Here is a 72,089-nt window from a genome sequence, read left to right as displayed (position 1 = left end):
TGTTAATAACCCAATTTTAAAATGGGTAAAGGATCTGAATAGACATTTGCCAATTTTCCAGTTTTCCTCCAATTATTGATTTCTGATTTCAAATCATTATGGTTGGAAAAGATACCTAATATGATTTTAATCTTCTTAAATTTGTTTACTTGTTTTGTGGTCTAACATATGATCTACTGCAAAGTGTGTACATTTTCGAAGAGTGTACATTATACTGATATTGGGCAGAATATTCTTTCCAAGAAGCTCAGAGAATTCCAAGCGGGACAAATGCCAAGCAGACAAACAAAACCATTCATAGAAACATATCATATTCAAACTAGTGAAGATAGAGCAAGAGAAAATCTTGAAGGCAGCCAGACCAAGAAAAAACAAAACAGACCAAAAAACAAAAAAAACCCTACAGAACATAAGAATTCCAGCAGTAGTCTAATCAGAAATCCTACAAACTAGAAGAAAATGGAGTGACATCTTTAAATTACTGAAAGAAACTGTCAATGCAGAATTCTATATAAAGTTTTTAACAATCTTTCAAAAGTGAAAAGAAACACTTCTTAGACAAATGAAAACTGAAGAAATTTATTGCCAACATCCCGGCACTACAAAAATATATTTTTTAAGTTTTTCAAGCAGAAGGAATATGATATGTCAAATTTTTCCACTATGAAAAGAAGTAGAAGCATAGGAAATAGAATAAATGAGGGTAAAATACTTTATTACTTTTAATTGCTCTAAGTATAACTGACTATAATGCAAAAATATCAAGAATGTATTAGATACTAATAGCTTATGGAAAGTGAAATATATGACAACAATCGTACAAGGGAGAGAAGGAGGAACTGGAAATATATTCTTAAAATGTCTTCACACTACACATGAAGCAGTGCAATATTATTCAAAGGTGTACTTAGATTATTTCAAATGCATATTGTAAACCCAAGGTAGAACACTAAAACATTTTTACAAAGAGATATAAATAATAAATAAAAGAGATAAAATGGAAAAATTACAATGCTCAATTAAAGTAGAGAAAGCAGATAAAGAGGGGAAAATGGATAAGAAATGCATTAAACAGGCTGTGGCAACAGCATGGTGGCAGAGTGAGGTGCTCTCTTTGTCTCCACCTTCCAATATACAACCAGTAAAATATCCACAACTCAACAAAGGTGCCTCTGCCCACCAACACAAGAGGATGCCAAAGAGTTCCACACATCTGTATGTCTAAAGGTGGATGGACTAGAATACATAGAGGAGACAGAAATGAAGGAACAGTAGAGGTGGTGCCTGAGATCCTGGCCCTTAGCCATGGTAGTCCCAGAGAACCCCATAGAAGCAGGGGAAGCAGAGCACATGACTCCAGTACTCAAATCCACAAGCAACTAGGCAGCAGTAGCAGCAGGCCCTGTAACCCCATCTCTTCAGGCAGGGAGGTGACCATGATTCTGGCCCTCTGCCCTTCACAGGTGGCACCTGTGAATCCAACAACACCCAACATGGTTAGAGGCACCTCTGACCATGGTTGCCCCCAGCAATGGTGGAGTCTGTGACTCAGGAGATACTGAAAGCAGTGGAACTGCCTGTCATCACATGGCCTCAGGCAACGACACCAGCAACGCCAGCAACAGCGAGGCACCAATAACCCTGGAGGCACGAGCAGCAATAACAAGGATACTTGTCAACACCTCTGACAGGGTAGAAAATGCCCACTATTAAATATAATCAGAGGCAGCGCAGGTTAAGAGAAACCAAAAACTTGTACTATATTGCCACCTACTGGAAAACAAAAGAAAGGTCTTTAATTTCTAACCTGATAAATTATTAGAATCAAGTTTTAACATAAATAAATAAAAGCTTTACATAATGAAGAAAGGTGTTTGATACTTCAAATGTCAGGCTAAGGAACAACTAACTCATCGGCACCATGAAGAACTACAGTAAGAGTTATCACAAAAAGAAAATGACAATTCTCCAGAAACAAAAGATAAAGTCATGGAATACTGTGATCTAACTGATAGAGAATTTAAAATAGCTGTCATGAAGAGACCCAACAAGATATAAGAAAATTCAGAAAGGTAATTTGATGATCTCAGGAATAAAATTAATGAACAGAATTAATGTCCTACCAAAGAGATTGAAATGTTGGAATAGAAACACACAGATATTCTGGAGCTGAGTAACATGATAATTGAGAAGAAAAATGCATTAGAAAGCATTGGAAATAGAGCATACCAAAAAGAAGAGAGTATTAGTGAGCTTGAAGTTACAAATCTTGAAATGATAACAGGTAGAAGAGGAAAGAGAATTAAGACCTTTTTGAAAAATGAAATGCTATGAGAACTACCCTTTGAGGAAGGGTAACATTATGGTAATGGGTATCCCAGAATAAGAAGAGAAGAAGGGAGCAGAGAGTTTATTTAAAGAAATAATAGCTAAGAACTTCCCAAACCTGGGAAAGGAAATGAATATACAAGTCCAAGAAGCTAAGAAAACACCTAATTGACTCAACACATAAAGATATTCTCAAAGACCCATTATATTAAAACTGTCAAAATCCACAACAAAGATAGAATTTTAAAAGCAGTCAGAGGAAAAAGAGATGGGAACCTACAAAGGAACCCTTGTTAGGCTATTAGCAGATTTCTGACCAGAAATTTTACAGGCCAGGAGGGAAGGACATTCTCAAAATACTGAAAGATAAAACGTGTCAGCCAAGAATACTCTATTTGGAAAAGTCATCATTGAGATATGAAGGAGAAATAAAGGCATTCCCAGAACAACAAAAGGTGAGAGAGTTCATCAACACTAGACCTGCCTTACAAGAAATGTTGGAAGGAGCTATTCTACCAGAGACAAAAAGGCAAAAGTACAGAAAACTTGTGGTAAGGTGATAAGTATATAGAGTCAGAAAATTGCAACTCTACATCAGAATAGGGTTTTAGACTGGGGAGATCAAGATGGTGGAATAAGAGGACATGGAGCTCACATTCACCCATGAACACATCAAAAATATGTATACATGTGGAACACTCATGGAAAACTAACTGGAAACTGGCAGAAGGACTCCTGTGCAACCAAGTGTGTAAGAAAGATACACACATAATCAGGTAGGAAGAGAAGAAGAACGATTGGGTTGGGACCTGTGCCCCAGGTAGGAGACTCAGAGGAAAAGGGATATCAGAAGGGTGGACACTCTCCCAGGGGAGTGAGCAAATCAAGTCACAGTCTGGGCATCCCAGTCCTGGGGTCTTACACATAAGAGACAAACCCCTTAGCTACTTGGAGAACCACTGAAACAGATAGAAGGGATGGAGAAGCCTACACTGAACTCATGAGGAATGCGAGAGTATTGGCTTGCTCCCAGCCAGGGCAGAGAGAGGTGTGACTCACTGGCTGCCACCTAGACATGCAGACCAACCTGAACTGAGAAAATGCCACAGCACTGCTCACCCCATGCCACAACCTGGCACTGGATCTAGGGCATCCAGAACTTGGGAAAGGTTTATCTACCAAATAAAGAATTCAAAACATTGGTAATAAAAATGCTAACTAAAATAGGGAAAAGAATTGATCTAAACACAGATCAATTTTTATAAGGAACTAGAAAATATAAAGAAGACTCAATCAAAAATAGATAATTCAATATCTCAGGTTTTAAAAACACACTAGGGCTTCCCTGGTGGTGCAGTGGTTGCGAGTCCGCCTGCTGATGCAGGGGACACGGGTTCGTGCCCCGGTCTGGGAAGATCCCACATGCCGTGGAGCAGCTGGGCCCGTGAGCCATGGCTGCTGAGCCTCCGCATCCGGAGCCTGTGCTCCACAATGGGAGACGCCGCAACAGTGAGAGGCCCGCGTACCTCAAAAAAATAAATAAATAAATAAATAAAATAAAAACACACTAAAAGCAATAAATAGCAGAGTAAATGACCCAGAAGAACGCATAAGTGATATGGAAGATAGAATAATGGAAATCACCCAATCCAAACAACAGACAGAAAGACAAATGGAAAAAAAAGTAACATAAAGATCTACGGGATAACATTAAACATGTCAACAGTCACATTATAGGGCTTACAGAGGGAGAAGAGAGGGAGAAGGGGATTGAAAATGTATTTGAAGAAATTATGGCAGAAAACAGCCCAAACCTAAAGAAGTAAATAGATCTCCAGGTACAGGTAGCACAGAGGGTCCCAAGCAAGATGAACACAAACAGACCCACACACACCAAGACATATAATCAAAACAGCAAAAGTTAAAAATAAATAAATAAATAGAAAATTCTAAAGGTAGAAAGAGAAAAACAAAGAGTCATATACAAGGGAGCCCCCATAATGCTATCAGTTGATTTCTCTGCACAAAGTTTGCAGGTCAGAAGAGAGTGGAATGATATATTCAAAGTGCTGAAAGGGGAAAATCAGCAATCAAGGATAATTTACCCAGCAAGATTATCATTTAGAATAGGAAAGAGAAAGAAACTAGACAAGCAAAAACTAAAAGAATTCATCAGTACTAAATCTACCGTAAAATATATGTTGAAGGGTCTTGTCTAAATGAAAAAGAAGTGAGAAACTACAGCAAAGAGAAAATCCCAGTAGGAAAAGCAAATATAGTAAGAAATGAAAATCACTTAAATAAGACAGCACATAGATTAAAAGACAAAAAAAATTTGTAAAGACAACTAAAATGATTGGGTTGGCCAAAAAGTTCATTTGGTTAGTGAATACATTGTTCAATAAAGTTCTTAGTGAAAATGAAAAATGTGTCTTTTATTTTTACTTAAAACCAAATGAACTTTTTGGCCAACCCAATACTATAAATAGTAAAATTATAAGCAGAAATATATAAAATATGACATCAAAAACAAAAATGTGGGGGAAGGGAGTAAAAATGTAGACCTTTTGGAGTGTGTTTGAACTTAAATGACTATCAGTTTAAATCAAGTAGATATAACTAAAATAATAGTAGGGGACTTTAACATCCCACTTAAATCAATGGACAGATCACACTGACAGAAAGTCAAGAAAGCAATCATGGTCTTAAATGACACAATAGACCAGTTGGACAAATAGATATCTCCAAGGGATTATATCCAAAAATAGAAGAATATACATTCTTTTCAAATACACATGGAACTTTCTCCAGGATAGATCCCATACTAGACCACAAAACAAGCCACAACAAATTTAAGAGGATAAAAATTATGTCAAGCATTCTTTCTGACCACAATGACATGAAACAGGAAACCAACTACAGAAAGAAAAATGGGAAAACAACAAACACATGAAGACTAAACAACATACTACTGAAAAATCAATGGGACAATCATGAAATCAAAGAGGAATTCAGAAAATACCTAGAGACAAATGAAAATAGAAACACAACTTTCCAAAATCTATGGGATGCAGCAAAAGCACTTCTTAGAGGGACATTCATAGTGATACAGGCCTACCTCAAGAAACAAGAAAAATCTCAAATAAACAACCTAACTTACCACCTAAAAGAATCAGAAAAAGAAGAGCAAACAATGCCCAAACTAGCAGAAGGAAGGAAACAATAAAGACTGGAGAGAAAATAAATAAAATACAGATTTTAAAAAAAACAACAGAAAAGATCAAGGAAACCAAGAGCTGTTTATTGAGAAGATAAACAAAACTGATCAACCTTTAGCCAGGCTCATGAAGAAGAAAAATGAGATGATCCAAAATAAACAAAATAAGAAAAGAAAGAGGAGAAATACCACCTGGTATCACAAAGATACAAAATAAACATAAGAGAATACTGTCTATGCATACACTGTATATGCAAGAATAAAGTTATATGCAAACAAATTGGACAACCTAAAAGAAATGGACAAATTTCTAGAAACATACAACCAGCTCAGACTGAATCAAGAGGAAACAATTTCAATAAACTGATCACTAGAAGTGAAACTGAAATTTTAATGAAAACACACACAGCAAACAAAATTCCAAGACTGGATGACATCACGTGCAAATTCTACTAAACACATAAAGAATACCTATTCTTCTCAAACTATTCCAAAATCTGAAGAGTAGGGAAAACTCCCAAATTCATTCTATTAGGGCACCACAACCCTAATACCAAAACCAGACAAAGATGTCACAAAGAAAGAAAACTACAGGCCAATATGACTAATGAACACAGATGCAAAAATCCTCAACAAAATACTAGCAAACAGAATCAAATGGCACATTAAAAGGATCATACACCATGATCAAGTGCGGTTTATCCCAGGAATACAAGGATTCTTCAATATACACAAATCAATCAACGTAATACACCATATCAATAACTGAAGGAGAAAAACCATATGATCATCTCAATAGATGCAGAGAAAGCTTTTGACAAAATTCAACACCCATTTATGATAAAAACCCTGCAGAAAGTAGGCATAGAGGGAACGTTCCTCAACATAATAAAGGCCATATATGACAAACCCACAGCCAGCATTGTTCTCATTGGTGAAAAACTGAAACCATGTCCACTAAGATCAGGAACAAGACAAGGTTGCTCACTCTCACCACTCTTATTCAACATAGTTTTGGAAGTTCTGGCCACAGCAATCAGAGATGAAAAAGAAATAAAAGGAATCTAAATAAGAAAAGAAGTAAAGCTGTCACTGTTTGCAGATGACATGATACTATACATAGAGAATCCTAAAGATGCTACCAGAAAACTACTAGAGCTAATCAATGAATTTGGTAAAGTAGCAGGATACAAAATTAATGCACAGAAATCTCTGGCATTCTTATACACTAATGATGAAAAAATCTGAGAGGGAAATTAAGAAAACACTCCTATTTACCATTTCAACAAAAAGAATAAAATGTCTAGGAATAAACTTACCTAAGGACACAAACGACCTGTATGCAGAAAATTATAAGATACTGATGAAAGAAATTAAAGATGATACAAATAGATACAGAGATATACCATGTTCTTGGATTGGAAGAATCAACATTGTGAAAATGACTCTACTACCCAAAGCAATCTACAGATTCAAAGCAATCCCTATCAAATTACCACTGACATTTTTTACAGAACTAGAACAAAAAATTTCAAAATTTGTATGGAAACACCAAAGCCCTCGAATAGCCAAGGAAATCTTGAGAACGAAAATGGAGATGGAGGAATAAGGCTCCCTGAGTTCAGACTATACTACAAAGCTACAGTAATCAAGACAGTATGGTACTGGTACAAAAACAGAAATATAGATCAATGGAACAGGATAGAAAGCCCAGAGATAAACCCACACACATATGGTCACCTTATCTTTGATAAAGGAGGCAAGAATATACAGTGAAGAAAAGACAGCCTCTTCAATAAGTGGTGCTGGGAAAACTCGACTGGTATATGTAAAAGTATAAAATTAGAACACTCCCTAACACCATACACAAAAATAAACTCAAATTGGGTTAAAGACCTAAATGTAAGGCCAGACACTATCAAACTCTTAGAGGAAAACGTAGGCAGAACACTCTATGACATAAAGCACAGCAAGATCCTTTTTGACCCACCTCCTAGAGAAATGGAAATAAAAATAAAAATAAACAAATGGGACCTAATGAAACGTAAAAGCTTTTGCACAGCAAAGGATACCATAAACAAGACCAAAAGACAACCCTCAGAATGGGAGAAAATAGTTGCAAATGAAGCAACTGACAAAGGATTAATCTCCAAAATTTATAAGCAACTCATGCAGCTCAATAACAAAAAAAACCCAAACAACCCAATCCAAAAATGGGCAGAAGACCTAAATAGACATTTCTCCAAAGAAGATATACAGATTGCCAACACACACATGAAAGATTGCTCAACATTATTCATCATTACAGAAATGCAAATCAAAACTACAATGAGATATCATCTCACACCGGTCAGAATGGCCATCATCAAAAAATCTAGAAACAATAAATGCCGGAGAGGGTGTGGAGAAAATGGAACACTCTTGCACTGCTGGTGGGAATGTAAATTGATACAGCCACTATGGAGAACAGTAAGAAGGTTCCTTAAAAACTACAAATAGAACTACCGTATGACCCAGCAATCCCACTACTGGGCATATACCCTGAGAAAACCATAATTCAAAGAGAGTCATGTACCAAATTGGTCATTGCAGCTCTATTTACAACAGCCAGACATGGAAGCAACCTAAGTGTCCAGCATCAGATGAATGGATAAAGAAGATGTGGCAGATATATACAATGGAATATTACTCAGCCATAAAAAGAAATGAAACTGAGTCATTGGTAGTGAGGTGGATGGACCTGGAGTCTGTCACAGAGTGAACTACGTGAGAAGGAGAAAAACAAATACTGTATGCTAACATATATATATGGAATCTAAGAAAAAAAATGTCATGAAGAGCCTAGGGGTAGGATGGGAATAAAGACACAGACCTTCTAGACAATGGCCTTGAGGATATGGGGAGGGTGAATGGTAAGCTGTGACGAAGTGAGAGAGTGGCATGGACATATATACACCACCAAACGTAGGGTGGACAGCTATTGGCAAGCAGCTGCATGGCACAGAGAGATCAGCTAGGTGGTTTGTGACCACCTAGAGGGGTGGGATAGGGAGGGTGGGAGGGAGGGAGACGCAAGAGCGAAGAGATTTGGGAACATATATATATGTATAACTGATTCACTTTGTTGTAAAGGAGTAACTAACACACCATTGTAAAGCAATTATACTCCAATAAAGATTTTAAATAAATAAATAAATAAAATAATTTCCCCCTCCCCCCAAAAAAAAAACCACACAATGAGATATCACCTCACACCTGTCAGAATGGCTATCATCCAAAAGAACACAGATAACAAATGTTGGTGAGGACATAGAGAAAAGGGAACCCCCACACACTATTGGTAAGAATGTAAATTGGTGCAATCACTGTGGAAAACAGTATGGCGGTTTCTCAAAAGCCTAAAAGTAGTACTGCCATATGACCCAGCAATTCCCCTCCTGGGTATATATATCTAAAAAAACAAAAACACTAATTCAAACACATACCTGTTTCCCAATATTCACAGCAGCATTATTTACAGTAGCAAAGATATGGAAGAAACATTAATATCCATCAACAGATGAACAGATAAAGAAGATGTGATATATATGTGTGTGTATATATATATATATATATATATATATATATACACACACACACACACACACAATGGAATACTGCTCAGCCATAAAAAAAGAATGAAATTTTGCCATTTGCAACAACATGGATGGACTTGAAGGGTATTCTGCTAAGTGAAATAAGTCAGACAGAGAAAGACAAATACTGTATGATATCACTTATATGTGGCATCTAAAAAGTAAAACAAATTAGTGAATATAATAAGAAAGAAACAGACTCACAGATATAAGGAACAATTAATGGTTCCCAGTGGGGAAAGGGAAGGGGGGGACAAGATAAGGGTACTGAATTAAGAGTTGCAAACTACTATGTATTAAATAAATAAGCTACAAGGATATTTTGTACAGCATAGGGAATATAGTATATTTTATATTTTATAATAACTATAAATGGGGTATAACCTTTAAATATTGTGAATCACCATGCTGTACAGTGGAAATTTATATAATATTGTACATCAGGTATACCTTAATAAATTTTTTTAAATGAAAATGTAGGGAAGAATCTCTTCAACATTGGTGTTGTCAATGATTTTTTTAGATTTGATACCAAAAGAACAAACAACAAAAGAAAAAATCAAGAAGTGTGAGTACATCAAACTTAAAAACTTTAGGACTCTCTTTCAATCCCACCATATACAGATTACCTTCTTTGGATGAAGACCAGACTTTAGTGTGGTTGTTGGTGGTTCATTTTACTTGCCCTATGATCTCTTCCATTCCACATTATTGTACAGTATCCACTTTTCATCGCCTGTCACAATTTGTTTTAAAAACGGAATGTTTTCATTACATTTCAGTAGAGAATTGCATGTGGAAATATGGTCAAGAGGGGTTTTTTGTTTGACTTATGTGGAAACCAAACATCAAAGTAATGAACATAACCAAGGTGGTGCAAATGATTTTCAGTGCTTGATTTGGATATTTAGAGTATGTTGGTTATCTCCCCCGTGGTATAATGTTGATTGTTTTCAGTTAATGTCTCGATTTGATCACTATCAACTTCAACTGGTCTATCTGACCATCATCCAGCGAGAAATCTCCAGCACGAAACTTTGCAAACTTTTTTTAAAATTAATTAATTAATTTTTGGCTGTGTTGGCTCTTCACTGCTGTGTGCAGGCTTTCTCTGTTTGTGTCGAGCAGGAGCTACTCCTCATTGTGGTGCGTGCGCTTCTCATTGCAGTGGCTTCTCGTTTCGGAGCATGGGCTCTAGGCATGCGAGCTTCAGTAGTTGTGGCATGCGGGCTCAGTAGTTGTGGCTCATGGGCTCTAGCGCAGGCTTAGTAGTTGTGGTGCATGGGCTTAGTTGCTCCGCAGCATGTGGGATCCTCCCGTACCAGGGCTCAAACCCGTGTTCCCTGCATTGGTAGGTGGATTCTTTTTTTTTTTTTTTTTGCGGTATGCGGGCCTCTCACTGTTGTGGCCTCTCCCGTTGCGGAGCACAGGCTCCGGACGCACAGGCTCAGCGGCCATGGCTCACGGGCTTAGTTGCTCCGCGGCATGTGGGATCTTCCCGGACCAGGGCACGAACCCGTGTCTCCTGCATCGGCAGGCGGATTCTCAACCACTGCGCCACCAGGGAAGCCCGGTAGGTGGATTCTTAACCACTGAGCCACCAGGGAAGTCCCCACAAACCACTTTTGATGTGTTTGATCAGTCACAGCACCTTCTCCATACACTGCACAAATCTTTTTTTGTGTGTTTCAGTTGCATTTTTACCTTTCTTGAAATAATAAAGCATAATATGCTGAGAAAAAAAAAATTAAAACTTTGCACCACATAAAAGAATCAACAAAATGAAAAATACGGAATAAGAAAAAATATTTGCAAAAATGTATTGAATAAGGGGTTAATATCCAAAATTTATAAAGAACTCATACAACTCAATCTAATTAAAAATGGGCAGAGGAACTACATAGAAATTCTTCTAAAGAATCCAACAGGCATGTCCAACAGGCCAAGAAGTACATGAAAGGGTACTCAACATTACTATTGATCAGGGAAATACAAATCAAAGCCACGATGAGATATCACCTCTCACCTGTAAGAATGGCAGTCATCAAGAAGGCAAGAGATAACAAGTGTTGGTGAGGTTGTGGAGAAAAGGGAACCCTTGTACACTGTTGGTAGGATTGTAAACTGGTTCAGCCACTATGGAGAACAGTATGGAGGTTCTGAAAAAAAATTAAAACTAGTACTACCATATGATCCAGCAAGCCTACTTCTGGGTATATATTCAAAGGAAAGGAAAACAAGTTATTGAAAAGATATATGCACTCCCCAGGTGTTTTTTTTTTAAATCTTTTTTTTTTTTGGGGGGGGGTGCCTCTCACTGTTGTGGCCTCTCCCATTGCGGAGCACAGGCTCCGGACGCGCAGGCTCAGCGGCCATGGCTCACGGGCCCAGCCGCTCAGCGGCATGTGGGATCTTCCCGGACCGGGGCACGAACCCGTGTCCCCTGCATCGGCAGGCGGATTCTCAACCACTGCGCCACCAGGGAAGCCCACTCCCAGGTTTTTTGTAGCATTATTCGAAATAGCCAAGATATGGAAACAACCTAAGTGTCCATCAATGATTGAATGGATAAAGAAGATTTGGTGTACATATACAAATACTATTCAGCTTTGAGAAAAAAGGAAATTCTGCCTTTTGCAACAACAAAGATGGACCTTGAATACATTTTGCTGAGATCAGTCAGAGAAAAACAAATACTGTATGATATCTCTTATATGTGGAATCTAAAAAAAAAAAACAACAACTGAACTCAAAAGAACAGAGAGTGGAATAGTGATTACCAGGGGCTGGGGAGTCGGAATTGGAGAGATGTTGTTTAAGTGTACATACTTGAAAGTAGTAAATAAGTAAATCTTGGAGATCTAATATACAGTACAGTGATTACAGACAACAAAACTGTATTATAAACATTAAACTTACTAAGAGAGTACATCTTAATTGTTCCCACCCCTAGAAGACATGATAATTATGTGGCACGACAGAGGTGTTACCTAATGTTACAATGGCAACATTATTACAATATAAATTTATGAAGTCAATATGTTGTACACCTTAAACTTACACAATGTTTTATGTCAATGATATCTCAATAAAAATGTTAATTAAAAATATAAAAGAATGGAAAAAATATGATGCAAACAGTAACAATAAGAGTTTCTATATCAATACAAAAAATAAACTAACATTTTTACCTGAGATATAAAGGGATTTTATATAATTATTAAGGATCAATTTAAAATAGAGTATGTAAACATAGTTACACCTAACAGAGGAGCCCCATACTACATGAAGCAAAATCTAACAAAAATGAATAAGAAGTGGAAAATTTAACAATATTTGGAGACTTCAGTGACCCACCTCTAAGTAATGAACAGCAAAATGAGAAAATCAAGGAGGATATAGAAGACATGAACAGCACTATAATGTAGACCTAAGTGACATTTTTAGAACAATCCAATCAAAAGGAGCATAATATACATGGAACTTTCTCAAAAATAAATGATATGATAGGCCATGAAACAAGTCTCAGTAAATTTAAAAGGACTGATATCACACAATTTGTGTTCTCAAACAACACTGGAATTAAATTAGAAGTCAACAACAGACAAAAATTTTGGAAATCCTCAAATATATGGAAGTGAAACAACACACTTCATAATAACAAATGGGTCAAATAAAAATCACCAGGGAAAGTAGAAAATATTTTGAGCTGGATGCAAACAAAAACACAACACAGAAAAATTTCTCAGATACAGCTAAAGCAGTCCCTAGAAGGAAATTTGTAGGAGTAAATAACTATAATGTACATGAAGGATCTCAAATCAATCATCTATGTTTCTGTCTTAATAAATTAGAAGAAAAGAGCAAATTAAACCCAAAGAAATCAGAAGGAAATAATAAAAATTACTACACAAATCAATGTAATGGATAATAGAAAAAAATAGTTTAAAATCAGTGAAATCATCAGTTGGTTCTGTGAAAAGATAAACAAAATTGAAAAACATGTAGCTAGACTGACCAAGAAAAATGAGAGGGAACATATAAATTACTAAAGTCATAATGAATGAGGAGATATCACTACTAATCTTACAGAAATTAAAAGGATTACAATAGAATGCTCTGGAAAATTTTAGGCCTTCAAAGTACACAACTTATATGAAATGGATAAATTCCTAGAAAGACAAAAAGTACTGAAACTGACTTAAGCAGAAATATAAAATCTGAATAGATCTGTAATAACAAAGAGATTGAATTAGTAATTAAAAACTACCCATAAAAAAAAGCCTAGGCCTGGTGAATTCCTTCAAACATTTAAAGAAGAAAAATAAAAATTCTTCACAAATTCTTCCAGAAAATAGAGGAAAAGGGAAAAATACCCAAATGATTCTAAGAGGCTATTACCATAATACTAAATCCAAACCAATATCACAAGGAAAGAAATAGAGACCAATATCCCTCATGAATATAACTGCAAAAACTTAAATATTAAGAAACTGAATCCACCCACATATATGTGATTATACACTAAGACCAAGGGGAATTATCCCAGGAATGAAAGGTTGGTTTAAGAACTGAAAATCAGGGAATTCCCTGTTGGTCCAGTGGTTAGGACTCTGCACTTCCACTGCAGGGAGCACGGGATCAATCCCTGGTCAGGGAACTAAGATTCCACATGACACAAGACATGTCAAAAAAAAAAAAATGAACTGGAAATCATATTATGTAATAAAACATGGAAGAGAATAATGAACAAAAACCCCATGATCATTTCAATTGACATGACATTTGACAAAAACCAAAGACCCATTCCTGATTTAAAAAAAAACAAAACTCAACAATCTAGGAATAGAAGGAAACTTGCTCAACCTAAATAAGGACATTTACAAAAGAAAAAAAAAACTACAGCTAACATCATACTTAATGGTGAAAGAATGAATAATTTTTTCCTGAGATTGGGAACAAGTCAAAGAATTCTGCTCTCAACCCTTCTGTTCAATATTGTACTATAAATTCAAGGCCATGTAATCAGGCAGGAAAGGGAGGGAGGAAGGAAGGGAGAGAGGAGAGAGTGAAGGAGGAGGAGGAAGAGAAGAAGAAGGAGAGAAGAAAGAAAGGGAAGGAAAAGAAAAGGAACAGGTAAAACTATGCTTATTTACAGATTAGATGAATTTATATGTAGAAATCCTAAGGTTTTCACACACACACAGATACACACACACATCTATTAGAACTAGTGAATGTGTTCAGTAAGGTCACAGGCTACACATCAATATACAAAAATAAATTGTATTACCATAAACTAATCAATTAACAATTCCATTCACAATAGTATCAAAAAGAACAAAATCATTTAGCAATAAATTTAACAAAAGAATTACAAACTTTTTACACTGAAAGCTACAAAACATTATTGAAGGAAATTAAGGATCTAAATAAATGAAGAGGTATGTTCATGGATCAGAAGAGTTAATATTGTTAAGTTGGCAATATTCCCCAATTCATATACAGATTCAATGTGATTCCTATCAAAATTCCAGCTGGTTTTTCTAGAAGAAATTGATGAGACGATCCTAAAATTGTTGTAGAAATGTGAATGACTCGGGGGGGGGGGGCAAAATAGTATTGTAAAAGAGCAAATGTGGTGGACTTACATGCTCCAATTGTAAAACTTACTTAAAAACTATAGTATTCAAGATGGTGTGGTACTGGCATAAAGACAGGCATATAGATCAACTGAATAGAATTAAGGGTCCAGGAATAAACCCATACATTTATGGCTAATTCATTTTCAACAAAGGTATCAAGGTAAATCAACAGAAAAAAGACAGTCTTCAGCAAATGGTTCTGGGACAATTCAATAGCCACATGCAAAAATATGAATTTAAACCCTTACTACATACCATACACAAAAATGATCTCAAAATGGATAACATTTTTAAAAACTTTTAGAAGTAAACAAAGAGCAATTTTTGACATTATGTTAGACAAAAATTTCTTAGATATATCATCAAAGGCACAAGTGATAAAAGAAAAATTGATTAATTGTATTTCATCCAGATTGAAAACTTTTTCAGTTCAAAAGACACCATTAACAACATGAAAAGGCAAGCCACAGACTGGGAGAAAATATCTGTACACAATATATCTGATAAATAACTTTTATCTGGAATATAGAAAAGGCACCTTATAACTCAATAATAAGTAAACAAATAACCAAATTCTTAAAAGGGCAAAAAGCCATACACAAATGTTCATAGCAATTTTACTTATAACAGCTAAAATCTGGGGCAAAAACCAGATGTCTTTCAGTAGGTGAATAGCTAAACAAACTGTGGTACATCTGTACTGTGGAATATTATACAGCAATAAAAAGGAAAGAACCATTGATACACCCAATAACCTAGATGATTCTCGGAAGTATATTGAGTGAAAAAGGCCAATCCCCAAAGGTTACATACTGTATGATACAATTTACATAATATTCTTTAAATTATAACAATTATAGGTGGTAGACAATTTAATGGTTGGGAGGAGGGGGGTGGTGGTAATGAAAGGATAACAAGAGGGATCCTTGTGGTGATGTAACTCTTCTCTATCTTGACTATGGTGGTTATACGATCCTACATCTGTGATAAAACTGTATAGAACTAAATACACATACACAAATGAGTACATGTATGACTGGAAAACTGAGTAAGATGGGTGGATTGTATCAATGTCATTTTCATGGTTGTGATAGTGTACTATAGTTATGGAAGATGTTATCATTCAGGGATACTGAGTAAAGGACTTCGCTATTATTTTTTACAACTATATATGAATCTCCAATTATCTTAAAATAAAGCTTAATTTTTAAAATGGAGCAAAAGATGTGAATAGACATTTTATCAAAGAAGGTATACAAGCACATGGACAACAAGCACATGAAAAGATGCTCAAAATCATTAGTCATTAGGGAAATGCAAAGTAAAACTACAATGTAAAAGCACTTCATACCCACAAGAATAGCTATAATCAAAAAGATAGACAATAACAAACGCTGGAGAGGATATGGAGAAAATGGACTCCTCATACATTGCTGGTGGGAATGTAAACTGAGAAACTTTGGAAAACAGTTTGGCAGTTCTCTTAAATTCAACACAGTCTTACCATATGTCTCAGCAATTCTACTCATAGGTACCCAACCTAGAGAAATTAAAACATATGTTCACACAATGACTTGTATGTGAATTTTCATAGCAGCATTTTCATAATATCTAAAAAGTAGAAGCAACCCAAATGTCATAATTTGGTGAATGGATAAACAAAATGTGATATATCCTTACAATGGCATGCTATTCATCAATTAAAAGGAACGAAGCACTCATACAAGGCACAACATGGCTGAACCTCAAAAACATTATGGTAAGCGAAAGAAGCTAGACACAAAAGAGCACATGTTGTACAATCTGATTTATTTGAAATGTCCGGAAAAGAAATCTTAGAGACAGAAAGTAGATTAATTATTTCCTGGGGCTATGGGTAAAGAGCGGTGAATAACTGAAAATGAGACAGTGATTTCTTTTGAATGTGACAGAAATGTTCCAAAATTAGTTTGTGGTGATAGCTGCACAACACTGTAAATTCACTAAAATCACTGAATCATATGGTTAAATAAATAGATATCTAAATAGGAAGGAAGGATGGATGGAAGGAGAGAAGGAAGGAAGGAGGGAGGGAGGGAGGAGGGAGGAAGGAAGCTGTTTTTTAAAAGTTGCAATTCTTTTTAGCTGTTTAAAGGTTGAAATTTTCCCCCCACCTCAAATGGTTAAACCTGTGACCTTTTGCCTCCTATGGGAGAATTACCTCCATGCCCTGCTTAGCACATCAGACAGAAAGTTACATGGTGTGCTTTCTTCTTCATTCACTCCTAGCTTTACTATCCTTGATGGTTACTAAAGTATCATTTAAAAATCATGTTGTCTCTTGTGTTGCTGACAAATTATGTTTTTCTCAGCTTGCCCAATTCCAAATTCTCCCATAGTTCAGCAAAACAAATTTTGGAATCATACATACCTTTGGAATCATATATACCTTTTCAGCCCACTATATATGCAGGAAAACAGATAAGCAGATTTGACTATACTTGTGAGTTTCTCCAATCATAGCACTTCTCTTAACTGTTTCTCGACCTTTTGACATCTAAGTGTCAGGGGCCTCTTTCCATTTTGACTATGAAATCTCACACCCCCACCCCCGAAAACTCCAAAATTCAAACATCTTTCAAGATGCCCAAAAGGCACCAATCTACAGAGCCCTTCCAAACAACTTCAGGCAGTATAGCCCTTTGGTTAAGAGCGCTGGGCTTCTGGAATCAGAAAAGACCCCCCGAGTTTAAAACCAGGTCTGCCATTTAGTAACTCCATGACCTTGAGCAAGTTACCCTTTTTGCATCTAGGTTTCCCACCGGTAAAATGAGATCATCATGGTACATATCTCATAGGGTTGTGAAGTATTAAATGAGATATGCACATAGAGCACTTAGCGCAGTCCCTGACACTTAGTAAGTCCTCCATAAGTATTGCATAGTAGAAGTAATAGAAAGTTTCCTCTTCAGTAACATGTTAATAAAAATGCCTCCCAGGGTGTGGCAAAGTTCTGTTGTAAAAGTCTTTTAAACTGTAATGCTGAACAAACGTAAGGGATTGGTGTATACCTTAAGATATATGGGGCAAAGTTCTAACCTCACTTTTAGAGAATATCCTTTCCCTGCACTGGAGGCAAGGGGGGTAATAATACCCATTATTAATTAATAGGAAATAAAACCAGAAGATACGTCCCCGGGAAACAAGCAGCAGAAGCCCAAACAGCAGTATTAAGAGCAGCACCCGCATACCGTACCTCGACAATTCCCAGTAGTTCACCTCTAACGCCCCCCTTCCCTTGGAGCCGCGCAAGCGTACACTGATTTTGCTCCTCTCTCCCTCGTGCCCCCGCCTCCAACACCCTCCGCCCCCCACCCCCCCCACCCCGTCTACCCCACCACGCAGGCGCATCTTCTTAAATCCTGTCCCTACCCCCCTCCTCTTTCTCTGCATTTCGTTCCCCCTCCTCTTCCAGCACCTCAGCAGGTTCAAACTCTTCTGCGTGAGGGCGGCGTTGATCGAGAGGTCACGTGATGAGCATCCTGCTGCCCAACATGGCGGAGTTCGACACGATCTCGGAACTGGAGGAGGAGGAGGAAGAAGAAGCGGCAACGTCGTCGTCGTCGCCGTCGTCGTCGTCGTCGGTATCGGGGCCTGACGATGACGAGGAAGATGAGGAGGAGGAGGAAGAAGAAGAGGAGGAGGAGGAAGAAGAAGAAGAGGAGCAGGTGGAGGAGACGCCGCCCCCGCCTCGGGTAGTGAGCGAGGAGCATCTGCGGAGATATGCCCCCGACCCTGTATTGGTGCGGGGCGCCGGCCACATCACTGTGTAAGCGAGAGGGAGCCATGGGGTTTGAAAAGGCTGAGATTTGGCGACAGAGGAATAAGGCAGTCGAGGGGCCTGTGGAGTGGGGGAGGGCTGACTGAGGCATATAGTTAGGAAAATACACCTGGTCTAAATGGAGAAGCTGAGGGAGACAGGTGTGAAGGAAGTAAGGAGAAAGCAAATGTGATGCACCAACACCGGGTAAAAAGTGAGTATAGGACAGGGAAGTTAGGGGGTTGGGAGCCAGAGGGATTGGAGTAGGGGTGAGTCTTCTTGCTTCTGTGTATACTGGTGATGGACAGTCTTTAAACTGTTGGATGTACCAGCGGACTCTTTGCCGCTAAGATTGATGTCTGGTGGAACACGGTTGACAGCTGTAACAAGTGACGAGACCTAGGCTTGGACTCTTCAAAATAGAAACATAATATATTTTGTGAATAACATTATAGAATATCCACCCATCCACGTATTCATCCATCCATTCTTCCTATCTAATCCCTTTGTAAATGATTTCAATAATCCTTTCCGTGTCTTGATCACCCCTCATTCTGACGTTTCTTAAATATCACACAATTAGAGGTTCAGGTTGAGAAGTAGCTACGAAACGTAGAAAGAGCAATGAATGGATTGAGAGTGAGGGCTCTTGTATGTTAGTCCCAGCCTTGCTTCTTACTGGCCCTGTGACCTTGGTCAGGTTACTTCCCATATCTGGGCCTTTATTTCTCCATTGGTAAAATGAGGGGTTTGGAGTAGATGGTTTTTAAAGCCTTTCAGCTCTGAGATAATTTAACATACCTGCAGGAGATTTTGTATTCCCAAGTATTAAATATGCAAACATTAAATATATATGGAAACTAGACCCCTAGGAGCTGAGAATGATTTTTTGAAAACTCATACAGAGTTTTTTTTAATTGATATCTTGGATCATATTTGAGAAAGTAAAAAGGGGGAGGGACCTCATAGCATAGTAGTTGTCAAAGCAGAAGAAAAATTTAATGGTTCTCTGGGCTTTGAAGAGTGCTTTCTCATTTTTATGTGCTTGGACAGTAAATATTTGGAAGTTTGAATATTGTGGCATGTTTATCCTCTTAATTATGCTATCATTTACTGAGTTTTCAAAATAGGACTATTTTTGCCTATCAAGTCATGCTGCCTGTAATTTTGATAATGGCTCACCTACCCCTCTGACTTTCAATTTAGTTCATATTTATCTGAAATCATATATTATGCACCACCTCCCCCCATCATGTTAGCTTTTAATTTTAACATGCTGAGTATTTTAATTGTAATATACTTTTGTGATCTTTGCATGAAAAGTATTAAGGAAGATTTTGAAATTGTGGAAGAGTGTGGGGAGATTTTTAGACCTGCCTTTTGGGTAGGCAATTTTAACACAATTTTTCTTGGTCCAAGAATTTTGCAGATAGCCTACAATGTTCAGATGCCAGCTTGCTGTGCTGTTTTATTTCCATTCCTTTCATCACTAGGGAAACAATTTATTACTCAAATTAATTATGATTCTGGTACCAAAGGTTACTTTCATGCAGATTATTTCATATGATCAAACAGAAAAAGGCTTTTTATTCCAGTCCATAATTTTATATTCCAGCATTCCTCCCCTTCATTTTTTTCTAAAATTCAGAAAGCAAAGAACAGGCAAGAAAACAGAAGTTCCCTGAAACTTATTTGTGGTTCCATTCTACTCCTCACACAACCATGGTGAAGTACTTAACAACCTATTTTCAATTAAAAGCAAAGCACTGACACTTGCCATGCCCAGGCCCTTATGATAGGTGTAATGTCCCTCTCAGCTTAAAAATTCTGGAATAAGGAGTGTGAAATAATGGTGCTCATAGTAACTGCTGGTATTAATTGAAGCCAAAACCTGAAAAGCAGCAAACCAGTACTTGAATTGCTAACCAGTGTGCATAGTTTGGAAAATTACTCAGTTGTATTGTGCACATTCTCTGACCTAGAAAGCATGTTTGATGTTAAATGAGAAACTGGTCTTTCTATGATAGGAAAACCTTCCTTACAACAGGTAAAGTAAGATCCTTAGGAAATAGTTAATCTAATTCTGAGACGTCTAAAATATCAGCCTCTTTAATTTTTTTCTGGCATGGGAGTGTTAGTTGCCCTATCTGAATGAAATATTTCTTATTCTCTCCCGTTCTTATTTTTTTCATTCTTCGTGCAGTCATCTGTTCTTTAGGGGATGTTGTTTCTTTTCAAAGTTTAAAATTTGAGAACCATCACCTCAAATTCAGTATATCTTAAACCCAATTTATTTTCCCTCCCCAGATTGGCTATGCATTCCAGTTGCCCCATTTCTGACCCTGATACTGCCATTCCAATCTTCCAGGGTAATATTTCAAGTCCTTAAGTCATTTTTAACTCTTCCTTCTCCTTGAATTGCCCTTTGCCAGTCTGTCCCAGAATTATGTCATCATGCCTTTTAAAAGGTCTATTAGATTATTCATTTTCTCCATTTCTGCTGGCACCTCTCTAGTTTGGGTTGCCATCATCTCCTGCTTGAATTGCGGCCACAGTGTGCCACCTCTCCCCACCCCAGTCCATCTGCATACTTGTGCCAAACTAATTTTCGTAAAACACGGTTTAATCATGTCACTTTCCTGCTGAAACACCTGCACTGGATCTTAATTAGGTTTGAATTCCTGTGTTTTCTTTCTCCACCCTCAGAGATCATGGAGTCCCTCTGCTTGTTCAAAACTCACTCCTCCACTTATGCTTTCCATACCCTTCTCTTCCAGCCTCTTCCCAGGCAGCCCCTCTCTCTATAATATTACCTCACTCAGCCTCTCTATCGTCTCAGCCTGTAAACATATTCAGTCTCTCTAATTCTTTTTTTTTTTTTTTTTTTTGTGGTACGCGGGCCTCTCACTGCCATGGCCTCTCCCGTTGCGGAGCACAGGCTCCGGACGCGCAGGCCCAGCGGCCATGGCCCACGGGCCCAGCTGCTCCGCGGCATGCGGGATCCTCCCGGACCGGGGCACGAACCCGTGTCCCCTGCATCGGCAGGTGGACTCTCAACCACTGCGCCACCAGGGAAGCCCTCTCTAATTCTTTCAAAATAAAAGCCTTCCTAGACCTACATTCCCCATTAGCTATTGTCTAATCTCTCTTCCTTCTTTCTCCAAATGTCTTAAGAGTAGCTACATTCACTGTATCTATTTTCTCTTCACCCTTGTAATCTGGATTCTGCCACCATGACCACAGACAAACTGGTATCATTAAGATCACCATGACCCTCCTGTTGCTAAATTAGTGGGCATCTTCAATTTCCTATCTTTCTGGTCCTCTCTGCTGCATATATGACTCCCTCTTTCTCAGAGGCTTTTACTCCAGGGCTCATAAACACACTGGCCTTCAGAGGAGAGACGGGTCACAGAAAATAGTGCAGCATGAGTAATGATGGGGACTTAGTTGAACTGGAAGGTATATGTTTTGTCTAAAGGTATTCAAAATCTGATTTTAAAAAAAAACATTTTGTCAGGCAAACAAATCTAGGAATTCCTGGGCCACTTCACTCTTCCTGGTTCTCCTTATATTTTTCTTGTTATTCCTTAACTGCCTCATTCATGGATTTCTCTTCCTTTCTTGCTCCTTGAATACTAGTGATCTCCGGGGTTTTGTTCTCAGCCCACTAATCTCATTCCCTGCTCTATCTAGATGGTCTCATCTTGACTCTCATGGTTTCAATTATCTGATGTCTCCCAAATATGTATCAGTATCTCTATACCAGACTCTGCTCTGACTCTTATCTGGACTTCCTCACCTAATGGCTCACTGACATCTTAAATTCAACGTATTCAAAACAAAACTCATCCTCCCCCCACCACATCCCTTCACACCCCCATCCCAACCCCTCAAAAAATTCCTCCTATTTCTGAGTTCTCCAGCTCAGTTAAATGTACCTCCTCCTATCCCATTATTCATTGGTGGTTCCTCTTTCCCACTCAGTCTTCTCACAGCTAAGCCATCAGTGGGTATTAATAATATATGACCTAAAATTTTCTTCTTTTCCTCCCTACCACCACTTCCCTGATTCAAACCCCTTTCACCACCCTACTAGTCATCTTGTCTTCATCCTTGTCACCTCCAAATCTGTCCCTCAGCCTGCTGCTCGATGGAGACACCACTTTCCTGTTTAAGAATTCTGTGGTTTCCCGTTCATCCATAGGATCGAGTCTAAGCTCTATAACATGGAATACAGAACTGGACCCTGCCTATCTATCAGCCTAATCTCTTGACATTTCCCTTTACTGCTTGTATTTTCTTATTCACAGCATGCTGTTTCTTATCTCTTTGCCTCTGCTCAAGCTGGAGCCTTCATCTAGAATCCCAGTACCTACCACCCTTACCTCATAAGTCACCACCTCCTGCAAGTCTCCTCTGCCCTGAATAAATTGGAAGCAGAAATGGCAGGACAATCACTGGTTCCATCTGAATTCTCAGTGCCTAACACAGTGCCTGCCCTGAAGTAGACACTCAGTAAAAGTGAGTTGAATAAATACTGGTTCATTTTAGTAAAAATATGCCCACCATAGTGTGTGCTGTATTATAGGCCCTCAACAAGTGCTAGTTAGTTGAATCATCGGAGAGTACTTGTGTTTCTGAGCATAGATACGATAATACTACCAGATTTGGGGTGGGGGTATGGCATGCCATTACCTCTGAAAAGTCTGTTGAGCAAGACTTTATGTGTCAGAATACCCCTGTGTACTTATATCACCTTTACACATTGGTTTTCTTGTTACTTATCAAGATATCATTTAATGTCTTATCAATCAATTATAATTTTTTGAGAAGTCGAATGACCTAACCAGAATAATTGTAATTCCAAATCTGAGATGATGATGATCATAAATGGATATTTGGGTATCTTTTTTCAAATTAAAAATTTTAAAAAGTGTCATTAAGGCAGATATATTTGATGTGTTACTCATTGCTGTATATATGCCCAGCACAAAGAACAGTAACTGCCATCTTCTATGTGTCAGTATGCCAGTATGATGGGCACTACCATTTAAATATTGTATAACACACCTAAAATATTTTATTAAAAGATACAAGAATGCCTTTAATATATATATATAAATGGCTAAATTAATTCCCACAGATTTGAGGTTTTAGAAACAGAAATAATGAAATGTCTCTTGTAAGTATTGTTTCAGAAATACTATACATTTGAGTGAGGTAGCTTAGTGTCTATCATTTTTCATCTTGATATTTTTAGGATGAATATTTGGATCTACTGTATTATAAGGAAAATTACATCTCATGAGATTTTTTTTCTTATTTATAGATATTACCATACTCTTTATATTACTTAAAATATATACATATTTACCCTTGATAATACAGCTGTATAGAAGTTAGTAGAGATGAGAGGTTACCAATTCTCAGAAATATATAAAATTCTCATTAAAATTAATCTAAAAGAGCTGAAGTGATTATATACAGAATTGAAAAAAGATGGCCAAATTTGCCAAACAGTGCATTTCTGCAGAAAGTTAGAGAGCACTACAAATATTGATACTTCTCTAATCAGTGAATGGAATGCCTTTTCTGTAAACAGCTGTCTTTGAGGAATTAAAGTGAAGCATTGTTAATTTGTGTTTGTATAAGGTAAGTATTTTATAAGATTTTAGGCTTTGAGAATACTGAAGCTATGGTAACTTGTCATTTTACAGGGCGGCAAGACATGATTATTTCCATATGGAAGATTAAAGTAATTTAACTAATTTTTTAAAATCTCTTAATTGAAGGGCATAGACTTTCCTTTTTCTTGGTATAGTAAATAGAGATCAGTGCACGTTCTTCAACTATAAGTGCATAGTTTTCTAGTGAAATGGTTTTTGTTGGCAGAATTTTACTACACTTTGATGTGTTTTCTTAAACAACCTGAACACATAAACTTAAATTTGAGCAAGGTTTACAAAGGCTGATGTATAGTCATTTTCAAAAGAATTAAAAACAGTAAAGGGTATAGGGAGGGAGAAAAGAGGGAAGAGCAACTAGAGGACCCATCCTTCTTTACCTCAGTTTCCTTTACTCCAACGAATTGTCCAAGAAATTAAAATTTGGGGCATTGGAGACACTTAACAAATAAAATACAATCATTAAGACCTACCATCTGGGTCAGCTTCAAACACATAATAGGCTCTATATTTAATGAAGCCGATAAAATGACAGTGTAAGCAGTTCCCAAGTGCCTTTGTCTAATGCTGAAGAACCCCACATTTTGTCTCATGTCTATCACTGATCAGTAATGGGTAGATGAGCTTGTCTAACCTCTGTGGACTCACAGTTCTTAACTTAATGGTTTACTTATGAAACAAAGCTGAGGTGTTCATTTAGCAGGAGCCATTTCAACATTTTCCTAGTAGCTACTAAGTAAAATGTTGTGCCTAAGATTATTTAAGTACTCGTTTTAGGTGCTGAATATCTAATGGAGAAGTTTAGGAAAGAAATCCCTGGTAGGCTAGAACAGAATTGCTACTACCTTTTAGCCAAAAATATGAGAATATATTGGGCCTAGTTTGCCTATCTTTATACCTTTTGAAGTAGATAAATATAGGCCATAATGGAGTGTTTTAAGAAGTAAAATGACACTTTCCTTACCATTTCTTTTTGTTTTTTTAAATTTTTTGTCCACCCTGCATAGCTTGTGGGATCTTAGTTCCCCGACCAGGGATTGAACTTGCGCCCTTGGCAGTGAGAGCGCAGAGTGCTAACCACTGGACTGCCAGGGTGTTCCCTCCTTACCATTTCTAATATACTTTTTATATTTTAGAAAATACAATCCATTTTTATATTAGAAAAGAAAATTTGTAATGTGAATTTAGCAAGCATTTTTTGAGAACCTGAGCACTGGGCTAAGCACTATGAAGAATACAGAAAAAACAAAGTACAGGTCTTGGTTTACAAAGCTAACAGGAAAATCTCCTTTAAGAAACTGGTGTGGATGAGTGAAGAATAAAAGAAAATATTTTATTAAATTTTGAATTGTGTAGTACAGATTAAAGTTGGCTATGAGTGTTCAGAGAAAGGGAAATCCATGAAGGCTTGCAGCAGGGGTTGACTTGAGCCTTGAGGACTGCATTGGATTTAAACTAGGGAGAGGAAGCAAGAGAAACCACATGAGCAAAGACAAAAGCCAACATAGCAGTGGCAATGGAAAGGAAGGAAATGATATGAGAATGATTTCAAAGGAACAAATAACAGGACTTGGGACCACCTGGATATAAGCAAGGTGCAAAAAATAGGAGAGGGAAGGTCCAAAAAATGATGCCAGGGCCTAGGTTAAAGAGAATCAATGTGCCATTGATAGAGATGAGGAACTGAAAGGGGGGAACCAGTTTCCAATATAAGGTAACTTTTAATTTTAGACGTGTTCATTTGAGGTGTATTATTTTGTAGCAAGATATCCAAATGGAAATTGTTTCTGTTTCATAGATAAATTCATTTGTGTCATATTTTAGATTCCACATATAAGTGATATCATATGGCATTTCTCTTTCTCTTTCTGACTTACTTCACTTTGTGTAATAATCTCTAGGTCCATCCATGTTGCTGCAAATGGCATTATTTCCAAATGGAAATTTTTAGTATGCAATTAGAGATGAGGGACTAGAGCATGTTGGGAAATATAGAACTAGAGATATAGATTTGATGGTCATCAGCATAGAAGTGATTGTCAAGGCTATTAAAAATAGATGAACTTGTAATTCCTTTAGAAAGAGGAGCAGATGACTAAAAGCTAAACTTTGGGAAAAGACAAGAGTGTTAGGAGAGAGTGAATGAATCAGAGAATGTTAGGAAGGAGTGGTGAACAGCATCACAGGCTGCAAAGTCAGGGGGAAAGTTCTGAGAAGAGGACATTGAATTTGGCAATAAATAAGATGAACTTGTCTTTCTAAATAGAATTACCAAATAAGGGATTATTTTCAGTAAAGTAACAGCATCAAAAGAGAAATTTCAGAAGGTTAGGGACTTCCCTGGTGGTCCAGTGGTTAAGACTCCGCACTCCCAACACAGGGGCATGGGTTCGATCCCTGGTGGGGGAACTAAGAGCCCACATGCCACACGGGCACAGCCAAAAAAAAAAGCCAGCATGTTCATTCAAAAGGTTAAGAAAAGAAGGGGTAATATTAAGGAAATGGAAACAGTGGCAACGGAAGTTCATTTGTCTGGTGATAAATGCAAAGAGAATAGCAAAGCTAAATTTTTTTAAATAATAGAAATATTCCATGCATTTTGAGGAATACCTCTGTCTATATCCTCTATGTATTTGATATGTAGTAAAAGAATGGCAACTGGGAAAAGCTATAATAGCAGCAGTCTCCAATGGAGGTAGGAATATATTAACATTGTATCTAAAAGGCAAAAGGGGAATTCCCTGGTGGTCCAGTGGTTAGGACTCAGTGCTTCCACTACAGGGAACACGGGTTTGATCCCTGGTCAGGGAACTAAAATCTCACATGCTGCGCCACACAGCTAAAAATAAATAAGTAAATAAATTGGATTTTTTTTTAATTTTAAAAAATAGAAGACAAGCTATAAGAATGGAAATAGAGCTCTGCTTTCAAATGTATCATGTCTACTTTCTATAAATGAAACCTGTATGTATTTCTTTGTTATGCAATAAGAATTCACTGTGGGATAATGAATTCAATTACATCTTCTTGACTAGTGATAAGGTCACTATTTAGCTAAATATGATTTGAATGAAATATGTTTCTTGCTCTATTAAATATTTGTCCTGTTACTGATTGCTTAGTACATAATTACAAATATGTATTTAATACTAGAGTATCAGTTTCTCAAACAGCACATGAAAGTTGCCATAAAAAATCATGTACAAGAGTACCATTTTATTTTTAAGTTTGGCTGTACTCCTCTATGTATAAATTTAAGGGGAATGTTATGAGAATGTTATTATAAAAATGTTAGGGCTTCCCTGGTGGCGCAGTGGTTGCGAGTCCACCTGCCGATGCAGGGGACGTGGGTTCGTGCCCCGATCTGGGAAGATCCCACATGCCGCGGAGCGGCTGGGCCCGTGAGCCATGGCCGCTGAGCCTGCGCGTCCGGAGCACAGGCTCCGCAAGGGGAGAGGCCACAACAGTGAGAGGCCCGCGTACGCAAAAAAAAAAAAAAAAATTGTTATGCTCTCGTATGTGTTGTACTGACACCTAGAGAAGTAATGAAGTTAAGGTCTTTTTATAATTACTAATTAATTTTCTCAACTCTTTTAAATATAGAATTTGTTGTTTTAAAATACATTTTAAACATGCAAGGTAAAATATATTTATGTACAGATATGTACCTTGCTGCTAGCTGCTAAATATAGAGTCTTTTTGCACAAAAAGAGCACAAGGATTGGCTTGTGTCCTTGAAGAGGAGCTATTAGCATAAATGATACAAGGAGACTATGATTCTCACAGAGAGTTTTAATAGGACGTTGGATTCTTAAGACGTCTTTAAAGTGACCCTAAGACCAAAGTGCAATAAATCAGTAGAATCAAACAGGACATACAGTAGCTTATTATTCAACAAACTTTTATTAAGCACCTACTAGATTCCATTGTGCTACTAAGCATAGTGGAAGATAGCAAAGTAAATAAGCCATAGTTTCTGTTCTCAAGGAGCTTAATATAGGACAGAAAGAATTCAGCGATTAGCATTTGGATTTTGGTTGCCTCCTCTTACTATGTATGTGACTTTGGGCAAGTCATTTGGTTACTTTTTGAAAAAAGTTTTTCTGAGTGTCTGGCTTCCTTCTCTGTAAAACAGATAACAATACCTCTCTTGAAGGGTTGTGAATTTTAGAGGTAATGTATTTACCTAACAGTGTCTAACCCATGGTAAGTAGATAGTTACATGTAACTGTTACTATTATTGTCTACCTCAAAAGGAGATCTTATTAAATGTTAGTGTTTTTTGCTTACACTAACATAAAATTATAGTCACTCTGATATATCATCTAACATGCAGGAAGTGACCTTTGTTATTCCTACTGAAATCAGTCACCAAGTAGGTGAAGGAAGGCTTATAAAAAATCATTTTGACTTAGTACAGATTTCAATGAGTGTACCTGAAAAAAGAGCTTTTGAGGCTGGGATCTGTTTTCTCAAAATTAGTTGAACATATACATAAAAGCCATTCATAAGGATCAACCTTTGAGTATCTGAATAGTAACTGATCATAAGTTGTCAAGCTCTATAGTTCCAAAGGTTACATTAGTTTTTATTAGGAATTTTCATATATCCACAGAAGTAGAAAGAATAGTATAATCCACTCCCACATACAACCCATCAGCCAGTTCCAACAGTTATCAATTAAAATGGGTTTTAACAGAAATGTTTCAGTCAAAAGTTGTGATATTTCCAGCTCTATTTCAGTGTTTCTCTATTATTTTTTAATCTCATATCATGGTTCTAGTTAGAATCCTACTTTAACATTGGCACCTTAAGTTTTTTTTACTATTAATTTGGATTAATAGTCAAAGATTTATTTTCTATAAATATCAAATTATTTTTAGGACATGCTTTTAGGTCACAACATCAAAAGAAAAATGCATGGCTTTGTAACTTTTTTTAAGGGAAAGAGTTAAATATGCTGGGTAGAATATATTTTGTTCTGTCTTTGTTTTTAAGGTTTGGCTTGAGCAACAAGTTTGATACTGAATTTCCCTCAGTTCTAACAGGGAAGGTAAGTGAGAGTTTGCATTGAACTTTTCAATTCTAAAAGCATTGTTTAATGGCTTATTTAGTGTTATGACAAGTGCTTTGACTCACTGTAATGAAGTCTGATAATAAGAGGTCAGGGTAATTGGAAGCTATGTCGTTAGTGACTGAAAGCTGTCTCCATGACTACTGGCATATGACCAGTTATTTTGTTCATGTCCATTAATGCCAGACATTATTTACTTATCTGTTCAGTTTTTCCAGTTTTACCTTTTTTCTCAGCACTGGTAGCTCTAATTGTTTTCATTTAGGTCAGTAATTTCCAATGATTTTAGAGTTAACGAAGTTATCAGTGTTCAACTTTGTATCACTATGAATTTTAAAGTGTCCTGTGATGTGATTTGTTATACATCAAAAAATCAAATTTTTGGTTGGACATTTTTCTGTCTTTTAGATAGCTTGAGCTTCTGCAATTGGATTCACTGCAATAAATTGTTATTACCTTTTTGTTTCCTGGTTCCTCTACACCCAGTAGTATCTTCTAGCATCGAGGCTCAATATTCAAAGACTTCCTAGGATTCAAAACTGTTTGGAAAATCCTCTTACAACAGTAATGCTAACTTCTAAACCCAAAGGAAAAGGCTCTGACTAAGGCAAAAAGAATATATAAAACTCCTAATGTATTGTCAGGTACTTATTAGCTTCACCAATGTAAGTTTGTGGTTGTTATTGATAATTCTTCATCAGTATATCCCAGTTTCACCCTGATTGTTTTTCCAATTTTCTCTACTCACCAGCTTTCAATTTTAATTGCTTTTGCTACTTTAAACTTCTTCATCTGAGTAATTGTTTGTTCTCGGTCCCAGCAATAATTTGTTCTCTTTGACTGTTGACCTTTTCTGTCTCTCCTAATGTATAATGTCAAATCATTCCATATAGTACTAAACAAGTAGTGATAGTCCCTAGCCAAGTGAACATTAGAAAATATGTGGCCATTTATCTTTCTAGAATACAAAGAGCCCTTTGGTTTGAGATTTTGGCCTCACTGTCTAGTATGTTCTACCTTCCTATCCTGATCATTTAGAATTGTTCACCAATTTAAGCAGCAGTTCAGATTTAGATTTGTTTTATATGAATTAATCATAAATGGTTTTCCAAGGGAAAAAATAGCTATGGAAGAAAATCTCTTGAATAGTAATTTGTCTGTGGAAAGATCGCAAATTCAATATTAAAATTAAAGAGAATGTGAATTAAAGCATCTCCAGTGGAAAACTTGTTCTTTATGTTTCCCTTGATGCTGCTGCATGTGTTATCTGGGCAGTTACATCCAGCTTTATTATTGGTTTAGTTAAAAAAAAGTTTGAATTACAAATCCAAGTATCTCTAGAAAATGAATAATCAAAAAATATGTCAGAGAATAGAGTTCCAAGGTGTAAGAATTATCCATCTTTGAAATTGGCCACTTTTATGTGCTCGAGGAATCTTCAGAATATTTCTTCACACCTCTTCATTTCTTTCCAAGCCTTCTAAAACTAGAAATTCCACCAGCACAAAAGATAGTCGTTTTTTAAACTAGGGAAGTAGGAATATTAAGCTGCCTTTGGTATGCATTCACACAACCTAAATGATCTGGATATGAACTGTTCTTAAAGATATCCATTCTTTTCAGGTGACCATTTTCGTAACACATAATGATTGGATATTTATTCTAGTGCGCATTATTTAAATGCACAAAATTTCTCATATATTGAATGAGGCATACAGTGATGTTTTTCTTAGTTTAGTGTTTGGTGATGAAAAAACACTAAAAGGAATTCTGAAAGTCTGATTTTTTTTCAAAGTCATGATGACTTTATTTTCTCTTTATTTATTTTTTCTTTAATGAGATGATTTTTCTCTGGTCGGCACTATTTCATTTGTATAGGTTATTTTGGATTATCAAAATGCATCTCTGATAACTGTGGGGTCTTGAGAGGCAAGAAAGAATTTGCATGTTTCAGAAAAAAACTAAAAGAAAGAAAGGGTTTGAATTCCAGACTTAGCAGCAGTGTATTTCAAAATGAATAAATGCAGTAGGTAAAATAGAAAAATAAATCTGCATTTTACAAAACCAGTATTCCAGCATGAGTGGAATTCTATATAGCATTTATGCCTAAACTAAGCAAAATTGTGGAGTGAATTCTGAAAACCTCAAAAGCCATTTTGTTAAGCTCTGTGGCTCAATATTAATTTTGTGCTTATTATGTGCTAATGCTTTTAATTTAAATAAAAAATAATCTTTTATATTAAGTTAAGGAAAGATTGTTTCCTCCTTTCACTGAAGATAAGTCCTCCTGTCGTGATAGGGCATTATCAAACAGGTGTATACATACAGATTCTGGTGACCAGAAAATGAAAGAACCACAGAACTTCAGAAAAGAAATAAAAGCTTCCGGCCCTCAGCTTGAAACAATTAAATGGTGTTACAGGGAGATTAGTGTGCAGTGTTGGGAACCATAAACCATAAAATCCACCTTTACTATTGCTATCCAGTATGACAAGTGATTGATTGGGTTGTGTTCTCCATGATTGAAGGAGGCAAATCAGTCCTGCTGGGTTTTGCTTAGATTTTCTTCTGTTTGCAAAGTCTCTTGCATCCTGTTATAAAATATTATGACCCTTTCCCCCACCTTTATGATGTGGCTTTCTTTTTTCTTTCTAAGAAAGTCAAAAGGAATTAAATGTTTCTTTACAACCTGCCATTCAGCTACAAAGTAAAGGGCTTCCATCTAACCTTCATTACTAGAAATACTCAATTATATGGAAGTAAATGAGTAAAATGTTATTAACTCTGATTCCACACAGTTAACTAAACATTTCTTTCACATTGTTTAAAATCAGGAGTTAACCAATTCTCATTTCCTATGCCTTTATCTCTGTTTTATGACTTTTACTGTTATTCAAATACAGATTTTTTTTCAAAGACAATTCTGGCTTCCTTTTAAAGTCAAAATGAAGATTTCAGTTTATTCTTTAAAATTCTAGTAAAAGTTTTCTTTTCAATATGTTTCTGTTATGACTTTAAAAAATTTGAATTCTCATTTTTAGTAACTTGAATGTTTTAGTTTTTAATTTGTCCATAGTAAGAGAGTACAAACTGTGAATATTATATGTTAAAAGTGGAAAGTATTGGTGGAGAAGAAGGAAAATTGCCACATTTTAGAAATGTTTTGTTAATTCATTTCCAGAAGCATGTAATGAAAGATAAATCTTATAACAAATTTTATATACCTTGGCATATAATTTACTTCCTTCACAGTGTTTTAAGCAAAAATCAAATTTTACATTTTGGATACATTCATTTCTGACTTTAGCCTCATTCTTTACTTTTTCTCATCTGTGCTTACATGCTTTTAAATAAAAGTTTTAAATAAAAATTTTACTTTTTAAACATAAATTTAAATTTTAATTACAAGCACTTAAATTTGTAAATGGACAGATTTAATAATTTTATGAGTTTATATCAAAATTTGCCATATTTAAAAAATGTATTAGTGTTTCTGGATACACAGTTTAAAGAAAATTGATAATAATGTTATATTACAGATTACAGCTAAATATATAAATATATTTTCCTTATTTTAATTTCCATTTGCTTGCTCAGTGGTTCACTAGGAAAAAGAAGTTGAATATCACTGTTTGAGAGGTAAATTTTAACATAGCAACTTAGTACCTTGATTTTAAAAAGAACGTCTTTTCTCTTAAGAATTGAAAAGCATTAAATTTGCATTCAAAATGTAGCAGTTTATCCTTTTGTTTATAATAGACTGTTTAGCAAAGCTGTGGAGTATTAAGTTACCTGATCCAAACCTTCAGGTGATACTCCATGCAAAAAAGAGCTTTGCTTTTCTTTCTCCAAATCTAGTCAGATATGATTCACTGACTTCCTTTCTCAAAGCATTCTAGTTAAGAGGTCCTTTCTAAGGTATAATTTCCATTCCCTGTGAGGTATATAATAGAAAAATTATTTATTTCATTTTATAGATGGGAGACTAAAACTCACAAAAATTAAATGAACTTACCTAGCATTTTTTATAACTAATAAGAAACTAGAATCTAGATCTTAACTTGTCTTAATGTGCTTAGCCTGTTGGTGTTTTCTATTTTCAGTTATAAGCCATGGTTCTCTGAATTTATTTTCATGTTTACTCCAGATATTTAGTCATTTATTTGGAATTCTTTTCACTCAGTGATTGTCTTTAGGTCATATTGGAGAATGAAATCAGTTTAGTTTCCTCCTGTAAATACAGTTTTGAGCCTTACAATTTCACAACTTGTTAACATATTAGGAAGAAAATCTAATTTATAGGTTAAGCGATTAACATTATTGGGTGGCATGAACAATTCTAATAAAGCTAATATAATTATTTAATGTTTAAATCATAATGGTACTGAATTCTGTGGTCATGTATCTTTCTAACGTCTGCTAATAGGTATGTATTGTATTATTGATTCTAAGACATGTTTATTAAAAGACAAAAATGTAATAAATTGATTCCTCTAATACAGTTTTACCTGGAAGAGTTATAAAGCTCTGTATTTTTGATACCAAATATGCTAGTGGGGTTTTTATTTTACAGCAGCTTATTTTTCCTAACAATTTCATAATTTTTGCTTGCACAACCAGATGGCAGAAATTCTTTCCCATAGATTTTACAGTGTGACAGCTTTCTAAATGAAAGGGAATCATTTTTGTGATCCAGAAATGTGATTTCACTGAAAGCAAACTATTTTTAGTATACCTTTGAATTGTATAACCTTCAAGCAGAGTTTTTGGTATAAATCTAATTATGCCTGTCATGCTCTTGCCTTTGAACTGACTTTGTCATTGTTTACAGAGAGGCACAAGCAGCCACTTCCAGGAATGGAGGTAGTAATTAAAAATATTAAATTTGTATATTTAAGGATCTCTGAACTTCTAAAATTTATAGCAGCTATGAGTCAATTTTATGCTAATATTAAGACCGTTTTTTGAATGTGATCACTCCTCACTGTCTTTTGTTAGTGTAGCTTTTCCCTACAAACAATGGCAAGTGTTAAAATTGTTATCTTGCAAATTTGCCAGGGAGAAAAGGTTTGAGAGTTGCCTTTTTAAAGATAATCCAGAAATATTGCCGAGGTCTAAATTTAATTCTATTTACTCTGGTAGTATTTAGGTTTTATTGTTGTATTATGCTTCTAGTCTTACTCAACCTTTAGTCTGAGTGACTGGAGACTATAAATAATATTGCTTTAATAATGAGAATATTTGTAAGAAAACTGCTTGACAGGTATCCTTTACCACCGATTTTACTGTTGTCATTTTATTGTTGGTAATTTCAAAAGATTGTTTTCGAACATGAGAATAAGTTCTGTAAACATGAAATTATATTGTTTTGCTTTCTAATGTCATCCAGGAGTATGTAATACATATTTATAGGGAAGAATAGGGAGGAAATATATTTAGACGTGTAATTCCTTAAAGTACTTGTAATAAGACAAACATTTTCTTTAGATTTAGAGATAAATAGTAGAAAGCTGCCCACAGACTGTTAAAGATTGCGCCTTTGTTGTAGGTGGCCCCAGAAGAATTTAAGACCAGCATTGGCCGTGTGAATGCATGTTTGAAAAAGGCTCTCCCAGTCAATGTGAAATGGCTGCTTTGTGGTTGTCTCTGCTGCTGTTGCACCCTGGGTTGCAGCCTGTGGCCCGTTATTTGTCTCAACAAAAGAGTGAGTAACCATTTTATTGTGTAATAATAATGAGCTAACATTTATTGAACACTTGCTGTGTGCCAAGTACTTTACAGAATTTATTAAATTCGCATAACAAAGCTGTCCTCATTCTATATATAAAGAAACTCGGGGTCAGAGAGATTAAGTCATTTGTGCAGCTTTGCCAATGCTTTATCACTTAATATGGGTTCCAATCATTATTTTAAATAAGTGCAAAGTAAGTGGAGTACTTAAGTAAATATAAATGTGACTGGGCTACTTATTCTTTTTACAAAACCTGAAGCTATGATTTAAAGTATTTCCAAGCCACAGGTATATGGGAGAGTTTCTTCTGATCTGAAGAAAGGCAGAAGTGAGAGTAATCTACAAAGTTGGTAGGGGAAATCCTTGTTAGTTTTGAACATGTTGAAATCACATTCTGACATGACATTACCAGTTATGTCATGGATTTAAGACTACTACATTTATCTCGTCTTCTTTAAAATTTTATTTTGATCTTTAGAATGATTTTTTCCCCCAGTGGGAAGATATTTTTAAACTTTTTAATTGAAGCCAATGAGGAAAATTAATTCATTTTACCTACAGTTATTTTCCCTGTACCACATTGATGATTTCATTTAAACTTCTAAGTAATAATTAGCCTACTGAACCATATTCAACATCACAGCACCTTGTGGGGGCATAATTAGTGATGCAGTTGTTTCATAAACCAAAAAGATTCCCAACAAGTACTCATTACATTTTCCTCTCCATCTTTCTCTTGCCCTCCTTAATGTCTACTTCAAAAAAACAAATAATAAAATACTGCTACCCCTATAACTTTTTGAATGGAAAATTAGACATTTTATTAATTCTCTTGGTCCCTACCAGTAGATCAGAGCTTTATTTTAAATAGAGCTTAGTTTATTGTTTGTCAAAGCATGAACAATGTTCTCAAATGTCTTTCTATAAGTTAATAAAATGACAGCATAAATTTCTTTCTTTAATTGTCATATCTTTTAAAAGTTACAAATCAATAACTCCTACCCATCCTCATTATTTTTAAAGCCTCAATGTGACTTAATTATGGGATTTTTCATCACACAAATATAGCCCATTTCAGTTACTTAAGAAGAGAGTTTTTGGTTTTAATATTATCCAGGATCTTTTTTTCTGATGACCTGTTTACGTATTTGCCTCTTTATTAATACCTCCGCCACAAGGCCTGAAATAGAAACAATTTATTCAGTCATGTATTTTACTATGATCACTACTGATATGAAATTAATACTGATGCTGTGATTTCTTCCCATCTCCCACTACTTTGGTTAGGAATTCATATTGAAATTGAGGCATCAGTGTATTCTTAGATCACTAATCTGTCAGTTTTTAAAAGTTTATTTAGTACAGATATGCAAACAGTTGTCCTGTGGGCTAAATCCAGCCCACTCTGTTTTTCAAACATTTAAATCAGTTGCCAGCATTTAAGAATTAGAATATTTAAAGTAAAATTTGAAACAGCCAGTGTCTCTTGTAAAATCTAAAGCTCTGACAGTATTGGACCCACATGCCTATATTTCAGCAATTGGCCCCTGCTGAGTGGTGGCTCCTTCCTTTAAATAGGACACGTGGTCTCTGGTTCACCATAGAACTACGCAGCATTTACATTATCTGCTTTGCTCTGTACACTTTTTAGTTATGGCCATTGATTTTGTACATACTATGTTAACACACTAGACAATGAAGCACCAAGCACATGCTGGTAACCTTGTACAAGACACTGTCCTTTCTGGAGTCTAAATTTCCTCACCTATAAAATCCAGATAATATTAGTTACTTTTATGGTGGTTGTGATGATGAAGAGATTTAAGGCCCTTCACTGCTTTTTTTTGTCCACATGGAGAAATAAAAAATAAAATACAACAATTTAAAAATGACTCTAGCCATTTCTAACAGGGTATCTAGCTTCATAGAAGTCACGTCTGTGTTTATCCACAAAATAAAATGGAAATGATATGATTAATCTGCCCTGTGTCACAAGGTTGCTGTATAAATGAATGATTATAAAATGTTTCCAAGAAAAGAACTTCTTTGTAAACAATCTGCCTTGTGAACTTTTTTTTTTTTGCCAGTATACATCATGGACATTTTTTTCCAGCAAATTAGTTGAAAGAAAAGAAATACAGACCAGAATGCCCTGAGCTGCTCCTAGTCTCTCTTGGCTCTGGTAGGATTCTAAGCTTACATGACATATGGAATGACAGTCTTTGTTTACCCATTCTTACATTTACCACTGTGATATTACAGTCAATTTTCAGGCCTAATCCTGCCACCACCCTTAAATTTGATACTACTTTTAACATTTACCTTTTTTGCTAAACTGAGAGGGATGTTCAGAGGGAAGGGACTGTTATCTCAGTCTTACAACATGAACATAATGTTGTTTCCTTATGATTTCTAATTTCATTCCATTGTTATTGGAGAAGGTACTTTGTATGGTTTTAATCTTTTTTTTATTTATTGAAGCTTGTTTAGTGGCATAACATATGGCCTATCCTGGAGAATACTCCATGTATACTTGAGAAGAAATTTGTATTATATTGTTGTGGGGTGGAGGGTTCTGTATATGTCTGTTAGATCTAGTTGGTTGACAGTGTTGTTCAAGTCCTGCCTTTCTTTACTGCTCTGTAAAGTTGTTCTATCCATTATTGAAAGTGGAGTATTGAAGTCCTAACTATTATTATAGAAATATCTATTTCTCCCTTCAGATTTGTCAGTTTTTGCGTCATGTATTTTGCAGGTCTGTTGTTAGTTGTGTATATATTTATAATTGTCATTTCTTCTTCAAAGATTTATATTTTCATCAATATATATTGTTATGGAATTAATATTTGTATTCCCTGAAAAGTCATATGTTGCAGCCCTCCCCTCTAATATGATGGTATTTGCGGGTGGTTGGTATTTGGGCCTTTGGGATGTACTTAGGTTTAGATGAAGTCATGAGGGTGGAGTCCTCATGGTGGAATTAGTGCCCTTATAAGAAAAAAATAGAGAGCTTGCTCTCTATCTCTCTACCATGTGAGCAACAAGGAAGTTGTCTATAAGGAACTTATAGACAACTATAAGTTGTTCTTCTATAGGAAAAGGGCTCCCACCAGAACCCAACCAACCATGCTGACACTCTGATCTAAGACTTCCCATACTCCGGAATTGTTGTTTAATCCACCTAGAATATGGTCTTTTGTCATAGTAGCCTGAGCATATTAAGACATATAGTGTCCATCTTTTTCTCTTGTAACATTTTTTTTTTTACTTAAAATCTATTTTGTCTGATATCGTCTATCCCAGCTCTTTTTCTGGTTACTATTTACATGGAAAATCTTTTTCTGTCCTCTCACTTTTAACCTACTTGTGTCTTTGAATCTAAACTGAGTCTCATGTAGACTCATGAATCGTATTTTTTTGTTTGTTTGGTTTTTTGTTTCTGTGTTATCATGTTATGTTAAAATTTTTTTTCTTTTTTTTGTATTGGGATGTAGTTGTTTTACAATGTTGTGTTAGATTCTACTTTATAGCAAAGTGAAGTAGATAGAGTTCCCTGTGCTATACAGCAGGTTCTCACTAGTTATTTATTTTATACATATTAGTGTATATATGTCAATCCCAATCTTCCAATTCATCCTAGCCCCCTTCCCCCACTTGGTGTCCATACATTTGTTGTCTACATCTGTGTCTCTATTTCTGCCTTGAAAACTGGTTCATCTGTACCATTTTTCTAGATTCCACATATATGTGTTAGCATACAGTATTTGTTTTTCTCTTTCTGACTTACTTCACTCTGTATGACACTCTCTAAGTCCATCCACATCTCTACAAATGACCCAATTTCATTCATTTATATTGCTGAGTAATATTCCATTGTATGCATGTACCACCTCTTCTTTACCTATTACTCTGTTGATGGACATTTAGGTTGCTTCCATGACCTGGCTGTTGTAAATAGTGCTGCAGTGAGCATTACAGTGCATGTGTCTTTTTGAATTATGGTTTTCTCTGGGTATATGCCCAGTAGTGGGATTGCTGGGTCATATAGTAATTCTATTTTTCGTTTTTTAAAGAACCTCCATATTGTTCTCCATATTGGCTGTATCAATTTATATTCCTACCAATAGTGCAAGAGGGTTCCCTTTTCTCCACACCCTCTCCAGCATTTATTATTTGTAGATTTTCTGATGGTGCCCATTCTGACTGGTGTGAGGTGATATCTCATTGTAGTTTTGATTTGCATTTCTCTAATAATTAGTGATGTTGAGCATCTTTTCACGTGCCTCTTGGCCATCTCTATGTCTTCTTTGGAAAAATGTCTATTTAGGTCTTCTGCCCATTTTTTGATTGGGTTGTTTGTTTTTTTTTGTTTTTTTTTTTGTGGTACGCGGGCCTCTCACTGTCGTGGCCTCTCCCGTTGAGGAGCACAGGCTCCGGACGCGCAGCCTCAGCGGCCATGGCTCACGGGCCCAGCCACTCCGCGGCATGTGGGATCTTCCCGGACCGGGGCACGAACCCGTGACCCCTGCATCAGCAGGCGGATTCTCAACCAGTGCGCCACCAGGGAAGCCCGGGTTGTTTGTTTTTTGATATTGAGCTACATGAGCTTTTTGTATATTTTGGAGATTTATCCTTTGTCCATAGATTGGTTTGCAACTATTTTCTCCCATTCTGAGGGTTGTCTTTTCGTCTTGTTCATGGTTTCCTTTGCTGTGCAAAAGCTTTTAAGTTTCATTAGGTCCCATTTGTTTATTTCTGTTTTTATTTCCATTACTCTAGGAGGTGGGTCAAAAAAGGTCTTGCTGTGATTTATGTCAAAGAGTGTTCTTCCTATGTTTTCCTCTAAAGAGTTTTATAGTGTCCGGGTCTACATTTAGGTCTTTAAATGCATCGTGTTTTTAAATCCATTCTGCAAATCTCTCCCTTTCAATTGAGAGTTTAATCTATTTGCATTTAAAGTGATTGATGATAATATATTAGTTTGCCAGGGCTGCCTTAATTAAGTACAACAGACTAGGTGGTTTAGCCAACAGAAATGTATTTTCTCACAGTTCTAGAGGCTGTAAGTGTGAGGTCAAGGTGTTGGGAAAGTTGATGTTTTTTTCTGAGGCTTCTCCCATTGGCTTGTAGATGGCTGTTTTTCTCCCTGGGCCTTCACCTGGCCTTCCCACTATACACATCTGTGTACTAATCTCTTCTAATTAGGACACTAGTCATACTAGATTAGGGCATACTCTAATCATCTCCTTTTAGCTTAATTACCACTTTAAAAACCATATCTCCAGAGAGAGGGGGAAGATGGTGGAAGAGTAAGACGTGGAAATCACCTTCCTCCCTACAGATACATCAGAAATACATCTACACGTGGAACACCTCCTACAGAACACCCACTGAACGCTGGCAGAAGACCTGAGACCTCCCAAAAGGAAAGAAACTCCCCACGTACCTGGGTAGGGCAAAAGAAAAAAGAAAAAACAGAGACAAAGAATAGAGACGGGACCTGCACCAGTGGGAGGGAGCCGTGAAGGAGGAAAGGTTTCCACACACTAGGAAGTCCCTTCACAGGCAGAGACTGTGGGTGGCGGAGGAGGGGAAGCTTCGGAGCCACGGAGGAGAGCACAGCAACAGGTGTGCAGAGGGCAAAGTGGAGAGATTCCCGCACACAGGATCAGTGCCGATCAGCACTCATCAGCCCGAGAGACTTGTCTGCTCACCCGCCAGGGCAGACAGGGGCTGGGAGCTGAGGCTCGGGATGTGGTAGGATTGCAGGGAGAGGGCTGGTGGCATGAACACAGCCTGAAGGGGTTAGTGCACCACGGGTAGCCGGGAGAGAGTCCGGGAAAAGTCTGGAGCTGCCGAAGAGGCAAGAGACTTTTTCTTCCCTCTTTATTTCCTGGTGCGTGAGGAGAGGGGATTAAGAACGCTGCTAAAAGGAGCTCCAGAGGCGGGCGTGAGTCACAACTAACAGCGCGGACCCCAGAGACGGGCATGAGATGCTAAGGCTGCTGCTGCAGCCGCCAGGAAGCCTGTGTGCAAGCACAGGTCACTATCCACACCTCCCATCCCGGGAGCCTGTGCAGCCTGCCACAGCCAGGGTCCCATGATTCAGGGACAACTTCCCCAGGAGAACGCATCGTGCTCCTCAGGCTGGTGCAACGTTACACTGGCCTCTGCCGCCTCAGGCTCACCCCACATCCATAGCCCTCCCTCCCCCCGGCCTGAGTGAGCCACAGCCCCCGAATCAGCTGCTCATTTAACCCCGTCCTGTCTGAGCAAAGAACAGACGCCCTCAGGTGACCTACACGCAAAGGCAGGACCAAATCTAAACCTGAACCCCGGGAGCAGTGCTAACAAAGAAGAGAAAGGGAAATTTCTCCCAGCAACCTCAGGAGCTGTGTATTAAAGCTCCACAATCAACTTGATATACCCTGCATCTGTGGAATACCTGAATAGACAACGAATCATCCCAAATTGAGGAGGTAGACTTTGAGAACAAGATATATTATTTTTCCCCTTTTCTTCATTTTGTGTATGTGTATGCTTCTGTGTGACATTTTGTCTGTATGGCTTTGCTTTCACCATTTGTCCTAGGGTTCTGTCTGTCTATTTTTTTTTTCACTTTTTAAAAAAATTTTCTTCTTAATAATTATTTTAATAACTTTTATTTTATCTTTATTTTATTTTATCCTCTTTCTTTCATTCTTCCGTTTGTTCTTTCTTTCTTTCTACTTTTTCTCCCTTCTTCTGAACCATGTGGATGAAAGGCTCTTGGTGCTCCAGCCAGGAGTCAGTGCTGTGCCTCAGAGGTGGGAGAGCCAACTTCAGGACACTGGACCACAAGAGACCTCCCAGCTCCATGTAATATCAAACGGCAAAAATCTCCCAAAGATGTCCATCTCAGCACAAACACCCAGTTTCACTCAACGACCAGCAAGCTACAGTGCTGGACACCCTATGCCAAACAACTAGCAAGACAGGAACACAACCCCACCCATTAGCAGAGAGACTGCCTAAAATCATAATAAGGCCAAGGCACCACAAAACACACCAACAGACATAGACCTGCCCACCAGAAAGACAATATCCAGTCTCATCCAATAAAACGCCGGCAATAGTCCCCTCTACTAGGATGCCTACACAACCCACTGAACCAACTTTAGCCACTGGGGACAGACACCAAAAACAATGACAACTACGAACCTGCAGCCTGCAAAAAGGAGACCCCAAACACAGTAAGATAAGCAAAATGAGGAGACAGAAAAACACAGCACATGAAGTAGCAAGATAAAAACCCACCAGACCTAAGTAATGAAGAGGAAATAGGCAGTCCACCTGAAAAGGAATTCAGAATAATGATAGTAAAGATGATCCAAAATCTTGGAAATAGAATAGAGAAAATGCAAGAAATATTTAACAAGGACCTAGAAAAACTAAAGAGGAAACAAGCAATGATGAACAACACAATAAATGAAATTAAAACTACTCTAGAAGCGATTGATAGCAGAATAACTGAGGCAGAAGAACGCAAAAGTGACCTGGAAGAAAAAATAGTGGAAATAACTACCACAGAGCAGAATAAAGGAAAAAGAATGAAAGGAACTGATGACAGTCTCAGAGACCTCTGGGACAACATTAAACGCACCAACATTCCAATTATAGGGGTCCCAGAAGAAGAAGAGAAAAAGAAAGGGACTGAGAAAATATTTGAAGAGATTATACTTGAAAACTTCCATAATATGGGAAAGCACATAGTTAATCAACTCCAGAAAGCACAGAGAGTCCCATACAGGATAAATCCAAGGAGAAACACACCAAGACACATATTAATCAAACTATCAAAAACTAAATACAAAGAAAGCATATTAAAAGCAGCAAGGGAAAAACAACGAATAACACACAAGGGAATCCCCATAAGGTTAACAGCTGATCTTTCAGCAGAAACTCTGCAAGCCAGAAGGGAGTGGCAGGATATATTTAAAGTGATGAAGGAGAAAAACCACAATCAAGATCACTCTACCCAGCAAGGATCTCATTCAGATTTGATGGAGAAATTAAAACCTTTACAGACAAGCAAAAGCTGAGAGAGTTCAGCACCACCAAACAAGCTTTACAACAAATGCTAAAGGAACTTCTCTAGGCAAGAAACACAAGACAAGGAAAAAACCTACAATAACAAACCCAAAACAATTAAGAAAATGGGAATAGGAGCATACATATACATAATTACCTTACATGTAAATGGATTAAATGCTCCCACCAAAAGACGCAGACTGGCTGAATGGATACAAAAACAAGACCCATATATATGCTGTCTACAAGAGACCCACTTCAGACCTAGGGACACATACAGACTGAAAGTGAAGGGATGGAAAAAGATATTCCATGGAAATGGAAATCAAAAGAAAGCTGAAATAGCAATTCTCATATCAGACAAAATAGACTTTAAAATAAAGACTATTACAAGAAACAAAGAAGGACACTACATAATGATCAAGGGATGGATCCAAGAAGAAGATATAACGATTGTAAATATTTATGCACCCAACATAGGATCACCTCAATACATAAGGCAAATACAGCCATAAAAGGGGAAATCGACAGTGACACATTCAAAGTAGGGGACCTTAAAACCCCACTTTCACCAATGGAAATATCATCCAAAATGAAAATAAATAAGGAAACACAAGCTTTAAATGATACATTAATCACAATAGACTTAATTGATATTTATACCACATTCCATCCAAAAACAACAGAATACACATTTTTCTCAACTACTCATGGAATATTATCCAGGATAGATCACATCTTGGGTTACAAATCAAGCCTTGGTAAATTTAAGAAAATTGAAATCGTATCAAGTATCTTTTCCAACCACAATGCTATGAGATTAGATATCAATTACAGAAAAAGATCTGTAAAAAATACAAACACATACATGCTAAACAATACACTACTTAATAACAAAGTGATCACTGAAGAAATCAAAGAGGAAATCAAAAAATACCTAGAAACAAATGACAATGGAGACACGACAACCCAAAACCTATGGGATGCAGGAAAAGCAGTTCTAAGAGGGAAATTTATAGCAGTACATTCCTACCTTAAGAAACATGAAATATCTCAAATAAAAAACCTAACCTTGCACCTAAAGCAATTAGAGAAAGAAGAATTAAAAAAAAAAAAAATTTAGCAGAAGGAAAGAAATCATAAAGATCAGATCAGAAATAAATGACAAAGAAATGAAGGAAACGATAGCAAAGATCAATAAAACTAAAAGCTGGTTTTTTAGAAGATAAACAAAATTGATAAACCATTAGCCAGAATCATCAAGAGAAAAACGGAGAAAACTCTAAGCAGTAGAATTAGAAATGAAAAAGAGGTAACAACTGACACTGCAGAAATTCAAAAGATTATGAGAGATTACTACAAGCAACTGTATGTCAATAAAATGGACAACATGGACGAAGTGGACAAATTCTTAGAAATGCACAATCTGCCAAGACTGAACCAGGAAGAAATAGAAAATATGAACAGACCAATCACAAGCACTGAAATTGAAACTGTGGTTAAAAATCTTCCAACAGGGGCTTCCCTGGTGGCGCAGTGGTTGAGAGTCCGCCTGCCGATGCAGGGGACACGGGTTCGTGCCCTGGTCCAGGAAGATCCCACATGCCATGGAGCGGCTGGGCCCGTGAGCCATGGCCGCTGAGCCTGCATGTCCGGAGCTAGTGCTCTGCAATGGGAGAGGCCACAACAGTGAGAGGCCTGCGTACCGCAAAAAAAAAAAAAAAAAAAAAATCTTCCAACAAACAAAAGCCCAGGACCAGATGGCTTCACAGGCGAATTCTATCAAACATTTAGAGAACAGCTAACACCTATCATTCTGAAACTCTTCCAAAATATAGCAGAGGGAGGAACACTGCCAAACTCATTCTACAAGGCCATGATCACTATGATACTAAAACAAGACAGAGATGTCACAAAGAAAAGAAACTGCAGGCCAATATCACTGATGAACATAGATGTAAAAATCCTCAATAAAATACTAGCAAACAGAATGCAACAGCACATTAAAAGGATCATACACTATGCTCAAGTGGGGCTTATCCCATGAATGCCATATGATCATCTCAATAGATGAATAAAAAGCTTGTTACAAAATTCAGCACCCATTTATTACAAAATCTCTCCAGAAAGTGGCCATAGAGGGAACATACCTCAACATAATAAAGGCCATTTAAGACAAACCCACAGCAAACATCCTCAGTGGTGAATAACTGAAAGCATTTCCTCTACGATCAGCAACCAGACAAAGAGATTCACTCTCACCACTATTATTCAACATAGTTTTGGAAGTCCTAGCGACAGCAATCATAGAAGAAAAAATAAATAAAAGGAAAACATGGAGGAAAAGAAGTAAAACTGTCACTGTTTGCAGATGACATGCTTCTTTTCATAGAGAATCCTAAAGATGCTACCAGAAAACTACTAGAGCTAGTCAATGAATTTCTTAAAGTGGCAGGATACAAAATTAATGCACAGAAATCTGTGGCATTCCTATATACTAATGATGAAAAATATGAAAGTGAAATTAAGAAAACACACCCATTTACCATTGCAACAAAAAAGAATAAAATATCTAGGCATAAACCTACCTAAGAAGACAAAAGACCTGTATGCAGAAAATTATAAGACACTGATGAAAGAAATTAAAGATGATACAAATAGATGGAGAGAGATACCATGTTCTTGGATTGGAAGAATCAGCATTGTGAAAATGACCCTACTACCCAAAGCAATCTACCGATTCAATGCAATCCTATCAAACTACCACTGGCACTTTTCACAGAGCTAGAACAAAAAATTTCACAATTTGTATGGAAACACAAAAGACCCCGAATAGCCAAAGCAATTTTGAGAACAAAAAATGGAGCTGGAGGAATCAGGCTCCCTGACTTCAAACTATACTACAAAGCTACAATAATCAAGACTATATGGTACTGGCACAAAAACAAAATTATAGATCAGTGGATCAGGATAGAAAGCCCAGAGATAAACCCATGCATATATGGTCACCTTATGTTTGATAAAGGAGGCAAGAATATACAGTGGAGAAAAGACAGCCTCTTCAGTAAGTGGTGCTGGGAAAATTGGACAGATACCTGTAAAAGTAGGAGATTAGAACACTCCCTAACACCATACACAAAAATAAGCTCAAAATAGATTAAAGATCTAAATGAAAGGCCAGAAACTATCAAACTCTTAGAGGAAAACAGAGGCAGAACACTCTATGACATAAATCACAGCAAGATCCTTTTTGACCCACCTCCTAGAGAAATGGAAATAAAAATAAACAAATGGGATCTAATGAAACTTAAAAGCTTTTGCACAGCAAAGGAAACCATAAACAAGACCAAAAGATAACCCTCAGAGTGGGAGAAAATATTTGCAAATGAAGCAACTGACAAAGGATTAATCTCCAAAATATACAAGCAGCTCATTCAGCTCAGTTATATAAAAACAAACAACCCAATCCAAAAATGGGCAGAAGACCTAAATAGACTTTTCTCCAAAGAAGGTATACAGTTTGCCAACATAAACATGAAAGAATGCTCAACATCATTAATCATTAGAGAAATGCAAATCAAAACTACAATGAGATATCATCTCACACCGGTCAGAATGGCCATCATCAAAAACTCTAGAAACAATAAATGCTGAAGAGGGTGTGGAGAAAAGGGAACACTCTTGCACTGCTGGTGGGAATGTAAATTGATACAGCCACTATGGAGAACAGTATGGAGGTTCCTTAGAAAACTACAAATAAATCTACCATACGGCCTAGCAGTCCCACTACTGGGCATATACCCTGAGAAAACCATAATTCAAAAAGAGTCATGTCCCAAAATGTTCATTGCAGCTCTATTTGCAATAGCCAGGAGATGGAAGCAACCTAAGTGTCCATCATCGGATGAATGGATAAAGAAGATGTGGCACGTACGTACAATGGAACATTACTCAGCCATAAAAAGAAATGAAATTGAGTTATTTGTAGTGAGGTGGATGGACCTAGAATCTGTCATACAGAGTGAAGTAAGTCAGAAAGAGAAAAACCAATACCATATGCTAACACAGATATATGGAATCTAAGAAGAAAAAAAAGGTCATGAAGAACCTAGGGGTAAGCAAGGAATAAAGACACAGACCTACTAGAGAATGGACTTGCGGATATGGGGATGGGTAAGGGTAAGCTGTGACAAAGTGAGAGAGTGGCATGAACATATATACACTACCAAACGTAAAAAAGATAGCTGGTGGAAGTAGCCTCATAGCACAGTGAGATCAGCTTGGTGCTTTGTGACCACCTAGATGGGTGGAATAGGGAGGGTGGGAGGGAGGGAGGGAGATGCAAGAGGGAAGAGTTATGGGAACATATGTAAATGTATAACTGATTCACTTTCGTATAAAGCAGAAACTAACACACCATCATTGTAAAGCATTTATACTCCAATAAAGATGTTAAAAAAAAGACAACCATACCTCCAAATAAGGTCTCATTCTCAGGTACTGGTGGTTGTGATACTTGAATATATGAATTTTGGAAGAACATAATTCAGCCTGTAACAGATAAGGGAGGACTTTTGCCATTTTGTCTTTTGTCATTGCTGATAATGGAGCTGGAAAACAACTCCATTATTTCCCTATTTTGTATTTAATTGATTTTTGTAGTGCACCACGTACCTTCTCATTTCTTTTGTGTATATTTTTAGCTATTTTCTTAGTTGTTACCCTTGGGATTATAATTAATATCTTAAACTTGTAACACACTAGTTTGAATTAATAATACCACTTTAACTTCAGTAATATACAGATTCTGCTCCTTGCATCTACATGCCTCCCCATATATATTATCACAAATTACATATTATATATTGTGTGTCCATTAACATAGATTTATAATTATCATTTTATACATTTGTCTTTTAGATTATATAGGAAGAAAATAGAAGTTCCAAAACAAAAACAGAACAATGTTGGCTTTTATATTTATTTATGCAGTTACTTTTACTAGTGTTCTTTACTTTATCATGTTGCTTGAGTTATTGTCCAGTGTTCTTTCATTTCAGCCTGAAGGACACTTTTCAGTATTTCTTACAGGCAATTCTAATAGCAGTGAACTCCCTCAGTGCTTACCTGGGAATATCTTAATTTCTCCTTTTTTTGAAAGGATAGTTTTGCCAAGTATAGAAATCTTGGATGACAGGTTCTTTTTTTCTTTTTAGCACTTTAAATATGTCATCCCACTGCTTTTGAACCTCATGGTTGCTGATACCAAATTGGCTGTTAATCCTATTGAGTATCTCTTTGTACATAACAAGTTGCTTCTCTTTTGCGGCTTTCAAGAGTTTTCTTCTTGTTTTTGGCTTTCAAAGGTTTGAATATAGTTCCTCTATATTTCAAAGGTTTGAATATAGCTCCTCTCAGTGTGGGTCTCTTAGAGTTTATCCTAATTGGAATTCATTGAGCTTCTCAGTTTATCTTTTCCTGTGTGTGGACTCAAAATAGTACCTGACGTACCTTGGTTTCAGCCTGAAGAACTTCCCATAATATTTCTTATATGGTAGGTCTGCAGGGAATGGATCCTCTCAGTTTTTGTCTAAGAGTATCTTCATTTCACCTTTACTTTTTATATATAATATTTTAATTAATAGCCTATTTTTTGAACAACTTTAGGTTTACAGAAAAAAATTGAGAAAAAAAGAGTTCCCATATATCTCCCTCACTCAACCCCCAGTTTTCCCTGTTATTAACATCTTGCTCTATTGAAGTACAATTGTTAAAACTGATGGGCTAATATTGACACATTATTATTAACTGAAACCCTTAGTTTACATTAGAGTTCACTCTTTATGTTGTATATTCTATGGGTTTTGGCAAATGTATAATGACATGTATCCATCATGTATACCAATCTATCATCATATATACCAATATACTTTGTATCCTGCAACCTTTCTATAATTGCTTATTAATTCAAGGAGTTCTGTAGATTTTTCATGATTTTCTACATAGACAATCATGTCATCTATGAAGTAAGGTAATTTTCTTTCTTCTTTCTCAGTATATACACCTTATTTTTTCTTTTTCTTGTCTTATTGCATTATCTAGGACTTCCAGAATGATGTTGAAAAGCCATGGTGAGAGGGAATATCCTTGCCTTGTTCCTTATCTTAGTGGGAAACTTTGAGTTTCTCACCATCAAGTATGATGTTAGCTGTAGATTTTTTGTAAGATGTTCTTTATCAACTTGAAGAAGTTCCTCTATTCCTAGTTTGCCGAGAGTTTTTATCATGAATGAGTGTTGGATTTTGTCAGATGTTTTTTCTGCATCTATTGATATGATTATGTGATTTTTCTTTTTTAGCCTGTTGATGTGATGGCTAACATATTAATTGATTTTTGAATGATGAACCAGATTTGCATACCTGAGGTAAACCCTACTTATTGTAGTATATACATTGTTGTATTTATTTGCTAATGTTTTATATAGGTTTTTGCATCTATTTTCATGAAAAATATTGATCTGCAGTTTTCTTTTCATATAATACCTATGTCAGGTTCTGGTATTAGGGTAATACTGGCCTCATAGGATGAATTAGGAAATACTCCTTCTGCTTCTGTTTTCTGGAAGAGAACTGGTATAATTTCTTCCTTAAATGTTTGAACCCATCTGGTCATGATACTTTCTATTTGGGGAGGTTATTAATTATTGACTCAATTTCATTAATAGATATAGGCCTATCCAGATTGTTTCTCTTTATGTGGGTTTTAGTAGACTGTGTCTTTCACATAATCAGTCCTTTTCATCTAGCTTATCAAATTCATGGGCATAGAGTTCTTAATAATATTCCTTTATTATCCTTTTAATGTCCATAGCATCAGTAGTGATAACCCCTATTTCATTTCTGAAACTTTGTAACATTTTTGTCTCCTCTCTTTTTTTCTTAGTTGACCTGACTAGAGGTGTATTAATTTTACTGATCTTTTCAAAGAACCAGTTATTTATTTTGTTGATTTTCTCTATTGAAGTCCTATTATCAGTTTCATTGATTTCTACTCTAATTTTTATTATTTCTTTCCTTCTTACTTTAGATTTAATTTGCTCTTTTTTTCCCTAAAGTGCAAGCATAGATGATTGATTTAAGGTATTTCTTCTTTCCTACTATATGCATTCAATGCTACTGCTTTTACTGTATCCCACAAATTTTGGTAAGTTTTGCTTTCATTTACATTTAGTTCAAAATATTTTTAAATTTCTCTTGAGATTTCTTCTTGACCCATGTGTTATTATAGAAGTGTGCTGTTTAATCTCCAAGTGTTTTGGGGATTTTCCAGCTATCTTTCTGTTGTTGATTTCTGGTTTAATTCCATTGTGGTCTGAGAGCATACATTGTATGATTTCTGTTCTCTGAAATTTGTTAAGATGTGTTTTATGACCCAGAATGTGGCCTGTCTTGGTATATGTTTCACATCAGCTTCAGGATAATCTGTCATTTGCTGTTGTAAGATGAAGTCGTCTGTAGATGTCAGTTATATCCAGTAGATCAATGGTGCTGTTGAGTTCACCTGTGTCTTTACCAACTTTCTGCCTACTTGACCTGTTTCTGATAGAGGGCTGTTGAGGTTGCCAACTATATAGTCAACTCCTCTATTTCTCCTTGAAGTTCTGTCAGTTTTTGCCTTACATAGTTTGATGCTCTTTTGTTAGGCATATACACATTAAGAATTGTTATGTCTGGGAAAATTGACCCTTTATCATTATGTAATACCTTTCTTTATGTCTGATAATTTTCCTTACTCTGAAGTCTGCTTTGACTAAAATTACTAAAGTGACTCCAGCTATCCTTTGATTAGTGTTACTATGGTATATCTTTCTCCATTATTTTACTTTTAGTCTGTGTATGTCTTTATATTTAAAGTGGTTTTCTTGTAGACAGCACATAGTTATCTTATTTTTTGATCCATTCTGTCAATCTGTTTTTTAATTGATGTATTTATACCTTTGATGTTTAAAGTAATTATTGATATAATTTGATTAATATTTACCATGTTTGTTACTGTTTTCTATTCATTACTCTTGTTTTTTGTTCCTATTTTTATCTTCCAGTCTTTTTCTGTCTTCTCTGGTTTTAATTAAGTATTTTTATATGACACTATTTTTTATCTTCCCTTAGTATATCAATAATCCTACTTTTTAATATTTTTAGTGGTTGCCCACTAAAGAGAGTTTGCAATATATATACATACACAACTAATCCAGGTCCACTTTCAAATAACACAATACCAATTCCCAGGTAGAACAATTACATTATTACAGAATATTTGCAGTTCCTACCCCCATCCCTTCCTTATAACATTGTTGCCATTCATATTACTTATCCATAAGCTGTAATCATGGAATACATTATTTTTATTAACAAACTGTTACCTGTTAGATCAGTTGAGAATAGAAGAAATAAAAGATTTTATTTTGCCTTCATTTATTCCTTCTCTAACACTCTTCCTTTATATAGATCCAGGTTTCTTATCTGTAGCATTTTACTTCTTTCTAAAGAACTTATTTTAACATTTCTTGCAAGGTGGGTCTACGGGTGACAAATTCCCTCAATTTTTCATTTAAGAAAGTCTTTATTTCTCCTTCATCCTTGAAGGACAATTTTGCTGGGTACGAATGGAATTCCAGGTTGGTAGTACTTTTCTTTTAACATTTTAAATATTTCATTCCATTCTTTTCTTGGCTTGCATAGTTTCTAAGGAGATGTCTGATAGAACTCTTATCCTTGCTCCTTTATATGTAAGGTATTTTTCCCCTCTGGCTTCTTTCAAGATTTTTCCTTGATCTTCTGCAGTTTGAATATGAGATAACTAGGTGTAGATTTGTGGGTATTTATCCAGTTTTGTATTCTCTGAGCTTTTTCAATCTATGAGTTTGATGCCTTTCATTAATTTGGGGGGATTCTGTTGTCATTATTGCTTTAAATATTTCCTTGACTCCTTTCTCTCTTTACCTTCTGATATTTCTATTATTGGTCTATTGCCCCTTTTGTAATTGTTCCATAGTTCTTGGATATTCTGTTCTTTTTGCTCTTAGTTTTGGAAGTTTCTACTGATATATTTTCAATCTTCATTGATGGTTTCCTCAGCCATGTTCAGTCATTGATGGGCCCATCAAAGGCATTCTTCATTTCTGTTATGATATTTTTGCTTTCTACCATTTCCTTTTGATATTTTTCTTACAGTTTCCATTTCTCTGCTAACATTATCCATCTATTCTTTCATGTTGTCCACTTTTTTCATTAGAGCAAGTAGTATATTTATCATAGTTTATTTGTATTCCCAGTCTGATCATTTCTACATCTCTGCCATTTCTGAGTCTGGTTGTGATGCTTGCTCTGCCTTTTCAAACTTTGTCTTTTAGTATGACTTCTAATTATTCTTTGAAAACTACACATGATGTGCTAGTGAAAGGAACTGAGGTAAATAGGCCTTTAAAGTGAGATTTTATTTTCATTTGACTGTGTTTACTGTTTGCTGTAGCTGTTGGAAATTGAAGGCTAAACGTTCCTTGGCGTCCTTGATTTTGTCTGGCCTATTTTCCTTGGATTTCCCTATAGACTTCTTAGATATCATCTGAGATGAATAGTTCTTCCAGTTGTATTCCTCATATTATAATACAGAAGCCTTATTGATGTAGTGGCAAGGTGCTGGGGGACTAGAAGTGTTCTATAGTATTATGATTAGGCTTAAGGTTTTCATTGAGCCTGTGTTCCTGGGCTGTGCCCTACACAAGTGCTTCTCAATTTTGTTTTGTTTTGTTTTCCCCTTTACATGAGACAGGAAAGCTAGAGCATGCTAGAATTGTGTATTTCCCTTCTCCAAGATTGGTTGGGCTCTGGTAATACCCCAGTAGGTTAGGCTCTGGTACAATAGTTTCTCTTGAGAGCAGGCTTTGTTAAGAACAGAATATTCTGGGCATATTTAAACGTGACTCTCCTTCCCTTTCTCCTGCCAGAAGATGAGGGGATTTTCTGCAGTCACTGTGAGAACGTGATAGGGCTTCTGGTAATAAAAGTCATAAAAGTGTGGGAGTCTCTGCCAAGACTGGGTGCCTTTGGAATTTTGAACTCTCAAACTTGTCCCACTGAGCTTCCAACAGTTCATCAGTTTAAGTTCAGGTATTGCTATCCTAGTCCTAGTTCCCACAAAGTTTTTCTCTCCTGCATTTCTACTCTGGTACATTGTACACAAGGTTTCCAGTTTCTCTGGATCCTCACCAACATTCATTATTTTCCATTTTATTGATAATAGCCACCCTAATGAGTGTGAAGTGATATCTCATTGTGGTTTTGATTTGTATTTCTCTAATGACTAGTGGTGTTGAGCATTTTTACATTTGCTTATTGGCCCTTTGTATATTAGGTTAGGGCATTTGTATATTACTTTGCCCATTCTGTAACTAGCTTGTTTGTTTATTGTTGAGTTGTGGGTGTTTTATATATATTCTCATTATTAATTATTTATCAGATATGTGATTTGCAAATATTTTCTGCCATCCTCTAGATTTTCTTCACACTCTATTGACAGTGTCATTTGATGCATAAAAGATGTTAATTTTGATGAAGTTCAGTTAAACTATTCTCCCCGTTTTGCCTGGGCTTTCAGTGTCATATCTAAGAAATAATTGCAAAATCCAATGTCATGAAGACTATCTCCTATGTTTTCTTCTAAGACTTTTATGGTCGTCACTCCTATGTTTAGTTCTTTGATCCATTTTGAGTTAATTTTTGCATATGGCGTAAATTTCAGATCCAACTTAATTCTTTTGCATATGGATATCCAGTTTTCCTTGCAATATTTATAGAAAAGTCCTTTTTCCCCATTGAATGGTTGGTACTCTTGTCAAAAATCTGTTGTGGATATTCGAGGGTTTATTTCTGGGCTCTCTGTTCTATTCCATTGGTCTTTATGTCTTTATGCAAGTACCATATTCTTTTTGGTTATTGTTGCTTTGTAGTAAGTTTTGAAAGCAGGAAATGTGAGTCCTTCATATTTGTTTCTCATTTTCAAGATTTTTTTGGCTAATAGGAGTCTCGGGATTCCATATGAATTTTAAGATGGATTTTTCTATTTCTATAGAAAAAGTCACTGGGATTCTGATAAGGATTGCACTGAATCTGTGATCATTTTGGATGATATTGTCATCTTAACAATATTAAGTCTTCCAATCTATGAACACAGGATTCTTTGCATTTATTTAGGTCTTTAATTTCTTGTAGCATCATTTTGTAACTTTATGTGTACAAGTCTTTTGCCTCCTTGCTTAAATTAAGTATTTTATTATTTTTGAAACTATTGGAAATGTAATTGTTTTCTTAATTTCTCTTTTGAATTGTTTGCTGTTCTTGTATAGAAATGCAACTGAATTTTGCATGTTGATTTCATATCCTGAAATGTTCCTGAATTTGTTCATCAACTCTAACAGGTTTTTTTGTGGGTTCTTTAAGGTTTTCTGCACATAAGATTATGTCACCTGCAAAGAGATAATTTTACTTCTTCTTTTTTATTTGGATGCCTTTTATTTATTTTCTTGCTTAATTGCTCTGTCTAGAATTTCCAGTAATATGTTGAATAGAAGTGGCAAGCATGTGCATCATTGCCTTCTTTCTGTCTTACAGGAAAAGCTTTCAGTCTTTCACCATTTAGTATGATGTTAGTTGTGGATTTTTTTTAACCTAAAATCAGGGAGAGTGGGGTCTGCTAATATTCCCCATCTGTCAAATCAACCCAGAATATATCTACCCTAGGAAGCTGGGAAGGTAAGAACTGCCACTAAATTGTCAAACCAACTATAACAGCTCTCCCACGATATAGATGTGTGCCAGAAAGGGGGACTGCACTCTTCACCAACTGTGCTGCCTATTTTGCAGAAGTTGTAGGTAGGGAAATGGGTGCTGCCCTGCTGCCACCACCCACTTGATATAGGCCTTCTATAACACAGAGCTGTGGAAAATGGGATCTGCCTATTTTCACCATCTGCCAAAACTACCCAGAAGAGCCGTTCCACTCTAGGTATCTGGAGATATGGGAACTGCCTGACACTCAGCTCCCAAGCTTGCTTAAACAGTTCTTCCACAAGGCAGAGCTGTGGATATGAGTATAGTGCCTAGCTCCAATACCAAGTCTTCCCACTGTTCTTAATTAGTTTCAATAGATTTTGTTGAATGAATACTTCTCAGTCTGTTGTAAACCCTTTGATCAATCTCTAGAACATTTGAATGGTTGTACTTACTAATACTGACAAATTTAATAGTTGTCTCTCCAGGGAAGAGACTTCCATAAGGTCCTCACATTGGCATTCTGGATGGATTCTTACTATCTTGATGGTATCTTTGACACACAAAAACTTTTAATTTGATTAAGTCAAACTTATCTCTTAAAATTTTCTTGCTTGTGCTTTTTACATCATATCTAAGAAGGCTTTGCCTAACTCAAGATTACAGAGGTGTACTCCTGTGCTTTCTTCTAGTTGTTTGAAAGTTTCATTTCTTATGATTCAGTCTTTGATCCATTTTGAGTTAGTTTTTGTACATGGTGTGAGATAGGGGTACAAATTTATCATTTTTCTTTTGCATATCCAATTTTTCCATCACCATATGTTGTAAATGCTATTACATGAGTCTTATAATTCATGAATACATATGGGATATTTTCCATTTATTTACCTCTTCTTTATTTTAGCAATGACCAGGGATCAAACCCAGACCCCCGGCAGTGGAAGCACAGAGTCCTAACCACTGGACTGCCAAGGAATTCCCTTTAGCAGTGTTTTTTAGTTTTCAGTTTACACATCTTATACTTCTCTTGTTAAATTTATTCCTAAATATTTTATTCTTAAATCTATTGTGAATAGGAATAAATTAGGAGAATGGGATTAACATATAAAAAGAAAAAATCTATTGTGAATGGAATTGATCTTTTACTTTCATTCTCAGATTGTTCCTTGCTTGTATATAGAAATAAAATTTAATTTTATATGTTGAACCTTGTATTACTTTTCTATCTAGCGTAACAAATTTCCACAAACTTAATGGCTTAAAACAATACCCTTTTATTTCACAGTCAGAAGTCTAGGTACAGTGTGGCTGGCTCAATTGGGTTCTCTTATTAGGATCTCACAAGGCCAAAATCAAGGTGCTGGCAGGGCTGCATTCCTTTCTGGAGATTCTGGGAAAGAATTTACTCCCAAGCTCATTCAGGTTTTGGCAGAAATCATTTCTTTCTTAGACTTCCTATGTGACCTTTCCATCTTAAAGCCAACAATGGTGGTTTGAGTACTTCTTGTGTTTCAAACCCCTCTGACTATTCTTCCATCAGCCAGAAAAAATTCTCTGCTTTTAAGGGCTCATGGGATTACACTGGGTCTGCCAAAATAATCTAAAATAATCTCCCTATTTTAAAGCCAAATGATTAGTAACTTTAATTATATCAGCATTGTCCCTTTTGCAATGTAATGTAACATTCACAGGTGTAACTCCAGGAGGTGAAGATCATGGAGGCTAGAATTCTACCTACCACAATCTTGTTTCTTACAAATTTGCTGAACTTACTTATTAGTTCTAGTAGTGCTTTAGTGGATTCCTTAGAGTTTTTCTCTATATAAGATCATGTCATCTGCAAATGTAGATGGTTTCACTTTTCCTTTTCCAATTCAGATGCCTTTTATTTATTATATTGTCTAATTGCTCTGGCTATAATATCTAGGACGATGTTGAATAAAAGTAGTGGGAGGAGACATCCTTATCTTGTTCCTAATATTAGGAAGAAAATATTTTGTCTCTCTCCATTTAGTGTGATGTTAGCTGTAGGTTTTTCATAGATGCCGTTTATTAGGTTGTGGAAGTTCCCTTTTATTCCTATTTTTTTTAGGATTTTTATCATGAATGAGTACTGTATTTTGTCCATTACCTTTTCTAAATTTATGAAGATGATCATTTGGTTTTTGTTCTTTATTCTATTAATATAATGTATTACATCATTTTGTTTTTGTGTTCCTAGGATAAATTCCACTTGGTCATGATATAATGATTGCTAGTGTTTTGTTGAGAATTTTGCATTTATATTCATAGTGTTATTTCTACTTTAACTGTTTGGTAGAATTCATCATTGAAGCCATCTGGGCCTGGGGTTTTCTTTGTGGAAAGATTTATAACTATTCATTCAATTTTCTTATTTGTTACCTGTCTGCTTTTGTTTAGAGAGATTGTATCAAGTACAGTGGCCCAGTAGTATACATTAACTGACATTGTTGCTGATCTGGCCCACTGTAGATGAGTTGAATACAATTGTCATTGTTAACTTACATGGTTGAACAGTTAGAATAGTTTCTTATGTTGGTGCTTTGGAAATCATGTCAGATATAGTCTGATTGTAAATCATTTAATTTTAGCTAGTAGTTTTAAAATTTAACAATACCTACTAGCCTTTTTTATCAGAAACCTTATAAACCCTTTCTTAAAAATCAAAAATGCCTAATAATCTTTAATTTTAATGTTTTTGAAGATTTTGCAAACTTTTCTTACTCCTTGCAAAGTATATGCACTCCAGATGGAGAAACTTGTCCTCTGTCCTCCTATTTACTACAGTGCTGCTTCTGTTGTTTATATTTTTTCCTCTAAATACAAGTTTTCCTACTGGCTGTTTTTATATTTCTTTTCAGTGGAAATTCTGATATATGTTGGCTTGTTTTATTCAACCTGTAGACATTGACTGACTGCTATTTGCCAGGTGTTGTGCTAAGAGCTCCGATAGGAAAATTTTCTATGAGTAATCAGATTAGCTTGGCATATTACATGTATATTTAAAAAGTAACCCTGTATGGGCTTCCCTGGTGGCGCAGTGGTTGAGAGTCCGCCTGCCGATGCTGGGGTCACGGGTTCGTGCCCTGGTCCGGGAGGATCCCACGTGCCGCGGAGCGGCTGGGCCCGTGAGCCATGGCCGCTGGGCCTGCGCGTCCGGAGCCTGTGCTCCGCAACGGGAGAGGCCACAGCAGTGAGAGGCCCGCATACTACAAAAAAAAAAAAAAAAAAAAAAAAAAAAAAAAAAAAAGTAACCCTGTGAAAAGGTATATGAAAATCTTGATTTAGGTTCATAAATGGACTACTAGGAGTACTGGCAATGTTTTTATAATATCCAGTGAATGGACTCACAACACAGAGTAATTTGTACATATTTCATTTTGAAAAGAAAAACAAGAGGAGAGAATAATGGGATCTTACAAGTAAGCAGAAGAATATAGATACACATAGTTTACAAAGCTCTTCAATTCATCTTGTAACAGTCTTGATTCTTTCTCTTAGACCAGAAGATCAATTCAGAAGTTGTTAGAGTGGGAAAACAACAGATTATATCACAAGGTAAGAAAGTTTAAGCAAGTAAGTGTCCCATTCATACTACCATTAATAAATTGAAAAATGGGAATTTTTCAGGCCACAAAAGCATGGATTAGAGAACTAATACTCAATTTTTAATATATACCCTTTACAAAGTATTTTTAAATGCAATGTTTTGTATCTTATTCCTGGATTGTTGTTTGGCGATTTATTCAAATGTGTAGGTAATAATTAGTATAAATTGTTATCAAAATTCTTAACAAAGTTTACTTTCTTAGCTTGCTTTGCACTGGAAGTTGACTAAAAGGAAATGTGAAACTAGCAATATGATGGAGTATGTAAGTATGCAGTTACCTTTAATTACATTTTTTGGATTCCATCCTGAATGTTACATTGTACTATATTTATCATTTGTCAAATCTTCCTACCTTTTTTCTCCTCAGCTTGAACTTTTGTCATTTGGAACATAGAGGATTCCTTTCACCTTTTTTAGATTTGTAGCCAACATAAAATATCTTGAAAGCTGACAGTTATTTAGATCTTAGAAAAATCTTAGCTAGTATGCTCAGATGAAAACATTGCATAACCTGAATCTTTTTAACATAGGTGCAAACTATCACATATGGTGATGGGCACAGCTGCTATTGAACAAAATATTTCTAAATGTAATCTTCTCAAAACTTACATAAAATAGGAATTGACTTCTGAATTCTGGATTCCTTTCCCTGGTTTTTTTTTCTTAGCTGATATTTAACTTTCAGTGAAGAAACTATAGATCCTAATTTTTTTTTTTTTTTTTACTAAAAGCTATGCAATCTTAGTCATAAAGCATAAATCCACATATAACCAATGTGACAAATTCAGCATCATTAACATTCAAAAGAATATGAAATTCATCCAAGCTTTAAATACATGTAGTATTTACATGTACAAGATTTTATATACATATAGTATATATTTAATAATAACATTCCATTTCTATTTCATAAATAAGGATTATTATGTATCTTTCTCCACTTTGAATAGTTTTGGGGAAAATGTGCAAATGACCACAAATCTAAAATTCTCTATAGGTAAAATCTTATATAAACTATTGTAAGTTTATATAAATTTATAAACATCTTAAGTTTTTATTATTATATTTCCAAACATTTTTTTTTTTTTTTTTTTTTTTGTGTGGTATGCAGGCCTCACTGTTGTGGCCTCTCCCGTTGCGGAGCACAGGCTCCAGACGCGCAGGCTCAGCGGCCATGGCTCACGGGCCCAGCCGCTCCGCGGCATGTGGTATCCTCCCAGACCGGGGCACGAACCCGTGTCGCCTGCATTGGCAGGCGGAGTCTCAACCATTGCGCCACCAGGGAAGCCCTCCAAACATGTTTTAAATTAAAATGTTTTAATCCATTTGAACACTTTATTATTTTTTACAAAAAACTTCTAAAAGATAGTAATACTCAACCTATATTAGCTGCTTTAATTGAAAAACAGAGGGACGTAATATATATAAAGGTATTTCTTCTAATCCATGTAACAAAATTTTAATCCCTTCGACTTTGCTAAAAAAGAAAGGGGGAGATTGAGGGAAAATGGGAAAGACATTAAAATGCAATAGGGGGGGCTTCCCTGGTGGCGCAGTGGTTGGGGGTCCGCCTGCCGATGCAGGGGACACGGGTTCGTGCCCCGGTCTGGGAAGATCCCACATGCCGCGGAGCGGCTGGGCCCGTGAGCCGTGGCCGCTGGGCCTGAGCGTCCGGGGCCTGTGCTCCACAACGGGAGAGGCCACAACAGTGAGGCCCGCATACCACAAAAAAAAAAAAAAAAAAAAAAAATGCAATAGGGTTTGCTTTTCTGCAGCTAAACAGTTACTGTAAATCAGGTGATAAAAACTATTAGCTACAGTAAGTAATTATGTTTTCCAGTTTAATTGCCAGTCTAATGATAATTTGTGGTGAGTTCCTTTTGTAACTGTTTTCTATATTTCACTTGCTTTATCGTACAGGATCAAAATATAGGCCTGTGAAAAATGATTATAGACTCTGAGTTATATATAATTTGTAATAAATGAAAATTATTTTGTCAATATATTCTTGTTTATTTTTATTTTACAGGTAATACTAATAGAATTCTTACCAAAATATCCCATATTCCGACCTGACTGAGGGATTTTATTCAGTCACTTCTGTGTTACCTGTCATTTCCTACCCTTAGTGCCTTGTAGATGATTTTGGAATGAAGATGGTCTCCTTTGCTGTGTTCATCTTATTCTTTATAATGGTAGAATATTGTCCTCACACTTTCATTTGTGTTGGTTTAAGAAATTTTGCACATCTTTTTTGTTGTTAAATGAGGCTTGTGTTTTGCACTGTCAATTTTTAAATAAATACAAACACACATACATATATGTATATATATATATTGCCACTAAAAATAAACATCAGTGCTGGTGTTTAAAAAACAAAAACATGTTCTGAGCATGCTGCCTTATAATTTTCATACTCACTGTTTCTAAATATGCATCATTTTTCTAGGCTACTTAATGCTCTGTAATCCCTTACTGGACATACGTAAATAAGCTTTTGGTAGCTTCTAGAAATGGTTTTACTCTTACCTGCTTTTAAAGGACATGTAATTAATAGCACTGGTTTTGTCCTGCACTTTGCTAAATTATCACTTATGTTAGTGGATAAAATATTTAAAATCCTTAAGACTTGTAAATATTGTCTCTTTGCGTAATGTAAAATGTGATATGCCATGGTTTACAGAATGTAATGTTACTCTTAATGTATTGCCAACGATTCTGCATAGATTTTAATATGAATTAAGTTTGCAAGCATCCTTTTGAATGTAGAGACTGTTAACATGCTGTTTTATGGCAAAGCCATAATAAGTATGTTAAAAATTTCAGGTGTGGGCAGCTTTGCCCTTTGTAATGAGTGGATTAAAATTGAAATCATCGTCTGAGATCTGCATTGCACCTGAAACCAAGACCCTTATTTTTTCCATTTAATTCAGTAAATCCCATTTTGTCCTCTACTTCCACCCCCAAAAGAATTCATTTGACATCTGACACATTTCATAGCCTCAGTCTCCTCATTTATTTCCCTTTATGTATCCTTTCCTTCATTTAGAAATGCACACAATTTTGACCTTTAAGGAATGTTTCAAGATTTCAGACATCTTAGGAGGTGTCTAGACCCCACATGAAAGTCACTGCTAACCCCTTTCTGGAGTTATGATAATCTACTTTGAGAAAGAGAGAGAGCTAATTGAAAAGCTGTACCTAAAGTGGCTGATTCATAATTGATTAAATACTCTTAATCCACTTTTTGAGGATCCTTTGTAAACATTTGGATATTATTAATGAGGAAAGATAAGTATTTAGACAAAAGTATTTTAGTTTATAAATTAGCCACACGTTGCCTTTTCATTGGTATGTGCATATTTCTCTTTCTCTTCACATTGTTATGAGAGCACCACACTCTAATTCTTCTAGATTTGAATTTTTAACATAATGAAAGCTTTACATTGCATTAATTCAACTTCAGATTTGTGCCTGTATATAGGCAGTATTTGTAATTCCTAGTGCTAAAACTAAAAGTATCTGGGACTGAATATTTTATCATCTTAGTCTTAATTGCTTTTAGTAAACTTTTCAAGGCAAACATTCATCCCAGTAAAGAGAACAATCATTTCTTCATACAAGGTCAAGCCTTTTAAAGCCACTTTTAAAATTTATGCCTAATTTGAAATCCACAGTCCTAGACCAGTAAAAGAAGAGGGGGAAGATAAAGATACTGTTTGATATGTGACTGTAATTTTTTGCACAAACACTTTTCCACCTCCCTCTGTAGAACCCCGTTGTTACCCCAATGCCACCCAGAATCTCTAACTTTTAATATATTGTGTGTGCCTGCAAAAATCATTTGTCTGTCTGCTGCAAAATTGAAGGTGTATTTTTATAGACAAAGAGGAAACCTCTGAAAATGCATACCAAATGTCTTGTTTTCTAGATACGGTCAGGGAAAAATTGTATCTATGGTTTATGTTCCAGCTAGTATCATCAGGTTTATGCATCAAACTGTGACAATTTAATACCAAATTTGATTTCTAGCATAGTACAGAATTTCTAATTATCACTGATAGAATAATTACTTTTAAGTGTCAGCCCTTATAATCTCATTTTTTTCCTGTAAACTTAGAATTTGGCCATATGATGGTCATAGTAACTTTTTCTGCCATGTATAACTCACACTTGTTTTGCTCAAAGAACAGCAGGAAGTAGTGAATTGTTTCCATAAAACAAATGAGACAGGAATAGAGTGCATCTGGAGGTGACAGAGTATATAATTCAAGTTACGGTAGTATTTATCATAAAAAGCTTTACCAGCATGTGTAAACTTAATTTCAAAACCTCCTCTAGGGTACTTCGCTGGCAGTCCAGTGGTTAAGAGTTCGCCTTTCACTGGAGTTTTAATTTTAAAAAAAAGAGTTCGCCTTTCAATACAGGGGGTGTGGGTTCGATCCCTGGTTGCAGAGCTAAGATCCCACATGCCTCGCAGCCAAAAAACTAAAACATAAAACAGAAGCAATATTGTAACAAATTCAATAAAGACTTTAAAAAATAGTCCACATCAAAAGAAATCTTTTAAAAAAATAAAACCTACTCTAATAGCTCTTAAATTTATTATCTTACTGTTCATTATGCTGGTCAACTCATTTTCTTGAACTACTCAGAAAATACACAATTTTCTTTTTTTCTTTCTTCTATGACTGCTTTTTCAAACTCTTTTCCTTTGGAGGGGACTGATTAGCAGTTGAGTGTTTTGGAGTCCTTTAAGGGATTTGTTTTTGTTTCAGTGGTATTGGCAGCAGTGAATGCTAAAATGACAGAGTACACTGTGGACATTAACTTCTCCCCCATTGACCTTTTTTGCTTACATCCTCAGGATACAACATGTCAAGTTAATAAAGTATTTTTGTGACAGTTATTTTTAGATTGAAGAAACCAATTTTGAATTTCTTTGTTACATAATATTTCTTTATGAAACCTGCGTAGATGTTTCCAGAGAAAATAACATGTACCTTACAAAGCTTTGAGGTTACAAGTTAAAACTGTTCCTTCTCTGACTTTCCATTATGCATCTCCACCTCCATAAATTGTATATAAAATGAAATAAGCTTTAACATTTTTCAGCTACTTTTTGTTCCCTTCTACCTGCTATGTTAATTTAGGAAAGAGACCATTGTAGTTAAATGTCAGAAGTAGATGGAGAAGTGCCTTGTCTTCTTTGAATAAAGATAACATTTTATGCTGAAGGAAGCAGAATGAATGAATTGGTAAATCATTATATTTAAAGCCATCGTTTTCAGCTAAGTGTAAGAATATTTTGGTAGTACATTATATTTCTTCTATTTATTATTTAAAGCTTCTTTCCTTGGTTTCCCCCAATCATGAGATATATTAGTGAGAATATATTACAGAGCAGGACTGTCAGTCACTTACATAACTAGTATAATTCTAATGCTAGTAAACATGTAATTTAACATGGTTCTGGAAAAACAATGGTCTTTGAAGCTCTACCAAAACCTACTTAAGTATTTAACACACATGCAATTCCTATTATTATGACCTGTAAACACTAATGTCTGATCAGCTAATCAAACTGTGTTACTGTTTAGCACTCTACCATTTTAATGAAATTTATTCTTGTTTTTTTTCATAATTTGAGTGAAGTTCCATGACATTTGTAAGCCTTCAAACAAATAGGGATTTTTTTTTAATGTAAGAGAGCTTTAAAAAAATCATTAGAATTTAATTTTGTTTACGAATAAATTGCCACTTAAAAAATCAAAACCCGCTACTTAAACATAAAGCCTCCAAATAGTATTTTATTAGAATTGACTATATTGACCTGAGGGGATATAGAAATTGTATACACCCATTTAATTGGAGCAATTTCACATAGTGGAAATACTTTCTGCTAATTTGATAAGATGCTCAAATTCATTGAAATTAGGTCCTCATGCCTATAAAATTCTGCTTTAATCCATTTTGCAACAATTGTCAAATTGGGTTACTTTAAATGGTGAACTATTGGAAAATTTTCCACAAAAAAATGAATAGATTTTATTAATAATACCTGTTCATGTAATATGTGGACTAAATATAAGGGGATACATATATATGTATGTATATGTATACATCTCCATATCTTGCCCCCAGTTTCTCTTTCCTGATTCTGAGCCAGCCTTTTCATGTTTATGATGGCAACCTGAGAATATGTTCCATTTTCTGTGGACTTTGTCAGATTCATACTATATGAGGAAATTATCTAATGGGCTCCAGGCAAGTCACTTACATTACATGTCAGTCTCTTCATCTGTAAAATCATGGGGTTGAACCTAGAGCTGGACAGAAAATTAGAGGTCACCTGACATTCTGTGATTCTAGGAATCCTTAGGGAATGTTTACAGGATCTCAGAATGATTTTTCACAAATCTACTACACTTGGTGGAAACTCTCAGCGCCCTGCACACAGTAAATGTTTGATTTGCCAACTGGCTCCTAGCTGATGTGTGTTCATATCACACAGACTCAACCTGATGCCTGCTAGACCTCAGCCCCTCCATGGTGATATGAATGATTGCAGTTTCCCTAGGAACTGAGGAATGAGGTCTATGGGCTTTACCTACATGGAATCTGACTACATGCAGTTGGTACCTGGGCAAGAATTATGGCTGTGACAACAATGGAGATATGATAGGACCCACTTTGACATTAATGTGAAAAAGAGTTTCATATCCTATCCAATATCTGCTTCAGTGTCTTATTTAGTTCCTTATCCTCAAAAACATCTGTTGGAACAAATTGGTAATATTAGATGGAAAGGAAAGTGGTATAGAAGTCAAACCCAAGTCACTTCTGGTTTAATTCATAGCTCTGCTGCTTAATTCCTCTGTACCTCATGTCCTCATTGTGGAAGTGGGGACAATAATCTGGACCTACCTCACAGGGGAATTGAGGATTTTTTCATATATTAATGTGCTTTTGAAATTGACTGAAGGATATATTGTACATCATAATTTGGTAATTTCTAAATAGAGTCCTTTAAATCTATGTTGTTATGTTTTCTTTCTCAGTCACACCTTACAGAATGAGTATTGCAGTTAATCTATTTTTTGGTAGTAATTTTTGTTATTAATCCCTTATGTGTTAACATGGGTAACTGTGTTTTATTAATACTTGATTTAGGGAGGAAAAGCACGTGGATATAAACCAATGGTTCTCAATTTGGGGCAGATGAAAATAGCAGTGGGGTCGTTCTTGAACCTTTTTCAGTATTTCAAAAAGTTATACTAGAAACCATACATTTACCCAAAATATTCCTACTGCACAAGCCAACTAAGACATTGAATTATGCACATTTGCTTATATTTCTTTGATTCTAACATTGGTTATCATACACTGATCAGAAACTGTGAATGGTGGTTATGCTTTTGATTAATTTTTTAAATGAGAAAGCCTATTGTTACATGCAATTTAATAAATAAAATACTTGAAAATATGGGGAAGGAATAATAAAGGGATCCTTATGGTAAAAATGTTGGGAGCCACTTTTATACAGGAACCAAGATTATTTGACCTCAACAGGTTGCTTACCTAGTCCCTAAATAATGAAATGCTAGAGAGTGTGTGTGTGTTTTGGCTAGATTGGGCTATATAACTTCAGGTTAGAATTTGTCTTCATTTTTTTCTGTTTCAGGATGATATAACTGAGCTGATTTATCTGGGTGTGTATATGTAAATCATACATACACACACATATAGGATCGCAAATGTGGAAAGTGTTATAATGTCATGTTCTAGCATTGGAGTAGATATCAATATCTTAGTCTCAAAGTAATTCTGTTTATAAAGTCAACATGATGAGTCAAGGCAATAATTTCTCAAATGTTCCTTTTATTCCTGCTTATTTTGTTTGCTTTGATCTTTGCTTAAGTTTTTAATTTTTCATTTTTATAGTAAGCAAATAGTGTAAAATTGATTTAATACCTGGACTTTGAAACAAGTTACAAATGTTTGAAATTATATAATCTACAAGCTACTTGCCATCCTTGGACTAGCCACGTACAAATATGAGTCTCAGCTACAAAAACAGGAAATCCTGGTAGCTAGAAGGTGGGCATTGATAGAAATATTTGTTTGAAAAGCCTAGGATTTCTACTTTTTGGCAGAGGATTCCTGTTGGGACAGTTGTACCAGAAAAGGATAAAAATGAATACGTCCATTTAAGCCAAGAACTTTCATGCATCTTGTATTGTTATATAGCCTGTGGAATGAATCATTTTTCTCCCTTGAGTTCGGGAGTGACTCCCCTGGAAGAACTCAACCTATATACAGCTGTGCCAAAATGAAGGATACCTGCCTCTCTGAAACTTTCACTGCTGCTTCTGTCATTGTTCACTTGTCAGATATTAAATTTTATTATCTCAGGATGCAAAATTACAATAAAGTGCAAATCTGTCTTAATGAATTGTGTGTTCTTTGGTGCATCTTCCTTTCTTCGTTCCATTTCCTGCTTTCATCATTATAAAGTAATTAAGGATTCCTTTTAAAATGTTTGTTTTGCATATTGCCCCTTCCCACATTTGCTAGTGTTATGTCTAACCGTGTAAGTAATTCATGCTATCTGTTGGCTTTGGGTGCCTTTGTTGTGCCCAGTGTTTGGCATTTGGCTAAGTAGGAATTTGTTTCTAAACAACTTTGCATTCACCCTGCATGCCTACTTGTGAACTATAAAAATAAAAGTACAAGTGGAGTTCCACCTTACCGAGCATAATGTTTTAGTGCAAGAAATGTTGAAATGTGAAGCTACTTGGTGCAAAAGTTTTGACTCTTGTTAGCAGACTATATAAGACACTCAAGTGTTAACATTCTACTTGAGTTATTATTACTCAAGGTGATTAACATGCAATAATATTAGATTTTTTAAAAACTTATCCCAAACTTTTGCAAATTTAGCAAAACAGCCAATGTATTATAATAAAAACTGTTTGATGTTTCCCAGTATCTTTGGTAATTGTACTGAGTATTTCAAAAAGACTTTAAATTTCAAAATGTTAAAGCAGAGGTGACACACTTAAACCTACAGAGAAGTTTCATGTTTTGATTTAAAATTCTTTTTTGAAACTTTACTATGTGGATGGATAAAAATTATACTTTTCATTGATAACTTCTTGGATGTGGAGTAGGATATCTATGTAGGAAATACTTTTACATTGCATTTAATATTGAGGGCAGAAGCCACATGCCTTTAAATCTGTCATTAAATAACATTTACCACTTTATGGGATGCTTCACTTATCTAAATGTAGGAAATTCTCTAGGAGATAGAGAATTCTTCAGTTGTAATTACCATAAATCTTGAGTTGTAATCCCTGTTCTATCACCTGAGTGACCTCTAGCAAAAATCAGGACACTCAGTGAGCCTGATTTTATCCATCATCTCCAAGGTAAGAGGTTGGGTTAGATCAAGGTTGCAAACTAAGCTATAACCAGTCCTCAGACACACGTGTCTTTTTGACCTGCAGAATTTTTTTCACACATTTTGAATTAGTTGCCAGCATTTAAGAGACTTCACAGAGAAGTCCAGATTTCTGGTTTCCCTTGAGAAATTCCACATGTGAACAATCAGCAAGAGCTGAGTAGCAACCTAACCCTTTTTGATGGAGCATTTATTTTCTTACTTTTTTTGTGGGGGGATGCAGGGGGAAATGACTGATAAACTTGACCACGTAGGGTTGAAGCAAAATTGATCTTTACACATACCACAAAGACAATGCCAACAAATGGGTGTGGATAACATTTGTGCGAATACGTGTGTAATAAGAATATTGACATCAGCATGACTCATTATAATAACAGAAAATTTGGAAAATATAGCCATTAAGAGGTACCAGGGGGCTTCCCTGGTGGCGCAGTGGTTGAGAGTCCGCCTGCCGATGCAGGGGACACGGGTTTGTGCCCCGGTCTGGGAAGATCCCACATGCCGTGGAGCGGCTGGGCTCATGAGTCATGGCCGCTGAGCCTGCGCGTCCGGAGCCTGTGCTCCGCAACGGGAGAGGCCACAACAGTGAGAGGCCCGAGTAACGCAAAAAAAAAAGTGCCAGGTAAGTAAATTTCTGTACATTCACACAATGCAATTCTATCAATTTGTGTTTTGGTTTATTTTTTTCTTTTTTTTAAATTAAAGTATAGTTGAGTTACAATGTGGTATTAGTTTCTGGTGTAAGCAAAGTGAGTCAGTTATATATATTCTTTTTATTTTATTATATATATTCTTTTTCAGGTTCTTTCCCATTATAGGTTATTACAAGATATTGAATATAGTTCCCTGTGCTATACAGTAGGACCTTGGTGTTTTTCTATTTTATATATATTGTGTGTATATCTGTTAATCCCAAGCTCCTAATTTATCCCTCCCCCCCTTTCCCCTTTGGTAACCATAAGTTTGTTTTCTATGTCTGTGAGTCTGTTTCTGTTTTATAAGTAAGTTCATTTATATCATTTTTTTTAGATTCCAGATATAAGTGATATATTTGTCTGAGTTCAGTATGATAATCTCTAGGTCCATCCATGTTGCTGCAAATGGCATTATTTCATTCCTTTTATGGCTAATATTCCACTGTATATATATATGTATATATATATATATATATATATATATATATATATATCACATCTTTATCCATTCATCTGTCGATGGACACTTAAATTTCTTCCATGTCTTGGCTATTGTAAATAGTGCTGCAGTGAACACTGGGGTGCATGTTTTTTTTCGTATTAGAGTTTTCTCTGGATATATCCCCAGGAGTGGGATTGATGGATCATATGGTAAGTCTATTTTTAGTTTTTTAAGGAACCTCCATACTGTTTTCCATAGTGGCTGCACCAGTTTACATTCCTGCCAACAGTGTAGGAGGGTTCGCTTTTCTCCACACCCTCTCCAGCATCTTTTTTTTTTGATGAAGGCCATTCTGACTAGTGTGAGGTTGGAGCATTTATTTTCTGTTTTTCCAATGTCATTACTATTCCCGCTTGTCTCCCTGAAACTCAGGTTATTTTGTTTGTCTTATGGTATAGTTAGAAAGGAAGCAATATATTTCTTGAACTCATATCTCTTTCAAAATTATGGAAAAAATACAGACCATGATAGCTACGTGTATTATTTTTTAATATTTGGTGGGGTAGGGGATGGAGAGAGTGCCTTTTTTGTGGAAAGGAAGTGTTTTCTTACAAATGACCTATGCGGTTGAAAACTGTCACCTGCCATATCAGTAAACAAAGGATGCTGCAGCCATCAAACCAGCAACTACTGCAGCCACCCCCAACTGTGCACCCTGAGGGGATTCAAGATGGAGAAAAGCAGGATACTGCTTATCCAAAGAGTGATTTCAATGAGCCCAGACTCTTGCATCTACCATATAGATAAACACTAAATTCATTAACTTGAGATGTCCGGCTTTCTTTAATTAGCTGTAATCTTTTGATGTTCTGACTACCTGGTTTTTATTGCAAAACTCCTATATATCCTGGCTCCTCCCTTACCTCTTCAGATCAATCCCTCAGAACTCTCTGAGAGGCTATGTTCTGGGTTTAAGACCTCAGTTTTGTCCACCAAATAAAACATAATTCTCAACTTTTAGGTTGTGCATTTTTTTCCGTTGAAACTTACTGCATTCACTGATGTTACCTGGTGATAATGGACACTTGATTTAATGATTCCATAAACTAGACAATCTGTAAAGCCTCATTTAATTCTGACATCCTGAGTGTCCATGAGGTGATTTTGTAACATTGGTATATTTCAAATTACTTGCCTTTTAAGGTCTGTATATGATGATGAATTGATGGTGTTAATAAAACTGGTCACACTTCCAAGTACAATACTGGCATCAAAGACCCCATCTAGTGAAACACAGCCACAAGCAGGGAGGGCCAACATGGTATTTTAAAACTGTTCTTTACTTCACAACTTTCAACAAAATTTGGTCATCCATCCAAAGCAGCACCTGCCTTGTTATCTGACAAGAGTAATATTGCCCAAGGTGGTAACACCATGTTAAGAACTCTAGGTAGGAATCTATAAAACCTGTCCTATGTATTGTTATTTTTTTAAACATCTTTATTTGAGTATAACTGTTTTACAATACTGTGTTAGTTTCTCCTTTAAAACAAAGTGAATCAGTTATACATATACATATGTTCCCATATCTCTTCCCTCTTGCATCACCCTCCCTCCCACCCTCCCTATCCCACCCCTCTAGGTGGTCACAAAGCACAGAGGTGAACTCCCTGTGCTATGCGGCAGCTTCCCACTAGCTATCTAATTTACATTTGGTAGTGTGTATATGTCCCTGCCACTCTCTGACATCGTCACAGCTTACCCTTCCCCCTCCCCATATCCTCAAGTCCATGCTCTAGTAGGTCTGTGTTTTATTCCCGTCCTACCACTAATCTCTTCATGACATTTTTTTCTTAGATTCCATATATATGTGTTAGCATACGGTATTTGTTTTTCTCCTTCTGACTTAGTTCACTCTATATGACACACTCCAGGACTATCCACCTCATTACAAATAACTCAGTTTCATTTCTTTTTATGGCTGAGTAATGTTCCATTGTATATATGTGACACATCTTCTTTATCCATTCATCTGTTGATGGACACTTAGGTTGTTTCCATGTCCTGGCTATTGTAAACAAAGCTGCAATAAACATCTTGGTACATGACTCTTTGAATTATGGTTTTCTCAGGGTATATGCCTAGTAGTGGGATTGTGGGGTCATATGGTAGTTCTATTTGTAGTTTTTTAAGGAACCTCCATACTGTTCTCCATAGTGGCTGTATCATTTTACATTCCCACCAACAGTGCAAGAGTGTTCCCTTTTCTCCACACCCTCTCCAGCATTTATTGTTTCTAGAGTTTTTGATGATGGCCAATCTGACCGGTGTGAGGTGATATCTCATTGTAGTTTTGATTTGCATTTCTCTAATGATTAATGATGTTGAGCATTCTTTCATGTGTTTGTTGGCAATCTGTATATCTTCTTTGGAGAAATGTCCATTTAGTTCTTCTGCCCATTTTTGGATTGGGTTGTTTGTGTTTTTGTTATTGAGCTGCCTGAGTTGCTTATAAATTTTGGATATTAATCCTTAGTCAGTTGCTTCATTTGCAAATATTTTCTCCCATTCTGAGGGTTGTCTTTTGGTCTTGTTTATGGTATCCTTTGCTGTACAAAAGATTTTAAGTTTCATTAGATCCCATTTGTTTATTTTTGGTTTTATTTCCATTTCTCTAGGAGATGGGTCAAAAAGAATCTTGCTGTGATTTATGTCATAGAGTGTTCTGCCTATGTTTTCCTCTAAGAGTTTGATAGTGTCTGGCCTTACATTTAGGTCTTTAACCCATTTTGAGTTTATTTTTGTGTGTGGTGTTAGGGAGTGTTCTAATTTCATACT

General features: G+C 36.1%; 1 protein-coding gene across 1 annotated transcript; it reads left to right on the top strand.

Moving 5' to 3' along the window:
* Nucleotides 1-18,228: 18,228 nt before the first annotated feature.
* On the top strand, nt 18,229-67,100 carry CHIC1 (cysteine rich hydrophobic domain 1). The gene is made up of 6 exons (XM_059050479.2): nt 18,229-18,633; nt 29,310-29,364; nt 34,934-35,089; nt 58,537-58,593; nt 58,848-58,907; nt 60,675-67,100. Exons 1-6 carry the CDS (start codon nt 18,338-18,340, stop codon nt 60,723-60,725), a joined length of 675 nt encoding a protein of 224 aa, XP_058906462.1. The 5' UTR covers nt 18,229-18,337; the 3' UTR covers nt 60,726-67,100.
* The last annotated feature ends 4,989 nt before the right edge of the window (nt 67,101-72,089 follow it).

The sequence above is a fragment of the Kogia breviceps genome, chromosome X, assembly GCF_026419965.1.
Source record: "Kogia breviceps isolate mKogBre1 chromosome X, mKogBre1 haplotype 1, whole genome shotgun sequence".
Classification (NCBI taxonomy): domain Eukaryota; kingdom Metazoa; phylum Chordata; class Mammalia; order Artiodactyla; family Physeteridae; genus Kogia; species Kogia breviceps.
This window is presented reverse-complemented; position numbering and strand designations above follow the sequence as displayed.

What these genes read in the sequence shown, in the direction of transcription:
- CHIC1 (XM_059050479.2), top strand. Translation starts at nt 18,338, where the DNA reads ATGAGCATCCTGCTGCCCAACATGGCGGAGTTCGACACGATCTCGGAA. An exon ending in CCTCAGTTCTAACAGGGAAG is followed by an intron (nt 29,365 to 34,933) that starts GTAAGTGAGAGT and finishes CCTTTGTTGTAG; the next exon opens with GTGGCCCCAGAAGAATTTAA. An exon ending in TTATTTGTCTCAACAAAAGA is followed by an intron (nt 35,090 to 58,536) that starts GTGAGTAACCAT and finishes TCTTTCTCTTAG; the next exon opens with ACCAGAAGATCAATTCAGAA.